This window comes from Lactuca serriola, chromosome 9 (genome assembly GCF_051521515.1).
Source record: "Lactuca serriola cultivar US96UC23 chromosome 9, Lser_US96UC23_V15, whole genome shotgun sequence".
Classification (NCBI taxonomy): domain Eukaryota; kingdom Viridiplantae; phylum Streptophyta; class Magnoliopsida; order Asterales; family Asteraceae; genus Lactuca; species Lactuca serriola.
In genome coordinates, this window is record NC_136416.1 from 60,810,841 (window position 1) to 60,882,929 (window position 72,089).

General features: G+C 36.5%; 2 protein-coding genes, 2 long non-coding RNA genes and 1 other non-coding gene across 6 annotated transcripts; all 5 read right to left on the minus strand.

The window, feature by feature from the left end:
• Positions 1-9,246: 9,246 nt before the first annotated feature.
• LOC145077301 (small nucleolar RNA R71) lies at positions 9,247-9,353 on the minus strand. The gene has a single exon (XR_013693082.1). It is a non-coding gene; the product is annotated as a small nucleolar RNA R71 (small nucleolar RNA).
• Positions 9,354-18,916: 9,563 nt separating this feature from the next.
• LOC145074108 (uncharacterized) lies at positions 18,917-20,833 on the minus strand. 2 transcript variants are annotated; one of them, XR_013691706.1, is made up of 7 exons: positions 20,703-20,833; positions 20,475-20,573; positions 20,331-20,381; positions 20,193-20,246; positions 19,586-20,020; positions 19,268-19,334; positions 18,917-19,173 (listed from the first exon to the last, which is right to left on the minus strand). It is a non-coding gene; the product is annotated as an uncharacterized LOC145074108 (long non-coding RNA). The 2 variants fall into 2 exon arrangements; XR_013691705.1 differs by having other exon boundaries at positions 18,918-19,173; positions 20,706-20,833.
• A 1,159-nt stretch (positions 20,834-21,992) lies between these two features.
• On the minus strand, positions 21,993-24,531 carry LOC145077159 (putative serine/threonine-protein kinase PBL11). Its single transcript, XM_079022931.1, has 4 exons — positions 23,557-24,531; positions 23,138-23,281; positions 22,724-22,842; positions 21,993-22,591 (listed from the first exon to the last, which is right to left on the minus strand). The coding sequence occupies exons 1-4, from the start codon at positions 24,487-24,489 to the stop codon at positions 22,174-22,176; spliced, it is 1,614 nt and encodes a 537-aa protein (XP_078879057.1). The 5' UTR covers positions 24,490-24,531; the 3' UTR covers positions 21,993-22,173.
• Positions 24,532-30,520: 5,989 nt separating this feature from the next.
• LOC145074186 (uncharacterized) lies at positions 30,521-34,376 on the minus strand. Its single transcript, XR_013691736.1, has 11 exons — positions 34,020-34,376; positions 33,733-33,908; positions 32,761-33,531; positions 32,538-32,671; positions 32,225-32,451; positions 31,934-32,070; positions 31,525-31,816; positions 31,300-31,366; positions 31,096-31,223; positions 30,940-31,004; positions 30,521-30,853 (listed from the first exon to the last, which is right to left on the minus strand). It is a non-coding gene; the product is annotated as an uncharacterized LOC145074186 (long non-coding RNA).
• Positions 34,377-40,393: 6,017 nt separating this feature from the next.
• On the minus strand, positions 40,394-41,192 carry LOC145075740 (serine/threonine-protein kinase RIPK-like). Its single transcript, XM_079021870.1, has 3 exons — positions 40,779-41,192; positions 40,487-40,643; positions 40,394-40,428 (listed from the first exon to the last, which is right to left on the minus strand). The coding sequence occupies exons 1-3, from the start codon at positions 41,190-41,192 to the stop codon at positions 40,394-40,396; spliced, it is 606 nt and encodes a 201-aa protein (XP_078877996.1).
• Between the last annotated feature and the right edge of the window lie 30,897 nt (positions 41,193-72,089).

The following is a 72,089-nucleotide window of genomic DNA, read 5'->3' on the forward strand; positions in this document are numbered from 1 at the left end:
TGAGACTGTGTCAGAGGTCACTGCCAAATCCCATAATAGGGCTTTGTTGATACCGTTGTATGCAGCAGATGAGTAATATAAGATGTTATCGTCTCACCAATCACTCGTGATAAAATCCATGAAGTGATCCAAGTGAGCATGGGTTTAATTCAATGCTCAAATCATATTCATAAGCACTCATGAACGTTGCAGCAAACATTTGCTTATGTCTAATACACTTTAGACAATCCACACACCAATTCACGACAGTCTTCTTTCGTACCTACTTCCAACACACGAATGACTGTGGCCCGTTCGAATAATTTGACTGTTCTGAACCAATTAAATTATTCAGGAAGTCAAAACATGCAAAGTGAAACACAAGAATAATACTAATCCCATATGGCCTCAAACCTTTGAGTATAAATAAAACACCTTTTATTTATCACCATATCGATTCCTCATTATTTGTTGTTTCGGGTAATCAACTTCTTACTCGAATTATAAGTTTATAACTATACTTGTCCCATGCTCTTAGCATGCACACAATATTTACCTATGGTCCTTACTTTGTGAAATAGGTCAAATGAACACATTTCCAATCACACTCATTTCACAACTCCTAATCCTTTTCACAAGTGAAAGAATATCAAATTCTTGCCACTTATAGAATATGCTAGATTCTAACAATTTATGCAATGATCCTTTCGTAACGTCATAGCACAAAAGTCACAATGACTATTACCAATGAAATTACAAAGTCCTCTATTTGAGATTGTTACAATACAATTCCATAGACGTGATGTCTCTCACTCAAAGTACATTCCTTTGAACATCCTTTTGCATAAAATTTTCTAATCTAGATATAGATTCTCAATATCCAACTCCTAATATGGAACCATTTCCATATTTTCCATATGACAACTCATTCTTAATAGAACCTTTTCTATTCATAATAATGTCAATATGGTCCATCCAATACTATACTTCCAACTACTCATAAGCGACCAATCCTCAGAGAGCTTTGGATCGTCCTTTGATAGTTGTTTAATTATCTTAGTCAAAATCAATTCTTGTCCTTTTTCCCTCTAAATGCGCTAGACATTTGGAAAATTTTAGAATGGTCAAATATTATAGCACTTGCAATCGATCCTTTACCCGAAGCGTATAAGACACGATGCATAATGTCTTACATAAAGATCTGATACTTTATCAATCTTCTACCATAATATTTTATGTGTCACATTCTCACAATTTGATTTATGAAGAGGGATGCCATAATCATAATCAAAATTTGAGAACGCACTAGGTATCCTTGACTAAATTTATTAGCATTCCACAACCTAAGCCTTTAGATTTGAAATGAAGCATAATATTCTCTCCCTTAATTATAGCAAAACAACTTTTCAACCCTTGCGCTTTGCAAAGTATAACTCTTGTTTTCTATAATTAATATTGCTAACTTACAATACTTTCCATAATAATCATACAAGCACAACATTTATGCTCCCACTATCATGATGATTATTATCATATAAGCATAACATTTATGCTCCCACTAGCTTTGACATGATAATCCTTTATCTAAGCTTCTTAAACTTATACACCTTTGCCTTTAGATAGCTCATATGTGTGTCTAAACAATTCAAATTAATTGCCAAATCTCATAATTCGAATCATGGAAACGGATACCATAACCATAATCGAATTCGAGAATGCAATTTTCACAATCACTGTCTTCTTAAAATCTCTCTTAGTGAAAGCATTTCCACACAGTCATTTTCATGAAGGAGGGAATCTTATGACACTTAGATTTAAATGGTGTATGTGTTCCTATCCATGCGAATTTGTCAAAACCAATGTTTGCAACAAATCCAAACTAATATGGACCGAACCTTCTCAATCTTGATTTCTTGCCTTATGGTAATACGGCTGCCCACCATGTCTTCCAAGTAATTAAGCAGCTCATCCTTTCTTATCAATGTACTTTTCATTGATCAAAGTGTCTGCCTTTTATGTGTTCAAATGAGAACTCATAGAACTCACATGCATAATTAACTCAATTGGAATGGCACAGAAACAAAATAGTGTCAACATGATAGGTTGTAAACCTCAACTTGTGTGCTAGTGATGATCGATAAGGTTTATTTTGATTTGTTCTTGAAACGTTTCAAGACCATTAAGACTCCCACTGACTCCTTGACATATAAGATTCTCTTGTCAATAAACATTTGTTGACAAATATTCAAGATTTAGTGTAGTTTTTATCAAAACACTTCATAAATTGGTCCTAGTTGGTCTTTGTCTTATCCAAGACATCACAACTTTCCACATTTGATGAATGTTATAAACCTTCTTAATACTTGTCACTCAATGTCACAATCTTAACTCTAAGACTTGTTTTGGAACGAAGTATGATTGACTTCTTGATTTAACCATTTCTTCAATTCTTGATTCCTCTTCTCAGACATACAATTGTACTAACACTCACTTAGAGGATCAATTAAGAAATGGTTCTTAATCATTAAGACCTATCATAAAACATAATAAAAGGTATTCTCCCTTCTTCTTAGAATAGAGATACTTTTATCTTTCTGCCTACTTGATTCTTCTTATTCATTCTGCTATTGATTTAAACTCTTTCAAATCAACTCGGAATTACACTTAATCTTATAAGTATAATCATATTCACTAAACCTTTAGTAAATCATGACGAATATCTTTGTCATTCTTGTGGTGGACTTGATCAACACACAACCTTGTGTACTTGATCTCCTAGTCCTTCACTTGACACTTTGTCAACGAATTAGTCTAATTTCCAAATATGAAACTTCTCATTCATCATGCAATACTTGTTATATGATTCCAAGTTTCTATCCAATTGAAACTTGGGCGATGAGAAACTTTCCCTATTTGGTAAATTCTTGACCTTTCCACAAATAACATAATTAAGAATCAAATCCATTAGAAACTTACAAACATCAATTTTTCATACACGCCATTGCAAGGATAAATAAATAATATAAAATCAGAATTTATTTTATTGCGGAAAAGTTTGTCCTTACAATGCAATTCAATTGAAAAACTATGTTAATACATATTTCTTAGCAATCTTATTTTAACTCCAAGTAGTAGCACAAGATTCTAATCTTCAAGTAATGCGATCGAAATCCATTTCTTCACGATTAGATTCTGCTCACTTCTTTCCTTAAGCTTCCTCTCTTTTCTTCGATCCTATAAGACATCAAAATGTAATCTTATCACATCATGTATTAAGAATCTAGAATAGGAACTTAAAAGAGTTAGTTAATGGATTTTACCTAAAGCAGAGCCATACGTTTTGACTCTCCCATCTATTAGATCTCTTTAGGTAAATATGGCAGCTTCGTCTCCAATGCCCCTTCTCTTGGCAATAAAAGCAAATTGACTCCTTTGGAACAACACACGGAACTACTTCTGACTTTGCTTTTCTCTTATGATCAAACTTTTCGATCATGGCATGCCTTTCGTTGCCATTGCCTATATCCATGGAGGTCTGGAAGGCAGATTCACCAATCAACTTTGCTTTTCCATTGCGCCAAACCATTGCTGATTCAGCAGCAATAAGTGTATAGGTGAGATCTATGAGGGTCACGTCGGGGTTCATCATATAGTACTCTCTTACGAACTCACTATACGATTTAAGAAGTGACTGAAGAACCCAGTCAATAGCCAACTCCTCACAGACAATGGATCCCAACATTCTTAACCTATCAATGTGTGACTTCATCTCTAGGACGTGTGCACACACCGTCTTTCCTTTTTCATGCTTACTTGCCAAAAGGGCTTGAGTGAGCTTGAACTTTTCAAGTCTTCGATCTTGTGGGTTATGGAGAACAACGGGAGGAGGAGGAGGAAGTGAAGCATGATCTCTTGTTCCTCGATCGAATCGTGGAATATCATCTTCATGTGAAAAGCTTGTTCCACGAGATTTGGGAAGACCATAGTTGTCATACTTTGACATCTACAAAACGGGAGAAAAATTAAATTCAAGTTAGTTGATTGATTGAGTCCTTAATAAATCACCCAAATGAGATATTAAGGCTAGGACCCAACACAATACTCTACAACCTAGAAAAAGGATGTTGTAATCTAGTTGCAGAATATTTGAAGGTAAGTGAATGATGATTCACTAATTTCCACCATGAAAAACGAAAAAGAAATTTACGTTTTAAATCTATTGAAAATTCCTAGATCTTTTGAGATTCATTGAACCTTTCAATGGCATGTTTAAATCTCGATATGCCCCTCTAGTTTGTGATTGGGATACCGAGGATCACAAAGCGGGTGTGAATAACCATGCAAACTTACATGGTGCCCCCACATGTTACAGTCACCTATTCGATGTGCCGGTTAACCACACACGCTCCACCAAACTATGACAAACATTGAGTCACCCTTTGCTACCTTTGCTTAGAACCATTTAGTGAGCCGGTTAACCACACACGCTCCACTAACGTCTTCGCAAGGGCACAAAGTGTAATTTCATGGAATTGCATCAATTCACTTTTGCCTAAAGTAACTAAGATTGGGAATTTTATGAAAGCATTTAGTTACTTTTGTACTTCGTTATACTTATAATGGAAGGTTTATGTCCTATCCTACCCGTTCGGCTAACGACCCTCCACTAGTCAAGAGTGCGGTGGGTAAGAGTGGATACCCATTCAATTGCCTTTTTATAGGCAATTTCCTTAAACACCCCTTATAGACCAGCTTCGTGAATGAGGCCTACTAACGGTAAGACTTGACACTTTACTCATACATATATAATATTAGACTTTTAATGATATATATAGTATAAGGTGTATTTTACACTTTTAAAATACTAGGTGGTCAAATTTAATAATTATACTTTTAATTCAATTAAATTGTAAACCAAAACTTTATGGATTTATTAAATCTCTTTTAATTATACACTTTAATTAATTAATAAAACCATAAGGGTATGATTTGAACTTTTTCAAAACAATACTAGGGTTTTAGAATTTAACATTTCTAAATTAAACTTTTAATCAACTTTTAAATTTCAAAACTTGAGGGAAAGTTTTGAAACATTTCAAAACATTAGGGTTTAGAATTTAAATATTTCAACATCAAACCTTTTAATCAAAAATTTAAATTCCAAGACTTGAGGGCAAGTTTGAAACTTTTCAAAACACAAAGGATCAAATAGCAAATAGTTTAAATTAAACAATTAATTTAATGATTATCTAAATTTGACCTAAAATCAATTTCTTGCAAGATAAGTTACCTAATTAATACAAATAATCAAACTTTAATCATATAAGGAAGTTATTATCTAATCAATTGGTAATTACCTTTTGTTTAATCAAGGATATACTAAAAAATATGTTTAAAATCGGATTTTAATGACCCAAAACAGTTAAGGCAAGTATCTATGAGTAAAACAGCAAGAAATCCCGAAACTGCCTCCTTCTGACGCTCGAACTCGCCAAGTTCCTCTATGGACTCGCCGAGTTGGAGCTACTCGCCGATTCCACATTGGAACTCACCGAGTTCATCAGACAGGGGACCAAAAAATCGATTTTTTTTTAATCTTGAACAAATAACCAAGGCATCAATACAATAGAAACCAATCTAGGCTCTGATACCACTGATGGGTTTTAACCGTAAGAACGTCCTATGTGCTCATGCAAATCCTAATGCTTGGATCTAGGTTTCTCTATTGTACATACAATTCATCCAAGACTTTAAACCCTAGTTCTAGCATACAATTGATCATATTAACATGTGAAAGGGTTTTTAGATCTTACCTTGATTGTTATGTAGTAATAACAATCTCAAATCCTCCTTGTAATGACTTTAGAAAGCTTAGAGTCACAAATGTCACTCCTCTAATGGTTTACAAACACCAAGAGAAAGAGGATGAAGAATAAGGAGAGGGGAGGCTGCCCAAAACCTGTGGAAACCCTAATCAATTAGTTCACCACGTTTTTGGGTCTCAAGGGTTCTTTAAATAGTGAGGCTATCTAGGACGATTTCTAATGGGTTTCCCCATAGAATTCGTCCACCCCTCTAATATGGAGTCCATTAGCTCAATATTCACCTATCACACAATTGACAGTTCTAGTCCTTTAAGTTCAATTAATGTCTTTTAGCCACAAACTTAATTCTTATTAATTCTTGACTAATATTAATTAAACAATATGATTTCTCATTTAATATATTATTCTCATAATATGTTAATAAATCATAATTAATCATCTCTCTCCATAATTCATCCTATCAAGTTGCTTTGGTGAAGGCAACCCAAAAGGACCATGCACCATCGGGTCAAGTACATACCAAAATAGTTATGGACTTAGACACTAATCCAACAGAATTACCCTTTATTTACATTTTTTAGAAATTCATATAATTTATGAGTTTTGGCAGTTAATACTTAGCCCTATGAATGTGCTAAGACTATGGGTTATATATATATATATATATATATATATATATATATATATATATATATATATATATATATATATATATATATATACACTTTTTAATATGGTATTGGGTCCTTTGTACCCTAAGTTAACTAGTTTTATACCCGTCCGGTGGAAGGCTGACCGGTGTAATAAAAAACGTTTATTTTACTTTGTTCTATAGCATCATTATGTAAATTGTTATCCTGCATTGTACAATGACAAATCTACCATGATTTTATTCTTATTACCACATTGCACTTTCAAGTGCGGTCAGTTAGAACCAAGAATATAATGGTAAGAGTTTAGTAGATACGGATATTGGAATGCTAATGTCAATTCATTAAACTCTGATAGAATTCATTGCATTGTTTATTCTTGAGTTTAATACATTTCAAAACCTTATTATGCCATTTTGATGCTCCTTGCAAGTTGATATTATAATATTATAGCTGATATGTGCATAATTAGTCATATATTTTGTGTTAAATCTTAATACTTTTTGGGTATTTTATTGAAAATTATGAACAAAAGGTACTTAAATATGTTTAAACTATATTTGTAGCCTAAAAGATGAGCTCGGAAGCAAAAGGAAGCAGAAAAAGCAATGGGAAGCTCGGGAATTGAAGAAAGAAGAAAGAAAGAAAAAAACCCTGAAGAACTCGGCGAGTTGGGTGCCTACTCGCCAAGTAGGTTCGAAGAATCACAAACAAATAAGATTCCTTATCGCATACCGATTTTAAGTGGGGGACTCACTGAGTCGGCCTATGGATTCGACGAGTAGCCCCTATTTTCAGAAACTATATAAAGGGGTTTAATTCACGAATTTGGGACTTCTCTCTTGAACCCTTGAAGGTTAATTTGCGATTCAAGTTATTGCTGGAGCTCTGGAACTTGAAGATCAAGTATAAGCATTTGATTTTGGGGAGATCAAAGAAATTCAAGTGTACTCTTTACTTAATCGTTTGTTTAAACTATGTTTGCATCAATTGATTTCGTTTTTGAGTTGTTTTTTGCTTTAATTACGAGCTAAAAACTTATAACTTCTGTTTAGGATAGATGACTTTATGAATATGGTTTGATTTTATGATTGGATTAATTTAATTTGGTAATTTTGTTTTCTTAAGCTTGTTAAAGAACCTTATGTGTTAATTACAACTATTTTTTGTTAATTAACCAGCATATTAAGTTGCATGAACATCTCTTAATTGCTAATCTCATATGATTGGTGTGAAAACATTGTTATATGCCTAGGAATAGCGAACGTGAAACTAGGATTAACTACAAAATAGGTAAATTAATGTGTAAGCTTGTGTGACGAACCATCAATAAGAGGTTAATTGAATTAGCAATTTGATTAGCTACTAAAAGTCTTACTTCACCCGAATCAATAAACTAGGAAATCTATTAGTTTAATCAACTGGCCACTGTTTAAATTAATCTGTTTTCTAAGGACTAGTAAAAGCGAACATGAACCTAATCACAATTAATCGGTAGCCAATGCCAACTAATCCATTGCACTTGTCATAAAATCAACCATAGGAATAAAAGATTCAAAACCTAAACAGAAGTCTTTTCCAATATTGAATTTAGTTGATTTTTATATGCTTAGCTGTCAGTTGCTTAGCTGACTATTAGTTAAGTATTTAAGTTTCTAGTCTTGAAAAACTAGAGAAAACCCTTTCTTTTATTGCATTTTTTAGATAATATTAGTAATTAGCTTAATTGACGTTCCCTGTGTTCGATACCCTGCTTGCTAAACTATACCACCAATCGACCGGTACACTGCCTTTTGTGTGTCTAATTTATATTAAAAAGTGATTAAAACTAGTGCATTCAAAACACATCTAGTTTTTGGCGCCATTGCTGGGGAACGGTTCTAAAAATTAATTTTAATTACTACTGTTATCGATCCTTTGTGTAAGTTTTTCTTGCACAAAGTTACTACTTTAGGAAAAGTTTTAATTAGATTTAAGTTTTAGTTTCTTTTCTTTTAGAAATTTCATTTTAAATTTTTTCTGTTTTACCCTTGAACTCGGTGAGTCCATTGCCACCGGCTCGACGAGGCCAAGGAAATTTTCCAATTCTGTTTTTCAATTTGTTTTTTTCTTTTTACGCGTGCTTTTATGTCTCTTGCAGATTGTTTATGACCCGTGGATCAAATTCATCCTTTATTCTACCACTTGAAAACCCGGAATCATCGTTTCGCAAGAACAAGGACAAGACCGAAGAAGATACTCTGAAGCAATCGCCTTTTAAGAATCTTAGATCGGTTTTTGGCAAGAAGAAGGGAAAGAAAGTGGGGGAATCCAGCAACACGAAATAGGACACCGAGTACGAGACCGAGAAGGAGGAAAGTGTTACCGATTTTGAAGAGAGTGATCACGAAGAAGAACCCGACAACATCATGGTCGACATTGTCGACCTCTCGATGGAGGCATACAAAAAGAGGATTTGAGACGACACCGGTCTGGGACTTGTGCAACCCGCCATTCCCACCACTGCCACATTTGAACTTAAAGGGCACATCCTTACTGCATTGAAAGAGATTCCTTTCACTTGAAAGGATTATGAAGATGCATACAAGCATCTTGATGAAGTTAACGACATCACCGACTACTTCAACATTCCAAATGTACCTAGAGAGACGGTGTTATTGAGGATGCTCCCTATTACTTTTAAAGGGGATGCACAGGATTGGCTAAAAGCACTACCACCGGGAGAGATTACTACATGGGCTAAGATGCGTGAGGAGTTTCTCGAACAATTTTGCCCACCATCTAAAATTGCTAAACTGAAGAAGGCCATTGCCAATTTGAAGCAATAAGCGGGAGAGTTTTTATTCGAAGGATGGGAGCGCTACAAAGGTCTACTAAGGAATTGCCCACAAAATGACCTCAATGTGCAACAAGAAGTGTCAACCTTCTATGATGGAGTAAATGTCACCACTAGACAACTACTTGACTCTTAAGGCCCATTAACGAAGAAAAATTCGGCTAAAGTTAAAAGACTCATTGAAGAATTCTCTAAGCACTCTAGAGAATATCATAATCTAAGACATGACTCGACTCGAGAGGTGGTGAACTCTTTGAATGATGGCATGGTAGCTGTGATGGCCAAATTGGAGAGTATGGAGCAAAGGATGACTAAGATGGACCAATCCACCCATGCCAGTGGGGTGTGAAAATTATAGCGGGCCTCACCTTATAAAGGATTGCGATCTTGACGAGAATGGGAACCGGAAAGCGCAAATATGTTACTCGAGTGGTGATAAATACGATGAAGATTGGCGAAAACCAAAGAAAGAATGGCTACCTTACGATGAGTACAAAAAGGCTAAGGAGGAGAATTATAAAATGAAGACAAGAGGTTTCTTCCAAAAAGAGGAACCAGTGCAAGACAAGAAGCTAGACTTTGAAGATATACTCACAAGACTTGTAGTTGCGTCCGAAAAACGACACAATGAAACCGACGCTGCAATGAGAGAGCAAAAACTCATGATGACAGAGCAACAATCTTTGATGAGAAATCAGCAAGCTTCCATCCTCAACACTGAAAAACAGCTAGGCCGACTTGCACTACAAATAAATGAGAGACAACCGGGTGCGCTTCCTAATAATACTGAAAACAATTCGAAGGCCGCACATATAAACATTGTAACAACTAGGAGCGGGAAGATTATTACTCCTCTACCCCCTATTCATAAGGAAGATCCGAAAATGGTGCAAGAGGAAGAGTCTGAAAACCAAAAATCGCAGAAACCCGATGCGACTCGCCGAGTCGAAGACATAATCTCGACGAGTCCCCCACCTGAACAGAATAATAACCCTCCTATTAAACCATGTCAGCCTCCATTGCCGTTTCCAGGACAAGCTAAACAAGATAAGAATGATATTGATTATCCAAATTTTCTGGAACACATCAAAGCCCTTCAAATCAATATCCCTTCATTGAGGCGGTTGCACAAATGCCTAAGTATGCCAAGTTCTTAAAGGAGCTTCTTACAAATAGAAAGAAGATGGAATAGGTGCAGAAGGTGGTTCTAAATGAAAATTGTCCAGCCGCCATGTTGAACAAATTACCTAAGAAGAAAGGTGACCCGGGTAGTTTGACCTTGCCTTGCCAATTTGGGAATTTGCCAGCTATCCATGCATTAGCTGATTCGGGGGTAAGTGTTAACCTCATGCCATGCTCATTCTTCAAGAAATTAGACCTTCTGGAACCAATGGCAATTCACTTTGCTAATAAAATGGTAACCTTTCCGAGGGGGATATGTGAGGACCTATTAGTAAAAGTTGACAAATTCGTGTTTCCTACAGATTTCATAGTGCTAGACATGGAGGCGGACTCTCAAGTCCCGATTATACTTGGAAGACCCTTCCTTAACACCGCAAGTGCTATAGTAGATATGAGAGATTCAAAACCTACCCTTCGGGTGGGGGAAGAATCAGTTACATTTGGAATAGATCAAGCCATGAAGCATGCAAGGTGTAGTGATGACACGATGTTATCTTTTTGATATGTTGGAGGAGTTAATGGAAGAGTGGAAGGAAGATAAACCAAGTAAGTCTACCATTACTATTGAATATGAATTTGATGCTGAAAGAGATCCGATGGAGATAGAAAGACTGCTTGAAAAAGCTGAATATAATGAATTGAACAGAAGTGTTGAAAGCCCGACTCGCCGAGTAGCATCCTCTGACTCGACGAGTGCGATTGAAAAAACACAACCAGACGTGAATTTTTCCCTGGACTCGACGAGTCCCCTCACGAGACTCGACGTGTTCAGCATGCAGAACACGAAATCATAGATGAAAATTCTACCTAATCATATGGATTATGCGTTTCTTGAAGAAGGTGAACAAAAACTTGTAACTATAGCTTCTAACCTTACCAAATCTGAAAAAGAAGAGTTAGTCTGAGTTCTAAAAAGGAGAAAGAATGCTATTGCATTGAACATTGCCGACATTAAAGGGATTAGCCCTTCTTATTGTTCCCACAAGATTAATCTAGAAGAAGGAGCAAACTCAGTAGTGCAAAATCAAGGGCGATTGAACCCGAACATGCAAGAAGTGGTAAAGAAGGAGGTGGTCAAGCTTTTAGATGCAGGGATCATATACTCTATTTCCGATAGTCCATGGGTTAGTCCCGTTCAAGTGGTACCTACTAAAGGAGGGATGACCGTTGTCACAAACGAGAAGAACAAGTTCATACCATCCCAAACGGTAACCGGTTGGTGAGTGTGCATCGATTATCGGAAGTTAAACGATCGATGCCTCTCGTAAAGACCATTTTCCCATTCCTTTTATCGATCAAATGCTTGAACGATTATCTAACCATAGTTACTATTGTTTCTTAGACGGATTCTTGGGTTATTTTCTAATTCCCATAGATCCAATGACCAAGAAAAGAATACTTTCACTTGCCCAAGTGGGACTTTTTCCTATCGTCGCATGCCTTCTGGGTTATGCAATGTGCCCGCGACCTTTCAAAGATGCATGACGGCAATATTCCATGACATGGTAGAGAGGTTTATGGAAGTATTTATAGATGACTTTTCTGTCTTTGGCTCCTCATTTCATGATTGTCTCACTAACCTTGACTTGATGCTTGATAGGTGTGAAAAGACCAATCTAGTCTTAAATTGGGAAAAATGTCACTTTATGGTTAAAGAGAGCATAGTCTTAGGTCATAAAGTATCCAAGGCGAGAATTGAGGTGGATCGGGAAAAAATTGATTCAATTGCTAAATTACCCCCACCAACTAATGTGAAGGGCATTAGGAGTTTTTTAGGACACATAGGTTTTTACCGCCGTTTCATAAAAGTTTTTTCAAAAGTTACTAAACCTCTAACTCTATTACTTTTAAAAGATGCACATTTTAATTATTCTAAAGAGTGTTTAACTGCATTTGAAGTTTTAAAAGAAAATTTAACTAATGTCCCAATCATTGTCACCTAGAATTGGAACCTGCCCTTTGAAATAATATGTGATGCGAGCGACTTTGCTTTAGGAGTCGTGCTTGGCCAAAGGGTTGATAAGCACTTTCGACCCATTTATTATGCCAGCAAGACATTAAATCCCGCCCAAGAAAATTGCACCATAACCGAAAAGGAATTATTAGCTGTGGTGTATGCTTTTGACAAATTCTACCCTTATCTTATTTTATGTAAAACTACTGTTTTCATTAACCACTCTGCTACTAAGTACTTGTTTGCCAAGCAGGATGCAAAGCCAAGATTGATCCGATGGGTACTCTTACGTCAAGGATTTGACATCGAGATCAAGGATGAAAAGGGAATGGAGAATGTAGTTGCTGACCATCTTTCTAGGTTAGAAATCCAGAAAGGGAAGAGATAGATAATATGGGCAATGAAGATAGCTTCCCAGAAGAATACTTGATGTTGGTTGTGGATGAAGAACCTTGGTATGCAGACATTGCAAATTACATGGCTGGCGACTACCTTCGAAAAGGCCTTACTCATCAACAAAAGAAGAAGCTCTTATCAGAAATTAAATATTATTTCTGGGATGAGCCATATCTTTTAGGAGCTGTGCAGATGGGATCATCAGAAGATCCGTGTTTGGCAAGGAAAGTCGGGACATCTTAGAGCATTGTCACAATAGACCTGCAGGAGGACATCATGGGGTGCAATACATTGCTAAAAAAGTATTTGATGCGGGGTTCTATTGGCCTACCATCTTTAGAGATGCTGCTACCTACATAAGGGAATGTGATGCTTGCCAAAGAACATGTAATTTATCGGCAAGGAATGAAATGCCCCAAATGAATATTCAAGTTTGTGAAATATTTGATGTGTGGGATGTAGATTTCATGGGACCATTTCCTTCATCTAAAGGCAACAAATACATACTAGTGGCGGTGGATTATGTGTCAAAGTGGGCAGAAGCGCAAGCATTACCAACCAATGATGCAAGGGTACGCCATAGATTTTCAACACCTTACCATCCACAATCAAATGGGAAAATCGAAATTATGAATAGGGCACTTAAACAAATATTGGAGAAATCGGTGGGGAATAATAGAAAAGATTGGGTGGACAAATTGGATGATGCACTTTAGGCATTTAGGACCACATTCAAGACACCCATTGGAACCACACCCTATAGGCTAGTATATGGTAAAAATTGTCATTTACCCGTGGAACTTGAACACAAAGCTTATTGGGCTTTGAAGACATGTAATTTTGAGCCAAATGAGTTGCGTACAAATCGAATTTTGCAAATGAATGCGTTGGAAGAATTGAGGAATGAGTCTTATACTAACTGATTAATTTATAAGGACAAGACCAAAAGATGGCATGATACAAGGTTGAGGGGTAATAAGGACTTTGAGGAAGGGCAAAAAGTTCTATTGTACAATTCATGACTAAAGCTCTTTCCGGGAAAATTATGCACTCGTTGGACCGGGCCTTTTACAATAAAAACATGTCAATCCTTATGGAGTAATTGAGCTATGGGGCAAAGATGGGTCGAGCTTTAAGGTTAATGGGCATCGGGTGAAGAGATATGAAGAAGGAATGCCAAGGGACGAAAGACTTGAGGAAAGACTAAATTTGGAGGAAGCCGTTGAAACGCAGAGTGGGAAGGAGTCCAGCTAACGACTCCTAAAAAAGAAGCGTGTTTGGGAGGCAACCCGATATCTAGAGTTTTCTTTCTTTTTATTTTTGTTTTACTTAATTTAATTTTATTTTGATATGTTCGGTTAATGATAATTTTTATTTTTGTTTGTTGTGATTGTTTTATTTTGAACTTATGGTAGCTAGGATTATGTAGGATGTTTTTGTTTTCTATCACTTGTGTTTTCTTTGATCTTTTCATTTTGAGGCTTAGGATTGCATGTGAGGGTATAGAGTCAAGGCTACCCAAGTAAGAATTCGAGTCTAGGCAAGAGAGAAAACAAAGTTTTGAGTCAATTTATGAGTATCATTGATAGAAGAGTTATAAAGTATTTATTTACTGAAGAAAATGAGGGAAAGTATTAGTTTATATTACCCCCATACATCAGAAATGCACCTGAGCAGAATACATTTTTTTTTTCACACAGTGATCAACTCGCCAAGTGCACCTTATGGACTCGACGAGTCCATGTGAAATTTCGCGACTTTTCTGCCAGTCATGCTACAAATCGGCTAGTCAACATATCTACTCAACGAGTCACTCATTAATTCTATTTTGAAGTTCACAATTTGACCACATTTGATACGGGCATTGGTTCTCTTTCTTTGGAGATCATTTTCCCAGCATTTCCAAGAGTTTTTCCCTTATAATTGGAGCTGTACCACACGAGATTCTAACACTCAAGACATGGATGAGTTGTTCCTATGTCTAAAGTCAATTGAAGATGGAGCTTAAAGACGAAATATCAACTTCGCATTACTATCCCAGGGGAGTTTGTTCCAATTCTCTCTTTATTTTATTGTTCTTTATCATGCATAATGTAATGGGGGCATTGCATAAATTAAGTGTGGGGTAGAGGGTTGGTTACATTAGTTGAAATTTTAGTCAAAGTTCTGAAATCTTGAAAATATTAGTTAATTTTGATATTTTTGCATTAAAAATTGCTAGGGCTAAATGAGAAATTTTGGTAAATCAATTAGGATTCCATGCTAGTATTATGTTTGATGATTTTATGGAGACCCAAATGTTTAGTTGAGCCTATATACGTTCTATTGCATTTGTGGCCCCCTTTATTCTAGTGAAATCATGGGACAAAAACACAACCTCGCTTAGTTTGAGGATCGCGATATGTTTAGCATCGTGTACTTGAAATGTATCCAGGAAAACTTAAGTAGTCATTGCACATATAGACTAATGCCTTTAACCAATAAAGGTTGAAGTTGAGCGACCCTACTTAAGCATGTAGGTATTGAGTGAAAAAAAAAGTGAGATACATGTTAAAAGAAAGAGAGAGAGAGAGAGAGAGAGAGAGAGAGAGAGAGAATTACAAGAAAAGTTGTAAGAATTTTGGAGCAGTCAATGTGAAGATCAAAAGATTAAAGTTCTGGAGAAATTCAAAAGTTGAAGATACCAAAAATTACAACAAAGTGGTGAATTCAAAGAAATCAAAGATAAATTATCAAAGAAATGAAGAATTCCAGTAGCTCCATAGTGGTATCAAAAAGTTGTGATTTTCTAGATTATGGATGCTTGGGCTGCTTGACCAGAAATACCTTGAGGTTAAGAAAGTTTTCTGGGGATGGATTCGAAGGGATGCATAAAATGAGCATTGTTCAAAAAAAGTGGGAGAGTGTTTATGAGGATTGTAAGTATTTAGAATTGAGGGGGTCCTTAGGAAAAAAATTTAGACACAAATGCATGCGTTGCGGTCTTGGCATAATGGTTGGGTTCGATTTGGATTGTCTTATGTGGTACTAGTATGTTAAAATTCAGTTTTGCTTGGGGGCAAGCAAAAGTTAAGTGTGGAATATTTTGATATGTGCATAATTAGTCATATATTTTTTGTTAAATCTTAATACTTTTTGGCTATTTTATTGCAAATTATGAACAAAAGGTACTTAAATATGTTTAAAATGTATTTGTAGCCAAAAAGATGAGCTCGGAAGAAAAAGGAAGAAGAAAAAGCGATAGGAAGCTCTAGAATTGAAGAAACAAGAAAGAAAGAAAGAAAGAAAAAACCTTAAAGAACTCAGCGAGTTGGGTGCCTACTCGCCGAGTAGGTTCAAAGAATCACAAACAAATAAGATTCCTTATCGCATATGGACTTTAAGTGGGGGACTCGCCGAGTCGGCCTATGGACTCGATGAGTAGCCCCTGTTTTCAGAAACTATATAAAGGGCTTTAATTCATGAATTTGGGACTTCTCTCTGGAACCCTTGAAGGTTAATTTGCGATTCAAGTTGCTGCTGGAGCTCTGGAACTCAAAGATCAAGTCTAAGCATTCGATTTTGGGGAGATCGAAGCAATTCAAGTGTACTATTTACTTAATCTTTTGTTTAAACTATGTTTGCATCAATTGATTTCGTTTTTGAGTTGTTTTCTACTTTAATTATGAGCTAAAAACTTATAACTTCTGTTTAGCATAGATGACTTTATGAATATGGTTTGATTTTATGATTGTATTAATTTAATTTGGTAATTTGTTTTGTTAAGCTTGTTAAAGAACCTTATGTGTTAATTACAACTATTTTATGTTAATTAACCAACATATTAAGTTGCATGAAAATCTCTTAATTGCTAATCTCATATGATTGGTGTGAAAACATTGTTATATGCCTAGGAATAGCGAACGTGAAACTAGGATTAACTAGAAAATAGGTAAATTAATGTGTAAGCTTGTGTGACGAACCATCAATAAGAGGTTAATTGAATTAGCAATTTGATTAGCTACTACAAGTCTTACTTCACCCGAATCAATAAACTAGGAAATTTGTTAGTTTAATCAACTGGCCACTGTTTAAATTAATCTGTTTTCTAAGGATTAGTAAAAGCGAACATGAACCTAATCACACTAATCGGTAGCCAATGCCAACTAATCCATTGCACTTGTCATAAAATCAACCATAGGAATAAATGATTCAAAACCTAAATAGAAGCCTTTTCCATTATTGAATTTAGTTGATTTTTGTATGCTTAGCTGTCAGTTGCTTAGTTGAGTATTATTTAAGTATTTAAGTTTCTAGTCTTGAAAAACTAGAGAAAACCCTTTCTTTTATTGCTTGTTTTTAGATAATATTAGTAATTAGCTTAATTGTCGTTCCTTATGTTCTATATCCTACTTGCTAAACTATACCACCAATCGACAGGTACATTGCCTTTTGTTTGTCTAATTTATATTAAAAATTAGGATTAAAACTAGTGCATTCAACACACATCAATAGCCATTAAAAATCACTATGCATTCCATCTCATTCAACTACTGCATTAAACTACATATTGTGGATGCTTTTATTGCTTCAATACGTAGCATCTTTCAAACTACAATGCTCTAATTAAAAATAATTTTAAAGTACAACGTCATTATAAGAAAAAAATGAAAAAACAATGTTATAATAAAAATAAAATTAAAAAACACATTTCTATTTCTTATATTCAACTTTGTTACCATGCATTGTACAATGACAACTCTACCCAAATCCGACAAGTTGTTAATATGAGTGTAAACATAACCGAATCGAATAACCAAAATCCAATTAAACATAACCTTGTTTGGTTGATTATGTACCTACGTTTATTTTAGAGGGAAAATAATACTAAATAACAACATTTGTTTTTTTGAAAATAATAATAATAATATTCGTATTTTGAAAAATATTGTTTATGACTTAAGTCTTATGACATTCAAATAATTACATTTGGTTAACTTTATTTTGTAATCTTGGTGATGTCATGTCTTTGGGAAAATTTTAAAATAAGTTGTCAACTCAATATGCCAAAAGTTGAGATACAAAAGCATTGCGATTTAAGTTTATTTGATAATTAAAAACTTAAAAACATTTAAAGGTTATGTGAATGTAGTGTATTTGAGTAATTTATTAGCTTAGTGGAACTAAAGTAGTACAATATAAAAACTAAAGTTATAAATTATTGGACTTTATTAACTTACTGATAATAAACATTATCTTCACCTAAAACTATAAAACTCATACATTAACCGAACATCTCCATCGCCTTAAAAATTAAAGAAGAATTTGATATCAAATATACACAAAACCATGTCTAACTTCAAGATATCCACAACCGCATCACTAATTAACCTTAAATGAATTCCCCCCATTGAAAGTGAACAAACTTCTCTTTCATCCATGCAACAATATCACTAGGAATATACATCAGCATATAGATTTCTCCCAAGTCCATTGTTGCATTAATTATTCTAGAATTCGGTTCCTAGGTGTTCATCTATCTCTAAACATCAAATAAGAAGCAGGTGATCCTTGAACAAAAGGTAGTTAATAATCTAGAAATCAAACTTACTGAAAATATTTAGACAACTCCATAATTTCATACCTTCTCTTGAATGCGATGAAGCTTCAAGCATCTGTACAAAGTCAAGCAAGATGTAGGTTGCATTTACCAAACCAAATGTAGGAAAAAAATTTCTTCGAATCTGAACTTAGTATACGACCTCTGTTTTTTACCACTAACCAGTGTACATTTAGCCATTTGTGTTTCAAGAACTACATTGAAAACTAAAAATCATGCATACAGAAACTTATAATCAAGAAATATGAAAATTATTACTTTCTTCTTTTGTTTTAGAGCATAGTTAGCAAAACCATTATGTATGTTTATATAAAAAAACATATTGCAATCATGCTTTATACAACCAAAAGTCTATCCTTCTAATTTTTGTTATAAAGTAACATTGAAGCTACAAAAATTATGTCAGTTTATCCATTTTTTATAACTACCTGGAATATGTTAGCTAAAATGCATAAAGACTACTCTTAAAAAATTATAATACATGAATCTTGTAAATGAAATTAACAAATTCTTCAAATAAACAATAATACAAATGAATAACATAATATACACAAAAAAGATACATTTGTAAAGTTCTTTCCCTTCAGTATTTAGATTGTCCTCTTAAATTTTCAAAAAAAATATTCCCTTAACCAAATCACTAGAAATAGCTAATAGGTTCCGTATCCAAGCTACTTCTGCAGCCAAGCTGATTTCTCAACCAAGGTGTCAGGTTCATCTTCATGCTGCTATGGATGTGGTGTTGAATAATACTAAAAAAAGAGTAATAAAACGAAAAAGTAAACAACAGTATATACTAAAAAGCCTAATAAAACTGCAATATAGGATTATTAATGTAATGTGTACCTTAAGCATTCATTGACCTCGATTAGAGCACAATATGAAGGAAAATCAACCATAATCATCCCTCATACTAAACAAAAAAATTAGGAAACAATTAAGTTATATACAATGGTTTACTTGCCACATGCAACGAAAATTGCTCAGCCAATATAATGAGTCTGGAAACAACGAAAACAACATCTATGGAAGTAAACACAACCATGCAAATTCAAATGCAGATTAAAATTCAACAATTAAACGAAGAAACAATTGGCATAATCAGATCAACTTCTTATTAAAGGTCTATGAAAATTAAAAACGGAAACATAATGTTTTACTTACCCAAAGAAATAGCTTCCCAAATATGTTTGATTACTTTTTCGATTTCCAATTTCACCCCTTTGATTGCCCCTAGATGGTGTCAAGTAGAATCAAAGCAACCCACCTATTTTCCATCACTAACCATCCAACTTAGCTTTTTGTTGGAAAATTTAAGTTCATTCTTGCAAAAAGATCAAAAAGAGTCATTGTAGTTTGCAATAGTGATAAAGTTTGGGCAAACTATGAGTATATAAATGCAAAACAACTATTATCTTGGCACATTTTGCCCAAAATTCCCTCTCTCACCATGAGTATTGTTTTGTTGTTTTACCGGAATGTGATTTATTAACATTATAATTGGCATTGAATGGTGGTAGCTTTAACGTCATTTCTCCATTTCAAGAGCTAGTACTTGACTGAATTGACATCTAACATTATCTTCCACCTCAACAAACCCTGAATTCAAAATACAATTTAACCAACTAATAACAACTAAATCTAAAATTATAGTAAAACAAAATCAAACTCAAGCACACAAGGTCATGGTGATTTCCAAATCAAAAACCCAGATTTCTGGGGAATCTAGTGGAATCGATGAGAGAGAGAGAGAGAGAGAGATTAAAATAACCTGCAATTAAGAATGCTCTCTGTTGTGGTTGTATGTCTGCGATTATGTAGTGAACTATGGAAAGGAAAAGAGAAACATGCCATTACAATCGCATATATACAAAATTAAATCCAAACCTAACATATCACAAACAAATACCTCTATGGTCGTCCAAGAGTGAAGATGAATTATTCTTCATACAAAATCAACCTGAAATCCGAAAACATCAAAGAGGGGAGACTTTTACAAGGAGATATGATTATGGGTTGTTTGTGGATAGAGATAGGGGAAGAGAAATTGTACCTGGATTCTAGGTCGCAGAAGGGAGAATCGATTAAAATTAGTGGGAGACTTTTTCTTATATACCTTCCAGCACCATCAATCTGCATATCTTCTTCTTCTCTGCAAAAAATCAAAAAGAAAAGAGTCAATAATCGGAGAGGAAAAGTATGTACAAAATAACTGACATTTATTTTGGGAGAGTTCAATGTTATATATAGCAATAACAGAGGTCGAAGAGAAATGAGAAACCGCCAGGAACCGCTGCTACGGTTGAAGAACAATTAATTGACAGGGGTGCAGGAGGTTGTAGTTGATCGTGGTAGAAGGGAGTGGGGAAGTTGAAGCGGAATCGGTTGAATGCGGAGGAAACAATTGTGCAGTTCGTGGGGAGAAGAGGGAACTACCGCGAAACGCTAAATACCGAGTTATTGCGGTCAAGATTGCATCTGAGGATGATCGGAGGGTTGAAATTGAGAGAGCGGTTATTCATGACCTGAGCTTAGAAATAATAATCATTTATGACGTTTTCATTGATTTTTTGGGGTTTGATTTGAGTAAGTTAGATTGCTATCTTCTTACTCTAAATGAATCAACTCCGGATGAATCAATTCCGGGTATTCTCACTAGGAAATTTCATTGCCTAACTTTTTTGATGTATGTTCTGATTGAAGATTTAAGACTTGAGTTAGAGACTAACATTGATATTAAGAAGATCATGGAATGTAAAGTAACTTGAACTATATTTTGATATCTTAACTGTTACATCATCAATATTTGTACCCTAGCGAGGGGGTATTTCACCCCTCCATGTCGGTTGGAATATTTAGCCACCTACCAAAACATGATTGTTAGAAAAAAGTCTTGCATGTTGGTTTGTAGCTTGACAAGAATAATTGCACCAAGCTTAGGTTGCATGTCATGGTCAAAGAAACATCATACACACCGTCACACTGCAATTAAATTCACCCAAATCATTTTGATTAAAAAACAGTAATTTGTGACACCATCAAGGTGTGACATTCTTGATGGTGCATTGTGTTCCAGATTGCTTGTTGTATTTTGGATTTGAAAAACTCATTACAAAAATCTCGAAAGTTCACTTAAATACATGGGAATGGGATAAGAACACCCTAATATACTAGTTCTCAAAGTTATCCAATGGTAAAAAAAAACATTTTATGGTTTATGATTTGAAAAATCAAATGCATTCTAGACTGCCCATGTTTTTTAGCTTCTAACACCGTAAAAATGAAAGAAACAATTGACGGTAGCAGGAGCACGCCCGTAAAATCTGAATATCTTTAGAATCAACCACATTTTTTTTGCTAGTCCAGCGACTCCGAAATGCTATTTTGGGATGATAATGGGTGTCGAATTCCATAATTCTTTAAAATATGGAGAACACTGTTTAAGTAACCTTTCCAAATAGGTTGGTAATAAGTCATCCTGACCCGTTTGAGAATTGTTGGTGATTTGCCGATTAACAAAATTGGGTTATTTTCATTGAATTTGATTTAAAACGTAGTTAGTTTTATCGGTATCCCTTGACTTAATATTATAAATTAGAAGTGATTAGCGTACATATTATCAATTATAAGTGGAGATTGAATTATATTACATCGATGAAGAAAGATGATTGCAAAGTTGACATAACACAAATTAAAAACAAATTAAAAGGGTTTTTGCATTACATTAATGAACATGGCCATATTGTTGCGAGTTATTTAGGCCGAAGCTCAATTCCCTCCACGATAAGACCTTTCTTATAGCTTTTGTGCTCATCAAAGGTCATCTCAACCTCCCCATCATCTCCTTCAATGCACTTAAATTCTCCCAACTCAATCTCCATCCACCCATCATTTCTCCTGCGAGGAAACACATTTTTCTCTTGCTGATCAGGCACGTGTTGTGTTCCACCAGGTGCCTCTGGTCTTTGAAGATACACATTTTCAGTGACCATTTTTGTACCACAGAATGTTACTTTTGCTTCTGCTGGCACATCAAGTCCCTTTGACTCCCCAGTAGTTCGAAAGACAAGATACGCAACATATGTACAATTTCTTGACAACATCCCAACTGATATTGTGCCATGAATCGCAAGCCAAGTTACTTCTATAACTGTGCACACCTCCGCGAACCTACACAAATGGCCAAGTATGTAATTGCCAAATGCACTATATAACATATTATCTTATGTCCTGAGGACATAACATATTTTCCTGTTCAGGTTAACATACAAGGTGGCCCTAAATAGAGAAAGAGAGAGAGACCTTGATTCAGGTATATGCTCCCATTTCCAGTATCGTTTATCATCTTGCCATTCAATGGATAGACCTTTTGCCCCCAACATATAACACTTTTTTCCACTGATCTTGTCTATTTGGAAACTCTGTTTATGGAATAATTATGAGGCCAAGTTTTAGCTAAACTTGTTTAACAATTATTTCGAAAAGCTATACTTTCCTGATCTGGCAGTGATAAAATACCCAATGGTATATAAAATACATAGTTCTACGACTACCCTTCATATAACTCTCTCTCCTAACTTCAACAATTGTACAACTGTTCATGAATTGAATTGCGGGAAAGAATTTCATACAATTGGGCACAAAGATCGAAGAGGATATGTTGACGTATTTAACAAGGAAAAAGGAAATAATGTGTCATAAGGATAATGGATTTACCAGATACCCACCATCGAGGAGGATATGTGAGTTGGATAAGGAGAGGTAGAGTTGCTTTTTAGAGACAAATACCAGCTGAGAAACCGCCCTCGCAATGACTTCACGATAACCTGGTGGCAGAAGCGACTCCCAAACCGAATCTGCCTATAAACATGTATGTGTATGTTACTAATGGCGGATGAAGCACCTGAATTTACCTCGAAAGCTATTGGTATAATAATGTGTTTATGGAGAAAAGAGAGATATTTTGGTTTCGAGACATGTACAATACAAAAGCAAATCGGTTTTGTTATAGAAAAAACTAGAAGCACATATAAGAATATCGAATAATTTATTATATATTAAATGGTACATGCATGATAGTTTTCATTCTGTCTATGAAAATATATTTGCTTGAAAATATCCAATGAAAGACTTACTTGAATATTCAGTGCTTCCTCGATCGTTGTGATAAGCTTATCTATCCTAGGGCGTTTGCTTATGTCCAAGCTAATGCACTCATGTGCAATTTTATTAAATTTATCAAAAGAACTCATATCAATCTGAACTTTGATAGCCGGATCTATTAACTTGTCAACAAATTTATGGTCGTCATAGTAGCTTCGGACGATGTCAATAAGATATCGTCCCTTAGAATCTTCAATGCGACTTGGAATATAAGCCATCATCCCACTAGACATTTCAAACATTACCACTCCAAATGAATATATGTCGGACTCTTTAGTGAGCCTACTTCTTTCGTTGTAAACAGGATCCATGTAAAACCTTGTACCAGCAACCTTTGTAAGGACACCATTATCTGACTGATTTGTTGAATCTAATCTTGACAAACCAAAATCACATATTTTGGCGTCCATATTATCATCTAACAAAATATTCGCACTCTTCATATCTCTATGAATTACTTCGCTGCACACCCTACCCGAGTGAAGGTACTCTATTCCTCTTGCTGCCCCTAAGCATATCTTCAGGCGTTGTTCCCATGTTAGGCGCCGCCTCATATTTGGGTTTTGGAGGTGATAATCAAGGCTTCCGTTAGTTGCATACGCACAAACTATAATTTTCTCATTCTCATCATCACAGTAGCCAACGAATCGGATGATGTTTGAATGGTCAAAACTTGCAACCAAATTGAGTTCATTAAGGAACTCCTTATTTCCTTGATAACCGTTACGATCAAGGCGTTTAACGGCTACTAGGCGGTGTCTCCAGTCTTTAGAGAGTTGTCCTCTGTAGACCATACCAAATCCACCATCTCCGACCAGAGTTTCTGAATTGAAGTTTTCTGTGGCCCGGTTGATCTCCGTCAGTGGAATTCGATATTCTTCAAGGTTAAACCCTGACGAAGACATTGTTTTTTATATTGGTGGTTGTGTATGGTTATGGTAGTAGCAGCTTTTCTGTGAATATATATAGAACCAGCTTCACTTAGAAGCGCGTTATAACCGTGGACTAGCATCAAGTACCAGGTTTATCTTACCAAGACATGTAAATTATAATAAATGGAAGAGTGGGAATAAAATTAATTATGAAATCTCGAAGTCTACCATAATAAAATAAGACTTTTGAATTTCACCAACCCACCACCAATATGGACTTGGTAATACTGTCCTTTTTGTGATTATTTAATTATTAGTTAAAAACCTTGTTTATTTGCATTCACAACGATGCGGTACATGTGATACATGTCATACATGTCGTACCAATCTTTAAAAAATCGGTTTGAACCGGCTAGTCGAACCGGTTGGACCAGGAATCTAGAAAGGGAGCGGTTCAACTATCATCGGTTTTATATCTATTTCTGAACTGGATTGAACCGGTCGGTTTTTACAAATATCCGGTTAAACCGGTTCAATTAAAACGGTTGAACCGGTTAAATTAAATAAAAACACATGTAATTGAAACCTTTTGCATAATAAACTTTGATAGCTTTTTCACATTTATTAAAAAATTTCTGAATAAAAGCACATGACAGGTTATAAAGTTTTTTAATGTGTTTATATTCATCTAGGAATTTATTTTCTTTTTAATGCATGTTGATTGATATAAAACTGATGGTTATAAGTTATTTTAATGTATTTATATTGAGCTACAACTTGTTTTCATGTATATTTTGTTGTTTGAACTTGTGGACATCAAGTTCTTGATTTGTGTATGTATGTATGTGTAGAAAAATACGAAAAAAGATGAAAATTATAGAAACCGGTTTGCTCAGCAGTCGAACCGGTTAAACCGGTTGAACATGAAACCGATCACCATACCAATTCAGCTAAAAAACCGATTTTTAAACCATTGTGTCATACTCTCGGTTGTAATTTTTAAAAGAATAACACAACCTGTGGATATGAAAGAGTCATATGAACAACTATTATGGCAGAATTTTTCTCATTGTGTGTTTAGGTAGAAAGCTAGCTTTTAGCTTATAAACTATTTCATAAGTTAGGGTGAGCTATTTTTATAGTCTTTTCAGTCGTTTAATTACGAGAAGCTATCTTATTTATATCTTATTTATGCCAACCCTTTGGAATCCAAGGGAATTCGGATTCAAGATTTTTTTTTGTGGAAACAACACTATTATAGAAGATAAGGACAACAGAGGTGAAAATCAATTTTGCCAAATGTCATGTTTATATTGAATTTGACACATGTCATTTTTTAATAGTTTTTGTATTAAGTTTTTTCTACTTGTCATTTTCTTGTATTTTTTATTTTCTTAAATTCAAAATCCACATTCTGGTAAGATTTATATATGTAAGATAGATTATTTTATTAAATTTCCTAATAAATGTTCTACAACCTTTCAAATCTTCTATATTATATATTAAATTAATTACTTTATTTATTATATCATTTGTATTTATTTAAAACTATTACTTTAAAGAATATATAATACTTAGACAAAATTTCACAATTGGTCCCTATGGTTTACAGAATATCGCACTTTGAGGACTTCCTAGCAAAAAGTCATGCGACAGGTCCCTGTGGTTTGTAAAATTACATGAAAGGTCCTCCTGCCGTTAAATCTAACTTTTCTGCCGTTAGATTTTTAGGAAAAAGACTATTTTGCCCTTGTACCAATATTGCAATACACTACAAACCTCAAGGACCATTCGTGTAATTTTCTAATATATATATATATATATATATATATATATATATATATATATATATATATATATATATATATATATATATATATATATATAATTTCAAACAAATTGATAACTTTTTTTTTTATCTCTTTGACATTTTGTTTTCTATTTTTATTTTATAGTTTTAGTAATTTATGGCTTTTGTTATATTTTTATTTATTTTCAATCAAGTAAATAAACTTGAATTCGATAAACCATGTTAAAATTATTTTTTTAAAGATTTTTCTTATTTGTGAGTTGAGGCGTTAATATTTTTTTATTTTACTTTATTTTATTTTTTTATCTCTTTGACATTTTGTTTTCTATTTTTATTTTATAGTTTTAGTAATTTATGGTTTTTGTATATTTTTATTTATTTTCAATCTAGTAAATAAACTTGAATTCGATAAACCATGTTAAAATTATTTTTTTAAAGATTTTTCTTATTTGTGAGTTGAAGCGCTAATATTTTTTTTATTTTACTTTATTTTATTTTAATTTTATGCCATTACTGTTAATGTTTTTTACTGCTCAATAGTTAATATCGTTAGCAACTTTATGTTTGCATTTATCATTATCATTATTTGACCTTTTATTTTATATTTTTGTTATAATTTTAATTATTTATTATTCTTCTATTGTTTTTATTTATTTTGATTCAAGTAATGAAAAATAGAAACATAAAAATAAAAAACCCAAAATTTGCACCAAATTCTAATATACTCTAATATATTAATATATTTTATATTTTCATCTTTTTTTGGTTTTTTCGTATTTTTTTTAAAAAAATTTGTATTATTTTTAAAAAAAATTTCATATTATTTTTTAATTATTTCTTTTTTTTGTTGTTTCGTTTTATTTTTCATCAACTTGATAACTTTTTTTTACCTTTTCCAAAAAGTGTAAAATGTATTAATATAGTAGAGTGTATTATAATTTTGTTGTTTGAGTTTTTTTTGGTTTTTTTATTTATTTTTTATTTTGGATATTTATGGGTTTTGTAATTTTTTTTATTTTCATCGCATAAATAAAATAGTTATATTTACTAATATAAATAAAGAAAATAAACATAACTTTTTTATTTACACAAATCAAAATAAAAAAAAAATTACAAGAACTATAAATAACAAAAATTAATAAGAAAAATGCGACAAAAAAACAAAAAATATGAAATGTGTAAAATATATCAATATATTAGAATATTTTACAACTTTGGTGTTTGAGCTTTTGTTTTTTTTCTTCTATTTTTCATTACTTGAATCAAAATAAATAAAAACAATAGAAGAATAATGAATAACTAAATATATATATATATATATATATATATATATATATATATATATATATATATCAAAAAAGACAACAAAAAGCGAAATAATGATAATAATAAATGCAAACATAAAGTTGCTAACGATATTAACTATCGAACATCAAAGTAAAAAAAATAAACCGTAACAACATAAAAAAAAAAATTTTAAAAAAAAAGCCCTTAGCGTTTCATTTCATAATTTAAAAAAAAAAAAGTTTTGATATGGTTTATCGAATTTAAGTTTATAATTTTAGTTATATGTTTTCTTTTAATGTTTTTATTTATTTTGATTCAAGTAAATAAACAAAATGTCAAAGAGATAAAAAAAAATTATCAAATTGTTGAAATTATATATATATATATATATATATATATATATATAATTTATATTTATAATTTATATATATACAAAATTGCGAAATTTATAATATATATATATATATATATATATATATATATATATATATATATATACATACATATATATATATATATAATTTCATATTTAGAAAATTACACGAATGGTCCTTGAGGTTTGTAGTGTATTGCAATATTAGTACAAGGGCAAAATAGTCTTTTCCCTAAAAATATATAATGGCATAAAAGTTAGATTTAACAGCAGGAGGACCTTTCATGTAATTTTACAAACCACAAGGACCAGTCGCGTGACTTTTTGCTAGGAAGCCCTCAAAGTGCGATATTTTGTAAACCATAGGGACAAAAGTCGCAGCTAAAGCCTAGAATTGTCGTTGGTAAAACTAATACAGCGCCAGTAAAAAGTCGTCGCTATTGCTTAAAATGTTGCCTATAAAAATATATGTCACCACTAATGTTATTGTCGCCGCTAATGCTATTGTGTCGGTAATAACATTTTTTATTTTTTAATTTTTTTTAATCAACAATTTTTGGTGCAAAAAACCGATACATAAAGATATTAAATGCAGAAAAAAAAATACATAATAACATCCAATGAGATACCAAATATTGTTATAACTGATTTCATAACGAAATAAACAACCAAAGTGTTACAATTCTAACAAGTAGCAAAGTGTCATGACAAGTGTAACATACAAAACACAAATTAATTATCCGGTGAACCATCATCTCCGTTCTCATCGTTTCCTTATTGATCTTTCTCCAATTGAAAAAATACATAAAGCTTCTCCCTACATGTTGGGCCGTTGAGCATTGTTCGGAGATTTTCCAACTATATAATAAATAACAACATATATAAAATTATAAGTTAAATTATAAAACATAAACAAAAACTATCAAAGTACATTGTTATTTCTTGCACTTAAATACAAGATATACCAAAAGTACATTGCTATATATTTCTTGTACTTGGGACAAAAATACAATTACCAAATCAACATGCATTTATCGATGTCAAAGTACATTGCTATTTTTAAACTAAGACAAAAAAACAAAAGTACATTGCTATTTCTTGCACTTGGGACAAAAACCCAATTACCAAAGCTTTTAGCAAATAATCACCACAAACCAAAATTACCAAATCAACATGCATTTTATGATACCAAAATACATTGCTATTTTTAAACTAAAGACAAAAAACCAAAGTACATTTCTATTTGTTGCACTTAAAACATAAAAACAACTATAAACATGATTACCAAATCAACATGGATTTATTGATTATTATATAGATACATGAAACTTTGAAATAAACAATTTACTCTATTTGTGCTAAAGAACTGTAATACAAGAAATACCAAAGTATATTGCTATTTCTTGCACTTAAAATACAAGAAATGCAAAAAATCCAATGTTATATCTTACAATTGGGACAAAAGCATAATTACTAAATCAACATACATTTATCGATGCCAAAGTAAATCGATATTTTTAAAGTAAAACAAAAAACCAAAGTACATTGCTATTTGTTTCACTTGGGACAAAAAACCAATTACCAAAGCTTTTAGAAATTAATCATCACAAACAAAAATTACCAAATCAACATGCATTTATTGAAATTAAATAATCTTGTTTTATTTGTGATGGTTGCGATGGTTGTAAACGTGGTTGTGATGGCTGTGAAATCGTCAGGATAACAGAAGGTTTCCGGCCGATGCCTCTGAGATGGCCACGTTCTTCTCCTAATACTTTCTCGAAAGTAGCTCTTTGTTGAGTGGGTGTTAACTCTCTTTCACCTTCTAGCCCTTGCGTTTGTTCTTAGAGCTCTTTTACTAACCGATTTTATTTTCCAAAAGTGATTAATAATTAAGTATAAATAAACACTTAATTATATGATAAAATTATAATTAACTACTTACGTATTGTTTCTCCGCCTCGACACTAACAAATACACCATTCCTATCGGTATGATCCTCGCGAAACGTTTCCACTCTCTTAAGGTTCTGTTTAACACTAAAAATTATATTATGTTTTAAATAAATAATTACATGTATCATATGTTACCTTCTTATAGCAAGTATTTCTATATGAGATCGACCCCCCACGATTCACGGTCATCTACATTTCACGAACTGTTTTTTTTTCCTTTCTGAAGCAACTTTGTTTTCGTCCGTTTGGAAATACTCAACTACTTTCCTCCAATCACTACTAGAAAACAGTCTTTTACGACACTCAATGTGTGTCGTAAAACGCTCAGACGACGCGCAAATGCGTGTCAAGGAAGGCCATGTAATAACGAGAGACGACACGCTTTTGCGCATCGTCTATAGATGACGCACGTTTACGACACGTATTTACGACGCTCATTGTGTATCATTAAAGCCCCTGTCAAGAAAGGTCATGTCATAAATGAAGATGACACACATTTTTGCGTATCGTAATTTTAAATGTTTTAAAAAAATATTATTTATATATTTACTAATTTTCAAATTAAATTTGTATTTAATGTCGCACAATAGAAAATAAAATATCCTATACAAAAAATACAATTCACTGCATAAAGTTTAATGTCATACAAATAATTGTTCCATAGAAAGATAAAACATATCAATAGAAGTTGTAACATTAATTTACAAACTAATTAGATACAAAAAATATGAAAAACTTGAAATCCCTGAGATTAATAGTTCTAACAAAAGCTTCACGTGATATACATACAGTTGGACCAGTAAGCAAGGATGTTCCCGAATCGACAACTATAGTTGCAGCCTTGCTCCTTCTTCTTCTTCTGAACTCATCTCTTGCTACCATTGCTCTAAGCCTAATACAACATCTCCTTGTAAATGCTTGTATGATGTTCTTACTGCACCTCCTTAAATACTTTTAAATGCTTGTAAATCACTGTTTAGAGAATAGATGTAAAGAATTTCTAGACTTTAGCTCATTTCAGAATTTAAGTATTTAAGCATTTAAGTAAGTAACCACACCTAGTATTTACTTGCATCAAGATCTGATGATAAAACTTGCTTTGTCAACTCTTCCAAGAAACGACCTATAAATATAATCATTTAAACAAAAATATGTTTAAAAAACTGAGTATAAAGAAATTACATTAATTTTTTTATAACCTTGAATCAAATTACCTTGCTTTAAAAAGATTTCTCCAAGTCTACTCTATCCACAAGGATTGTACTTGAGGTTAAATTTGTGAAAACAACGAAGTATACTTTTATCCGCATGGACATCCAATAAGTCAACATTAAGGTCATACCTGAAAATCAAATTCTAGTAATTCAACAAAAAAAAAAATATAAAGTAGTAATAAATTAATAAACTTTTTTACCAACCCTGTTAAATCCGAACTCTCAAAAACTTCTTTCAGTGTCAATATTTTCCATCACGAAATATAACAACCTACAAAACATTATCCATTATCCATTATAAATAATAAAATATACTTATTTAAACTCAAATTGATAACAATTCGCTAATAAATGGATAAGGTCAAAATCGTAATTTCACACAAATCAAATCAAATAGATGAAGTTTTAAATAATATAAGAAAACTTTACCTCTTCAAGAAATCTTAATCGATGATAGCATGCAGAACGAACATTTCCATGGTCGCCATGCCATGGTCGCCATTCCAAAGGCAGATGAAAAAGTATATCAAAACAACATAAATCTATGGGGCAGGTGTCAATGCCATGGTCGTCGTTCCAAATAAGGTGAAGGCGATGTAACTCGTTAACAAATAGTAGTAGAACCATAAGAACTTGGAAAAAGTCCATCTAAGTCCCATCAGTGGGTACAAAATGAAGACATAAATACTAGTTTGAATTGCAATGTAGACTCTATTATCACCTACACAATTCCAACATTAATTCAAGTTATTATTTCTCATTTGTAACGTAAAGTACTTCATATTTTCTTATTTACTCATTACCTGGGCAAGTGCATAAGGTAAGTATGAATACATACCTGCAGCCTTTTCCCGATAGAAAACTGTTCTCTCGATAGCAACAACCGGTTGCACAACATTTTGGTTGATTGCTCCAAGGAAGAGAACAACAACACATAATGCTCCTAAGAAATCTAGCAGTTCTTGTATTTTTTGTCTGTACACAAACTCATAGTTAAGTTGCTATTTAATGCCATATATTAGGTTAGAAGAAGAAAAAGGAAATGAATTAGTAATATTGTATTTTCTATTGGGAAGAAAGTATACGGGAGCCAAAATTTTAAGATTAATAAGTAACTTGAGGGCCATACATCTTGTCACCCTTTTTGAAGAAAATTTCACCAAATAGGCCAGCAATCACAATTATGGTGATGAACCGAATTAGATTATACTGTAGGTTCCTCTAGTAAGACCAATGTTGTTTCCACAAACAAGCTTTACACTGTATGATAAACGGTTGCATGTACTTGGTTTGGAAAAAGAGATCTCGTAAGCCACTTGGGGGCGTACTAAGCTCCCTTATTAGTTCTTTTTGTGTCTGAAAACATCACATAACATCCATTAAAACATATTAGAAATACACAAGGAAAACAATCATATGAGAAATAAAGATTTAGAACTTACTGATAACAGGTGGAGTTGGCATAAATCTGAGCATAATCAAGATTATGTTGATTTTCAACTAAAGAAGAAGTCACCTCCAAAACCCATGTAACATGATTATAACCATTCCTGATCCTTGGAACTCCTGGAATAGCCTACAAGAAGTGACTTTTAGGAAAACTTTAACTTCAAATCTAAAACTATGGCTAATATTGCTTAATATGAATTGATATAACAAACTAACTTGAAAATATTCCACAAGCTTGTGAGATTGGTGGCCTAAAGGTTCTGCATATATAATTTGTCCTCCAATCTTCATCAAAAGTCCTCCCAATGTCAATTGTGTTTCTTACAGTACGCCTAACAATGGCTGCAGCTCTAGCATCAAGACCAGATGTTGGTTCATCTATGAAGATGATGGATGGGCTTGCCACTAACTCCACAACTATTGTCAACCACTTTTGTTGTTCTATTGTAAGACCATCTAGTCCAGGAAGGCCAACTAGAGCATCTTTTAAGGGTTTAAGCTCAACTAGTTCCATCAATTCATCAACGAATATCTATAGTACTATCATCAAATTAAGTTGAACAAAATCATACAAGATTCTGTTTTAAGATCAATGTTTGTACTTAATGACATTTAGATGACAGAAAAGACAGTAGGTAATAAATAAATACCTTTTGTGTTCTTGTATTAACATCTGAAGAGAGACGTAGCCACGCAGAGTATAAAAGAGATTCATAAACAGTGACATTTGGTGAATGAATATCATTTTGTTCACAATAACCACTAACTCGAGAAAATGTTGATTAGTTCTTTAGGTATCCTGAACAGAATCATAGACACCTGATTTGGATGCAAAACCATAGTGTTAAAAGATTCAATAGCTTCAAAACTAGTAGGATTCAGCCAAACCTCTTCACCATCGAAGGCCAAAGCAACAACATGAGCCCTCATTATACTTTTTTTCTTGACTGAATAGCACTCAAGGACAACTATGTATGTGTATCCATACTGCTAGTTGAAGCAAATGAAGAAATACATCGAAATCAGTAAATCCAAACTATACAATTAAAATAAACGAATGTGCTAGTAAGAAAATTATACGAGAAAGAGAGAGAGAGAGAGAGAGAGAGAGAGAGAGAGGGAAAGAGAGAGAGAGAGAGAGAGAGAGAGAGAGAGAGAAAGAAAGAGAGAGAGAGAGAGAGAGAGCACCTCGATCTAAGGGAAGAGTCTATGGTAGCCACGATATTTGAGAAAACTGTATGCGACATCCTTAGAACCATGAGTATCGGGAACAAAAGAAGTGCCTCCAATGTAAAATTGGCTATGGCCACCGACGAAGGAGGAATTACCCATGGAGCATAACTTCGACGATTGTGTGCAGGTTACTGTGTGCGACATATCAAAATGGGATCAAGAAGCAGAAAAGTTGGGGAAAAGGATGTCATACATCACCAATCAAAGAAGAAGAAGAATAAGGTAGAAGGAACAAAGCGTACCTGAGATGTTTAGAGAGTAGAAGTAAGGATTGAGGAAGGAGGAGGAAATCATGATTGAAATTTGTATGGTTTTTCTGGTTAAGGTTTTACAGAGGAAAAGAGAAGAGGATTCAAAATCGAAATTAGAGGCATGAATAAAGGATAAATAAGAACCTGGATCTTGTCTTCGACATTATCGATGATGTCGACGTTGCTTTCGACCTAGAGGGGATCCTTTTTGTGGTTAGGGTTTTATCACAGGAACTTGAAGCATGAGCACCTATAACCATATGGATTAGAGTTTACGGTGAGAAAAGAGGGACGGAATGCAGGTCGTGGTGGGTGGAGATCTAGAGGATAAATTGCAGAGGTAGAGGAAGGCGGGGTACTTGAAATTTTTGGGGGATTTGTTTTTCCCCCTTAGCTATATCAAAAAGGGGTATGCGCATATTAAAATTTTATAAAACAACATTTCTACACGACACCTGTAACGCCCCCGTTCTAAGAGTAATTATTGCTGGATCCCCGAGACCAAGAGTAAGAATGTTTCAGTCTTTTATGAGCAATGGGTTTTATTCGAGAAGGTTTCGGGTCGGGGTATGTTGCTAGAAGCATAGGGCTTCTCGCCACCTTTTCGTGGATATAAGGTCCGTTGGAAACGGACTTAGAATAAAGGAGTTATGACACTTTGAGGATAGTGTCAATAATGGTCCCTAAAGGAAATATTTGGCAAAGGGGTCCTAGGCATGCATGGAGCGCATGTGTGTAATTGGTTGGGTACGCCCAGCGTAAGCTAGGTTACGCCCAGCGTAGAGTGGTTAAATGAATGCAGGTGTTGGGGGCATACACCCAGTGTCCAGAAACCCTAATTTAGGGCCAACCACTATATAAGGAACATTATGGTTCCAACCCTAGCCTCCATATCTGCCCTCTTACCCTCAGAAACCCTAAGTAGCCGTTCTTCTTCCATTGTTGGGGATATTTGACCTTGGGGAGCTTGGTTTGGCAAAGGAGAGCCTTGAAGGAGAAAAAAGAAGTTGTCATGGAAGGAGTTTGGTGGCTGGAGCTCGTAGATCTGGGAAGGCATCATCTTCTGGAGCCCTTTTGAGGTATAAAGTCTCTTGCTTGGCATTTATTTTGTGTAGATCTAGGTGTTATGAAGTTTTGACACCATTTCTTGTCCCAAAAATCCCAAAGTGATGCATGATGCAAGTTTGTTGAGATTAGCTGTCCTTTCAGACCTTAGGAGAGGTCTTGAGTGAGAAAAATGAAGTCCCAAAGGCTTTGATTGTCTCATGTGTGATGTAGGTGGGTCTTAATGGATTAAGACCTTGAGTTAAGAGCTTTATGGACTTCCAAAAGGATAAAGTTTGAGACTTTATGAATCCTAGGCTTGTTTGGTCGATGGATCTGAAGTTTGGGGTTAAGAGCTTAAGCCATTAAGAACTTAAGAGGAGTTTTAGATCAGCGCGGGTACGCCCCGCGTAAGCTGATGTACGCCCAGCGTAGTGGGTCAGTGTCCTGTTTCCAGTCCGCAAGAATCGAAGTACGCCCAACATACCAAGAGGGGTACGTCCAGCGTAATCCCTCTGATGGGTTTTCAATCTTGGGCCTTAAGTGATTGGGTTGTTTTTGGGCTTGGGCCGTGACTGAATATTATGGATGGAGTATTTTGGACCCAATAATTATTATGGACCTTGGATCTAGGCCCATTTGGTGAGGTGGGCCCAATTTAGTAAATTGGCCCAATATTGGGCTTTGCATGAGGATTTGGTTTTGGGTCTTGGCCCAATAAGAGGATGATGGACTTAATGAGTGTTGTGGGCCCTTGGCCTAGAAAGTCATGATGGTTTCTAATGTGATGGTCTTCATATGATAGTTGAGATTTCCGGCGAGTCAGCAGTCATAGATTTGCAGGATTCCGGCAGTTGCAAGGTGAGTTTTCCTCACTGTACTCAAGGGTCTAAGGCACCAAGGCCAGCCCTTTAAATTGTTGTTATAGCCTGTTTTGTTATGTGATGATATGCTTGCTAGTATCCGGGTAGATGAGATAGTGATATGAGAATATGCCTTGTTAGCTTAGTATCCTAGAGAAATGGATAGTTGTTTGATGGTTAGTTCTGTTGGATCAGCGCCCTGGTAGTTGGGTAGTGATTATTTATAGATCGGTAGTTGGTATTGCACTATGTACGCTGGTAGGAGGTTACCTGTGGGTTATGTATGTTGAGCAGTAGCAGGTGGTATTCCATCCCGGTAGGATGATAGGGCCCTAGTGTGTTGGTTCTGTAGAGTGTTTTGTGGTTGCCTATTATGTGTGCATGTCTGCTAGTGTAGACTGGCATTCCAACCTGATGGTTTTGGGCCAGGAGTATTCCATCCAGATAGGATGATTAGACTCATAGTAGTTTGGCATTCCAACCCGATGGTTGAGGGGCCTGGGGTATTCCATCTCGAGGGATGATTGGACCCATAGTAGTAGTAGTAGTAGTAGTTACTATATGTATAGGAAGTGGGGCATTCCAACCCGATGGTTGTGGGCCAGGAGTATTCCATCCCGGTAGGATGATTGGACTCATAGTATGTTGGCATTCCAACACGATGGTTGAGGGGCCTGGGGTATTCCATCCTAAGGGATGATTGGACCCATAGTAGCTATTGTTGTATGTGTAGATGTTTGGGCATTCCAACCCGATGGTTGTGGGCCGAGAGTATTTCATCCCGGCGGGATGATTGGATTCGTGTTATGTAGGCATTCCAGCCCGATGGTTGAGGGCCGGGGGTATATCAACCGGAAGGTTGATTGGACCCGAAGTATGTTGTTCTTTGATGTATGTATATGTTTATGTGCGTATGGGTACTTTGGGGGAACTCACTAAGCTTTCGGGCTTACAGTTGTGGTTTATTGTTTCAGGTGCTTCAGGAGATCGTGGCAAGGCAAAGGTGTGATCGTACCGCTTCTCATGTTTTATGCTTTATGTGATATGGTTATGGGGAAATACTCTGATGTTTAAAATATTTTGAAAACAAGATGTATGAAAGTAATGGTTTTTAAATGAAATAAAATGTTTTAAATTGGTTGAAATTTTTGGATGTTACAACACCCGCCTTATTTAAGTGCCCTCCGTTTTTGTATTTTTTTGTTGGACATTTAATTTAAGGGCACGCAAAAATACGTGTCCTCTGTCCTTTAAATTTTGGAAAGATGACATTATTTTTAGGACACACAAAAAATGCGTATCGTTAATCTGTGCGTGTCATTGATTGCGCGTCATTAAATGTCTGTTTACTAGTAGTGAATTATCGACATCCATATCATGTGGGGTTTGGCTAATGCTCTCGGGATATCCTCATACCCTCCAACTTGCAAAAAATATTCTTTTGCATCAACTTTACGCTTTCGACAATCTTTTAACAAGGTTGTTTCAAAACTCTCTAACAACATAGTAGCGTCTGGACGAGGACATCTGATCCAAATCAAACTTTATCTACAAAAAAAAGTTAACCAAGTAAAAAGCATTCATAATTAGCCATATAAAATATTTTTATATAAATATACCCATAAATGTTGTTTTACTCTATCCTTTATCGTAGGGGAAACTTTTTTCCAAGTCCATTTATCAAAAGGGACCACCCGCCACATTATTTTCCCAACTTCTTGTGCAAACATGCCTTTCGGCTCTCCTACGGGATCATATGTCATATCCCTATCATATTCCATATAAATTGATTTTCCCTTATTCTATAAGAGCGCTCTTTCAAGCTTAATATTTTTGGATTTTCCACGAACTCTCCTATGTTGCTCAATTAATAATATAATAAAAAATTATTAGAAATGATATTTCACTTGTAATAACTGAATAAAAATAGTAAATAATAATTCATAATAAGACTTATCGTCCTGCACATGATGACCAGCACCTCTACCACCTAGGAAAGGTGGGTCCTCAGCTCCATCACCCCCATGTCCACAGCCCATAACAGCAGCCATGGTGTATAAAAACAAAAGCCATATCGACACCATTTCCTGAAAAATTGTAAGATATATATATATATATATATATATATATATATATATATATATATATATATATATATATATATATATATATATATATATATAATTTCTATTACAAATACACATTACATAAGAACTATTCTAATCAGAATCTTCCTCATGTCATTTAGTGTCTTCTTCGGTATCATAATCGGTATCGGTATCATCATAATATATAATTTCTATTACAAATACACACTTCATAAGAACTATTCTAATCAGAATCTTCCTCATGTCATTTAGTGTCTTCTTCGGTATCATAATCGGTATCGGTATCATCATAATTAGTCTCGCAATTCGAAACATCATTGACTATAACAGTTGGCGGAGGAACTTCAGTTACACTTTGTACATCAATAACGACTCTAGGAATGTTTTGAAAGTACATGTTGAAATCGATAAAAAGTGGAGTATCGGATGAAGATATATTTTGAACTATGTCGATATTGTCAACATTTTCGTGTGAGCCATTATCAACATTTTGGAACAGAGTCACTGTAAACAAGTTAGACACGATCATCGTTCGATGGTAGATCCCAAATACTTCGATGATTTACATGCTCGACAACACACCAATGGTTATTGTTTTAGTTTGTTCAAGAAGGCTCTCTGATATAGAATACTTGTTTCTGTGAAGCATATATGAGTTGATCATATTTGTATGATTCACGTCGTGTGTCGATACTTGTGAAATTATCACCAAAAATAAAGAAAAAAGGTTAAATTTAACAATTTTTTATAAAACATGCGGCAAAAGTCTGAATGTTAAAAATTTGTGAGCACTTTTCGGAAAATGTAAAAATATGGGAGAAAAGTCACAAATGAAGAAGGTTATTGTTCAAACTTGTAAATTGTCAAAGTTTAGTGGCCTTAGTGTAAAGAATCATCAAACTTTAGTGTCAAGAGTGTAAAGAAATAAAATTGGAAGTTTTGTGGCAAAAGTGTAAAGAAATAAAAATAAAGTGACAAAAGTATGGATTCAAAAAGTTTCATGTTAAGACAAAAGTATAAAGAAATAGAAGTGGCAAAAGTATGAACTGAAACCTATTAAGACTATCCATGTGCTTTAATATACTAGCCGTTTACCCGCGCCAAGCTTTGAGTGCGAATATTTTATTCATAAAATTAGTTTGTACATACGGTTATTTCTTTTACAAAAATAATTTACTACACCAAATAAATAGTTTGTGTTAAAAGCTCAATTAATTAAATGTCTTTTTAAAACTGACATGTTCAACAATATATATTTAGTATTCACTAACAATAATTAAATATACGAGTCATCAATTCAATTCAATTCATACCAGAGAATACTAAAATGCTTTTGTTTATTGTTATAATTGAGAAATTGTTACGGAAATACACTAGAAAATATATCATTAAAATGCTCTCGTTTATATTTATATCAATGAAAGTACAACGTGATAATGAAATTTGTTGTATCAAATATTTAAACTCAAAAAAGCCTTAAAAATGGATGAATGTGGGTTAGAAAGGTTATTGGACAAAAACCACATAACAAACATAAGTTACCTGAGCAATAGCAAGATTAACAGTAATAATCCAAAATATATTTATATGGATTTACATGTATATATTGATGAAGATACAATAATTAAAGATAAGAAAAAAAAAAGGTAAGCTACATTGTATATGCATGTTATTAGAAATAGAAAAATAAACTCATATATCAAAACAACCTATCGCCAGATGATTTTAATAATATCAATTCTGACGATTTTAGAAATAGAAAAATAAATTAATATACCAACACTAAATATATCAACAATCGATGGCCTTCAAACAAAAAACATTAAACAAAGATCAAAATTATTTTAATAATAATGAAAACAAAGCTCGCATTTTTTCATTGCATATTCATATTTTAATTTCTTTTTTTGTAGATAGATTTTTTAATATAGAAGTCTTGCAATCTAGATGACTTATACAATACAACCACAAAATGACATCTTGAATTTGGTCTTACTAGCTTTGTTTACTTGTACAACATATACAGGTATACGGATTTAGGGTGTGTTCGGCAAAACTAGCTGGTAGCGGGTAGCTTGTAGCGTTTTGTTAAACGCTACATGAAGTAGCATTTGGATTTGGAGCGTTTTGATTAAACTAAACGCTGGAAGCTTGTAATGCCAAACGATACTTTTTGTTTTAAATTGAGCGTTTTGTCAAACGCTAGAAGCTAAAAGCTCTCAAACGCTCCATGTCGAACACGCCCTTAGAGGGCTTTTCATGACGTGTTATTGCTACCACAACACCTTTCCTTGATAGCATCAATTGCGTTCTGCATTAGATATTTTCATGGTTAAAGAATGCAATGTGGCTAGAAATGTTTGTCACGGCTAAATCTTACACCACCTGCACCAATGTTTACATGGTCATAATCACTGGTGAGAATAAATAACCAATAAAATACCTCCTTGTGATCTTTGAGAAGCAATCAAAGTTTGGCATTGACCAGGAAAAGGCTTCATCATCCACCACACCACCTTCAATATCCAGAAAATGGAAGCTTCATTGACCAACTGAATTTCAAGATCTCTGATTTTAACGAACATTATCCACATCTGTAACTACAACTTAAAGTTAAATAAGAAATTAATATTAGTCTGTGCACATCAAGCATATTAAACAAAGTATGCAATCCGTTCAATGTAGATGATCACTAAAAATGTCATTGCATATATGTTGCCTTACTCATGCGATACCGAAATGTCCAAGCTAATGCACTCATGTGCAATTTTATTAAATTTATCAAAAGAACTCATATCAATCTGCCCTTTGATAGCTGAATCTATTAACTTGTCAACAAATTTATGGTCGTCATAGTAGCTTCGAACGATGTCAATCAGATATTGTTCCTTAGAATCTTCAATGCGACTTGGAATATAAGCCATCATCCCACTAGACATTTCAAACATTACCACTCCAAATGAATATATGTCGGACTCTTTAATGAGCCTACTTTTTTTGTTGCAAACAGGATCCATGTAAAACCTTGTACCAGCAACCTTTGTAACGACACCAGTATCTGACTGATTTGTTGAATCTAATCTTGACAAACCAAAATCACATATTTTGGTGTCCATATTATCATCTAACAAAATATTTGCACTCTTCATATCTCTATGAATTACTTCGCTGCACACCCTACCCGAGTTAAGGTACTTTATTCCTCTTGCTGCCCCCAAGCATATCTTCAGGCGTTGTTTCGATGTTAGGCGCCACCTCATATTTAGGTTTTGGAGGTGATAATCAAGGCTTCCGTTTCTTGCATACGTACAAACTATAATTTTCTCATTCTCATCATCACAGTAGCCAATGAATCGAATGATGTTTGAATGGTCAAAACTTGCAACCAAATTGAGTTCATTAAGGAACTCCTTATTTCCTTGATAATCGTTACGATCAAGGCGTTTAACGGCTACTAGGGGTGTCTCTATTCTTTAGAGAGTTGTCCTTTGTAGACCATACCAAATCCACCATCTCCAACCAGAGTTTCTGAACTGAAGTTTTATGTGGCCTGGTTGATCTCCGTCAGTGGAATTCGATATTCTTCAAGGTTAAACCCTGAAGAAGTCATTGTTTTTTATATTGGTGGTTGTGTATGGTTATGGTAGTAGCAGCTTTTCTTTGAATATATATATATATATATATATATATATATATATATATATATATATATATATATATAGAGAGAGAGAGAGAGAGAGAGAGAGAGAGAGAGTTAGGTTCAAATGTTTTCACTATCTATTGTGCATGTATGATTGATTCTGTACCAATCATTTTAGTTATTTTAAGAAAGTAATTAATGGATATTAAATTTTGAAGATGTAATTAATATCCATTATATCTTCAACATGTAATATGCATTAATTATTTACTTAAAATAACTATAATGATTGGTCCAGAATCAATCATACATGCACACAATACATAGTGAAAACAAAATAACTTAACCCTATATATATATATATATATATATATATATATATATATATATATATATATATATATATATATATGTATGTATGTATGTATGTATGTATGTGTGTGTATAGAACCAAGTTCACTTAGAAGCGCGTTATAACCGTCGACTCACATCAAGTACCGGGTTTATCTTAATTAGCAAGACATGTAAATTATAATACTTCCTTCGTCCTAAAATTATAGTCCATCTTTTCTTTTTGGTTTGTCCCAAAATAATAGTCCACTTCTAAAAATAAATAACATTTTTACCAAAATACCTCATTATTATTAGTTAACTAACTAAGCATTTAATGAAACATTAAATGCAAAGTAAGGGTAAAACTGTTATTTTATTGTATAAAGTTAGTGGTAACTAATGTTTTCTTAATCTATGTGTTTTTTGTCTGTGGACAATAATTTTGGGACGGAAAGAATAGGTGTAAGATCCAGTGGGAATAAAAATAAATAAACTACTACGTGGTGGAATGATCTCCTTCAATGGAATTATATATTTTCTAGGTGTACCCCTGAACAAGTCATTGTTTTTTAATATTTTTTAGTGGAATTCAGTATTTTTATAGGTTTAGCGCTCAACAAGACATTGTTTTTTATATTTTTCTAGGTTTACCCCTCAACAAGACATTGTTTTTTATAGTTGTATAGGTTTATCCTTGAAAAATAAAACTAAAATAAACTAAAACTAAATCAACCACCTGGTGGCTTATCGGGTAGAACGAGGTGCTCAAGTCCTACGTGTTTCGATTAGAAGTTGTCTAAAAGAGGATATGTGACGTACTTCGGTGTTTGAGCATATCGTCTAAAGGGCGAGCCCTCTCCTCTTATCCTCGCAAAATAGGGAGCTGCAGTGGACAATTAGGAACCCATTTTTTAAGGGGAATAAAACTAATAGTGAGATCTCAACGTCAAGAATTTGAAATTTCACCAATCAAACATCACTTGGTAATGTTGTCCTTTTTGTGATTATTTATTAGTTATAAACCTTGTTTATTTGCATTCACAACGATGTGATACCAACCAAACATCAATCTCACTTGGTAATGTTGTCTTTTTGTGATTATTTATTAGTTATAAACATTGTTTATTTATTAGTTATAAACCTTGTTTATTTGCATTCACAACGATGTGATACATGTCATACTCTCGGTTGTAATTTTTAAACAGAATAAAAAAGCATGTGGATCAACTATGAAATAGTCAAATGAAACTACGAACATCTATTATATTAATGGGTGTGGGCAACTAGTTAAAGGATATCATCACACCTAAAAGTTGCTATCTCACACGTCATGTCAATATGGTGTTATAACACAAATAGAGAAAATGAGTAACTAGTTATAACACCCCATGTCATCATTTCTTTTTTCATTTTTTCCAATTTAATTTTTATTTTTTAAACAAAATTAATTAAAACATGTAATTTAATAACATTTAAAATCATTACGAAAACATAACATTTAAAAAAATTACATTTTGCCCCAAATTTATTCATTTTCATTGTCATCGTACATAAAATCAGTCAAATCTTCTCGAAGTTTTTTGTGCTTTCATGCGTCTTGAATATCCATGACCATATGTAAATATTCCGTTGTCTCGCTTTGAAATTACATGTGTCTGGGCTCCAAAATTGAATACCCCGCAATGTTTCATCTTTTATCTTCAACCATTATGTTATGCATTATGATACATGCATACATAATATCTTGTAGAACGGCTAACTGATATGGTCGTGCCGAAAGTTCAACTATGTGTCATTTCGACTTCAGAACTCCAAAAGCACGTTCTACAACCTTACGTGCTCCTTCTTGTTTTCTCTTGAAAAAATAGTATCTTTGTTACTGGGTGTCGAAACGCCTTCACAAATGTCAAATATGTTGGATATATTTCATCCGTAAGGTAATAATCATACTTATATTCATTTTCATTCACTGTGAAAGGAGCATCTGGTGCCTTTCCTAACAAAATATCGTCGTATATTGGTGACGGGTCAAGAACGTTCGCGTCGTTATTCGAACCCACAACCCTGAAAAAAGCATGTCAAATCAATAAATCTTGAGATGCAACAACCTCTAATACCACTGAAGGTGTTCTATGCTGACCACTTGTGTACTGACCTTTCCACGCCACGGGACAATTTCTCCAGTTCCAGTGTATGCAATCAATGCTTCCTAGCATACCCGGAAAACCATGTCTTTCTTCATGCGCCGCATATAGTTGTTGTATATCATTCAACGAAGGTTTGCGCAAATAAACGTCACCGAAGGCGACTCTCCCATTGCCATAAGCTTAATTGCGGCAACACATCTCTACAACCCTGTGAATCCTCGCTTACCTCTAGCATCATATCTCATTTGGAAAAATCCATACATAAACGTATATTTAATATGTAAAAGTTATATTTGAAAGAAGCAATGTATTTAAATAATGTAAAAGTTATATTTGAAAGAAACAATGCCTGTTTTCCAACGCGTTAGCTATCCGAACAAAAGCATTTTTCCACAAACGAAACCTTCTTTTGAATTCGCATGGCTGGTAGACAGAATCATCCGCAAAATAATCGTGAACTAAATGTATGTGCCTTTCTTCACGATCTCTTTTTAACGTTGCACGCCTGTTTAATAGAGGAGCTAGATTTGGTTGTAGTAGCACGTTCGTATAATACTCGTACATCATAGAGACAAACATATCATCGCCATCACTATCATCGGACAAATTCATTTTTTTTGGAATGTATTGAAAGTATATGAAATAGATAGAAAAGTAGTGATTAAATTTATATGAAATAGAGAGAAAAGTGATGATTTTATAGGTAAAGATTTTTTTTTGTTAAGAGTGATACCATTTTCCAACGGTAAAATGAGAAAATTTAAAAAATTAGACGTGTTATCGTTCGTTACAGTGACAACGGAGGACCACATAATGGGCAGGGGCGGTATTCCGCCCGTGGTAACATCGTGGAGGCAGTGTTACGTAGGCAATAACGCCCCTCCATGGGCCCGTACCGAGCAGTCTTATGGCTGACTTTTTCTCATTGTGTGTTTAGTTAGTTAATTCAGAGTTTCAGAGTCGAATGGAATTTGGATTTAATTCTTTTTTTATACAACACTATTATAGAAAATTAGGACAACTGAGAAGTGCTACATAAGAGCTAGATAAGTAGACATTCCAATCCAGACAAACACCTTTACAACGGCTAGAGATCCATCTATAAGATTGTACAACAGTAATCCCTACTCTAAATTTAGCTCTCTCCTAGGCTTGTTGTCTTTAAACAACATCTTGTTACATAAAGATGTACCAAAGGACCCAAAAAAATGGAAAGAACAAATGCATCAAAACTCTTTTCTTGGGAACATATAAATAATTCAACTCAAGGGAGCATTTAACATTCATAAAATTCATGAAAAATTTAATCTTTTAAAACAACCCATAAATCATCATTGTCTAGAAATAGTTTACAAAACAGGTTCAATATCATAGTATTCCCAAAATCATAAAAACAAAACTTGAGGAGGTGTATGATCACGCCATCGTCTTCCCGAGATCCTTTGAGGTACCTAAAACATAATCCAAAACTATAAGCCCAAAGCTTAGTGAGTTCTCCCAAAATACCAATACACAACAAATAGTACATATAATAACAGCATGCAATGGGTCCACGGCTAAAAGACTGGATTACCCCTAAGCACACAGCATAAGTCTGGTTTGCCCCTGGGGCCCACAACTTATGTATGGCTTGTTCCCCGACCTGATCAATCCTCGGACTGAATATTACTAAGCCTTCAGTACGAGTCTGGCATGCCCTTCCCAGCCCTCAGCTCGTATCTGGAATGCTCATGAGCCCTCAGTATGAGTCTAGCATGCCCTCATGGTCCTCAGCTCATATCTGGCTTGCTCCAAGGTTTGTTGGCTACCGCACGGAGCAGTACAACCTTAACCCAACCCACACAATATGTCGACATATAACCCATAATATCATATACAGATAAACAAAATGTATCACAGGTAGTCCTACAGATCTACCAGACTAGCAAATCAAATCTAGCATGCACATCTATTCCATACTCAACCTATCAACAAATATCAGGTTATCAACCAATGGGTCAACATTGGTGCCTTTGAACCAAAAGTACAGTGAGAAAAACTCACCTCGCAAACTGTGAAGAACAAATGAGGCCCGATTCCGAATCTCAGCTCTATACACGATACCTAATTCCATGAAATGGCCAATTTCCATCAGAATTCCAAAATACACAAAATACCCTCAAGGTCAAACTTGGTCAAAGTCAAAGTCAAAGGTCAAGGTCAACAGTCCATGTTGCCCAACACGACGTGTTTACTAGCATACACGTCATGTTTCATTAGCATTCAGACGGTCGGGAAACCCCCAACTAACATGTCGTGTTGGCTTGCAAACACGTCGTGTTTGCCCGAGTTCTAGCAGGTTAATACATTCAGCTGTATTCTCTGATTCCAGGGACTCCATTGAAACTACTCCAGGGGTCCAAAAACACAACCACAAGGCTTGAAGATTCAAGGGCTTAACCAATAAGCACTAAATCCTTAAGGTTTGAAACCCAACCTTTCCAGAAGAGATTCTAGCACCAAAACCTTCCCAAAGGTCGGTGTTTTATAGACATGCCTGCCCAATGCATGTCTTGAACCCAAAATAGGTCAAAATGGGGATTTATGACCTACTCTCCATGCATGGCATCAAAACTCGACTATAGGCCAGATCCAAGACTTCACAAGGTCACATAAACCTACAGATTCATAAATTTGCTAACTTTATGGGATCCAACCAATCCCTTACTCAAGAACAACAAGTAAAAGGGATAAAACTCAAGATCTAGCAACACAGAGGAATAAAAATCGAATATTGAACACTTACAAAGGTCCAGAAGAGTGCCAAACTGAAATATGAGGGCTTGTTTTTTGGATCCTTACTTCCTTCTTCCAACATCTTTCTTCTTTGGCTCCAAAAACACCACGCTAGCTCACAAATGAGAGGGAAAGATGATTAGGGTTCTTAAGGGTCAATATGGAGAATTGGAGGATGATAAAAGAACAGCCCTTGGGACTAAAGGAGATTATATAGGGTGAAAAACCCTAAAATTTAGGTTTTTCTCAACCAGCCGCCAACACATTGTGTTTGTCCATTAACATGCCATGTTGGTCCATAAAAACATGCAGCCCATAAGTTCCTCAACACGCCATGGTGAGGCTTCACCACGCCGTGTTCTAAAAGGAAAAACATGCATAAATTGAATAAATCTCATACCTGGAAATCGGGATTTACTATTCCCCTAATTGAACTAGACTTCGCCCTCGAAGTCTCCTATGGTGAAGAAATCCGGATAATGCACCCGCATCTTAACCTGCGGCTCCCAGGTTCACTCTGAGTCCCTCCGGTGCTACCATTGTACCTTTACCAAATGTACTTCCTTGCTACGCAAAACCTTTACCTTCCTTACCAGAATAGCTACCAACCTCTCAACATAATTCAGGCGCTCATCAACCTAAATATCATCCAATGAAACCATCGCTTCCTCATCCAACATGCACTTTCACAGCTACGAAACATGGAAAGTGCTATGAATATGACTGAGCTCCTCAGGAAGATCCAATCTATAAGCAACCTTGCCGACTCTAGAAATAAGCCAGAATGGTCCAATATATCAGGGATCCAATTTCCCCCTCTTCCTGAAGCGAATCACACCTTTCAAAGGTGAGACTTTCAGTAGCACCATGTCGCCGACCAGAAATTCAAACTCGGGCTGGCACCGGTCAGCATAGCTCTTTTGCCGACTTTGAGCAGTCTGTAAACTCTGCCTGATTTGCTGAATCATCTCCATCATCTGAAGGACCACCTCGATGCGCCCCATAAACCTGTGACCAACCTCTCCCCAGCAAACCGAGGTATGACATCTCCGCCTATACAAGAGCTCAAAAGGCGGAGAACCAATGTTGTAGTGAAAACTGTTGTTGTAGGAGAACTCCGCAAAAGGTACGTAAAAGTCCAAGCTCCCACCAAAACCAATGACACAGGCTCAGAACATATCCTCAAGGTTATGTATCATCTTCTCACTCTGGTCATCGATATGTGGATGATAAGTTGTCTTGAAGTACAACCTTATGCCCAGTTCCTCATGGAACTTCTGCAAAAAATTAACGGGAGGTGAACCGAACATCACGGTCTGAAACAATGGAGATCGGAACCCCATGGCGAGCAACGATCTCGCAAATATACACATCAACCAACTTCTCGGCCGAAGAACTCTCCCGAATCGCCAGGAAGTGTGCACTGTTGGTCAATCGATCCACGATGACCCAATAAATTGTGTCAGTAATCGACCACTACCATGTATGTCTGATCTTGTATTAACGGATAGGGTGAGTCTAGGGGTAAAATACCTAACGGTGTCAGACCACTACTAGGCAATTTTTAATGTTGTATTGTCGGATAGGGTGAGTCTGGGGGTAAAATACCTCACGGTGTTAGACCACTGCTAGGCATAGTTATCTAGATAACCATCCCTGACTTAAATGTCATGTTGTTTTTACGAACGGAACTTCATGGTGAAGTTTGTTCCATTCCCCTCATTTGATGTATTTATTGATCCTTGTTTGCTACTAGGGAATTTTTGAAACAACATCATCGGTTTGTTATTCATAATGATCCTTTAGGCTAGATCTTGTAAGATCGTTATATAGGATCTGTACGTGGGAATTGATAGGATGGGATAAAAATTTTTAAAGATATGATATGTTTGTATTAATGATAATATTTGGATTTGCAGGTTTGAGATATACATTATTATCACATTGTGGGATTGAAATCCCTATGTACTTACCAGGTTTCCCAACCTGACTCACTCGGTTTATTATTTCACAAGTGGTTATATGAAAGATACATAATGTTTAGATATTCAAGGAGTATTAGGACACTAATTTAATTATTGTAAGGCTTGTAGTATTTCGTTATACTTATGTTTTTTATTGACGATGACATGCCAATGTTTTAATATAAATAAATATACATTTCTTCGGAAATGATTTCATAACATCATTATTATGTTTACTGGGAACAAATTCCGCAATATTATTCTTCAAAAAGGATACTCTAATTTTTAAATAAGCATAAACAAATTGGTCTTTTCTGGCTGTGAAAAATGGGGATGTCACAGATTCAGTTAAATTTCCTTTAAACAATATTCATTACAATTTATGAGCATTTAAATTGGTCACAACATGTTGGAGTTGTTTTTGCTAACATAATTATCATATATAGTGATATCCCCAAATTTACGGTCATTTTCAAAATTCTAATTATGCTTATTTAAAAATCAAAGTATCTATTTTGAAGAATAATATTGCGGAATTTGTTCCTAAAAAACATGATAAAGATATTATCAAAGCATTTCCAAAGAAATGTATTCTGTTTATATTTAAACATTAGGATGTTATCGTTAATACAAAAACATAAATATAAACATAAACAGTCCTTACATTCATTTACACTAATGGTTTACATCTCCATTAATCTCTTTGTGTAATGTAGCTTCGTATCAACACCTAAGATACAAATAAACTGATTGGGTCAGATTGGGAAACCTGGTGAGTACTTACGGTTTTCAACCCACAATAATATAATTATTTTGTTTAATCATCACACAATTAACCCAACTTCCCATCCCCATTATCTTCTTTATTCTTAAGGATCTACCCTAAGAATCATCTATCCTTCATTCATTCCTAAGTATTGTCCTATGGAATAGTCATGAAGTCCATTGCTACCAGGTTTTATCTAACATGCATTAAGTTCATAGCTGTCGATGTTATCTATTAGACACTAAATTCATAGCTGTCAATGTTCATTTATAAGGCATTAAGTCCATAGCTGCCAGGTTTTTTAGAGTACATCTGGTGAACACGTCGTTCACGAACACCTACAGGTTACGAGCTTGCTAACGTTCCACTGGACTGTCTAAAATAGTTCGTGGTCGTCATCTATACTCTACTAGATGACTAGATCATTGTTAAGGTCAAGGATTCTCATCATCTTTCACCTTTCATCATCTATATCGTCTTTCATCTCATATTTCATCTACCCATCTTTATCCGATATATTTATAGGTATAAAATACATATATAGTTTAAATCGAATAAAAAATGTATATTTAGTTCATCCAGCACAGATATCAAGAACATATATATAATATACACACATAACACGTAATTTATATTAACTACTTCGTATCTATGTGTAAGATGAAAGTAACTATGTACTCACTTGTTAAAGTGATGACTCGAAATTCGGGCAGCGCTTTGCTTCTAACAATTCTCTTTTCCTTCGACGAAACTTAGTATCATTATTACTAGATTTTAGTCTAATATTTATTGCGACTAATTATTAGTTTAGATTTATCATTAACTCAAGGCCTACGAGCAATATTGTTTTTATTGAACTATAAAAGTGTTAAACAATACTTTTCAACTACTATGTAAAGATAGGGGCCAGACATGAAACACTGGAAGGCAGTACCATTTTGGCATTAAAGTCGTTCTGAAATCAAACAACCCTATGCGGCCCTTCAAACCAGCTTCCCATATCGTGAGCAGTTAAAAGGTATTATAATAGCACTTTGTATAATTTTTAATACCTAGCACATATATTGTTTATAGGTTCATGATAATGATAATGAACTTAAACATAAGATGTACTTAAAGTAGGGTAAGCATGACTCACTTACAAGGGAGTTTAGTGAGGAACCGGGCTCTGAGCGGGTAGAACTTCTGAGCCGAAAGCTCTTCTTCTTGGAGCCTTCTGGCGCTCTGGGGCTCGCCTATAACACTTAGGAAGTGCTAGGGAAAGAGGAAGAGGGTTTGGTGTGTTTGAGTGAGAAGATTTGGAAAAGGTGTGAAGAAAAATGAAGAAAAATGCCTCTATTTATTGGCTGGAGCCTGGGCGTATGCGGGGTGTAATAACCCTGTACGTTGGGCGTATTATATGTTTCATGGGGCGTACGTGGCCACTTGTCAGCATTCAGTGGCAAGGCGTGGGGAGGAAGCAACGGTCCAGATCTTGCCACGTGTCAGCTTCGGAGGTTCACCCAAAAATTAATTATCTTGTAAATTATGTAGCTTTCTCATACGAGCTTTATTTTTGATGTTCTTTACATCCACGCGTAGGTAGCGACGTGATCTACAACTTTTGTTTAGACTCCGTCGGCTAATTTTGATTTTTTTTAAGTTATATTTTAACAGGTTTAGACAGTTAACGTCTGTTTCAAATTCATAACTTTGTCATCCGACGTACGTTTTCAACTGTCTTTATATCGTTGAGATCCTATTAATGAGATCTTTGATTCTCGTTTAGATTGTGTCGGTTAACAATCGATCGATCTAATTCGATTTTCGGACTGCATATTGTTATGCCAAATCTTAGAAAAATCATAACTTCCACATATGAAGTCAGATTTGGACGTTCTCTATATGCATGGTTTCGGTTTAATGTATACTACGACTTTTGTTTAGATCACTAAGGCTAAAAAGTTGTTTATCAAAAATTCACTTTTTACGATATGCGGTGTCGTGTCGGTTTTGTCGCAAAACTTCGACAGGTTATAACTTCTTCATTATAAGTCAGATTTCAGCATTCTTTATATGCACGGAATCCTTGTGACATATACTATAACTTGTTTAAGATTATTTACTCAAAATAATATTTTATCAAAAAGTCAACTTTAACGTTTATTGTCTCTAAATTGACTAGCCCGAATCTGCGGGCGTTACAATTATCTCCCCTTAGGATGATTACGTCCCATAATCATCAACGAAACAGGACTTGTATAATAACTCCATGAGTTATCTCTTCATCCTAAGTTATAACCATAACTCTTATGTTCCTTCAAATGAGTATCTAACTCTTGGACTTCTTGACTACATGCGGTGCTCGATCTTGCACCCGTTCTTCGTACTATGTTGGACTTTCAGTCGTAACCTTCGAGTACAAACTCAATCCTTATTGGAGACTCCTACTCCTTCTTAAATAGAATTAAATTAAGATAAGTTCTTTACTTCGATTACCATAACAGACCGATGGGTCATGTTCTAATGATCTCTCATTGTATGATGCAATGTTTAGGCTCGGGTCTTTTAGAGTCAAATTCCAGAATGAAAGACACCTTCCTTCATGTTCTAATGTGATATAATCACATTCTAGCATGTCGAACTTCTAGTTACAAGCTTCTTACTTTAACAAAGATCGCAATACTTCTATTGATTGCTTCGATTATCTTTAACTTTAATCTTTTGGCTTAAGTCGGATGTTATATCGAACTTGGTTCTTTGAACCATGTAACATACTTATCTTAGTCGGAATTGATACGATATGACCACTAGGGTTAGAATATCAATCATCTTCTTAGTCATTACGGAAACGATGGTAACGACAGACATGAACAAAACAAAACCATTTACTAGCTCCTTGGTAACCTTATGACTTTCCCCAATCCAAGTGTGAGTCTTGTGCTTTCGGTAGTATGGGCCTCTACTACCTTTCACACCTACTCATACTCGTCCCAAGTATTGTCTCGGAATTCTCCAAGTCACCATACTAGAAAAATCATATATCAACTTAACACATTAGATAACATAACCAAGGTTTATATTATTTCTTGAAAAGATTACATAAATACTCATAATCTGTTTTATGAATTATTAAATTAAAAATGAAATTTTTGTTCTTGACTTTTGGAATGTTACAAGTTGGTATCAGAGTGTTGGTTTGAGGGATTTAGACACACCTTCGGGAGTGTCTGGACTCAAATCGAGATTTTGAAAAAATTTTACAAGAAAATAACTTTTTCTAAAATTTAAAATAAAGAGTTTTTGAGAAAGAACAAGGTGTCTGATGCGTGCAATCGGCCGAGCTCAAGTAAGTTTTCTCCAAGATACCCATACATGTTTGTTATGATATATGATATGATCATTAGAAATGCATGCTAGATTATGGCTGAGGATCTAGGAAGGATGCCTTATATGCCTATTATATGTGGATGAGAACTGCATGCTAGATTAGGCCTAAGGATATGCTTGGTTTCGTTACTTAATGCCCAAATGCTACTTGCTTTTTGATTTTAGGAGTTCTAGTTATCTTTAACTAATTAGTAAACGAATACATTAAGTTACATATTGCGAGGACTAAATAATTTCAGAAACTTAGGTCTAGCCCTATTTTGCATCTCTTGTTTGAGTCCGACTGTTGTAGGGTAGGACCTCTCATTCGAAGAATTATCTGGTCTTAGTGATATGTAATGGTATTCGCGAGCTAGTTAGGTAAAGGTAGCAGGGATTTCTTATGCAATTGATGGCGGAGAGTAGGTCGGAGAGTTACCCCAGGGTAAGCCTAGGATGAGATTAGTGCAACGAGCAATAGTAGTGAAAGGGACTTGGTGAAGTCAAGGAAATCCTTGAGGAAAGTACGGATAGATGTGGAAGGTAGTATGGGCCCGTACTACTGAAAGCAGAGGATCCGTACTCGAGTCAAGAAGGGCTGAGATAGAACCAAGGAACTTGTAGAGTGTGAGAGACCTCTCGAGGTTATGTATGACCATGATGATTATGTGTTTTGTTTCAGAATGGTGGTGACACGTCACGGAGCAGGAGATTCAGGGTCTGAGTCAGGATCAGGTTCGGGTTCGAGTGCAGGTTCCGAGCCAGTTGATGATGGATTACGTGACTTCATCGCATCTGAGATTACGAGAGGCATCCTTGAGGCGACCCCGATGATTTTCGGGTCGGTCAATGAAGGGATCATCGAGCTGATAGAGGAGCGTCGCAGGTCATTTAAGAGTGACATGACATCTGGCCAGACAGGGACACACACACACCCTCCTTCAAGGATTTCAGGGGATGTGGTGTTTTAGACTTTCACGGGGTAAAAGAACCCACTGTGGCCAGGAGGTGGATTGCATACATGGAGTCTACTCAGTTGACGAGCCTCTACCCTGAGGGGTCGAAGGTCCGGTATGCTGCAAGATGTTTGAGGGATAGAGCTAGAGACTGGTGGGAGGCGGTTAGTGATTCATTAGGAGCCCCAACCATTGTGGCTATGACTTGGTCGGACTTTGTGACCAGGTCTAGGGCTGAGTTTGCGCCAGTTGTGGAGCTTCAATAGTTGGCCAGAGAGTTTCTGGATATGAGGCAGACGACTGGGTCAGTGGCAGAGGTTACCGCCAAGTTCAGGGAGAGGGCCTTACTGGTGCCCGGGTATGCAGGGGATGAGGAGATAAGGAAGACTCGGTACCATGACATGTTGAGGGATGAAATCCGCAAACATGTCAGCTACTCGGCATGCCTGACCTTGGATGATATGATAGCTAGGGCAAGGGAGAGGGAGAGGGAGATCGACATAGAGCACCTCCGGAAGAGGAATGTGGAGGTTGGGCATGTTATTAGGGTTTCGGGGAAGAAGCCCACGGGATCTGACTCTAGGTCGAAGGGCCAGCATGCCGGGGTCGCTATGGGAAATGCAGCAGGCCACATGAGGGAGTTTGCAGAGCTGGGGGCTCGGGCTGCTACAAGTGCGGCAAGACTGGGCACTTTAGCAAGGCTTGTACAGCCCTTACCCCTACCATTCAGACGTTAGAGCTGATTTTCTTTCATTGCAATAAAAAGGCCAACTGCCCTCGACTGACATCAAGAGCACCAGTGGTGGCGCTAGCCCCTGCGACCCTGCGGATCACGGATGGCCGACAGGGCAAGACAGAGGCTCCAATTGTGAGGAGCCGAGCCTTCCAGCTGACCGCCGAGGAGGCACGTTCTGCACCGAATGTGGTGACGGATATGTTTTATTTTCCCTAACTCTTAATACATCTTAGTTATGATATTTATGTGCTATGTTTATGTGTTTTGTTTAGGATCATTCCATGTGAACAGAATTCCAGTACAGGTGTAATTTTACTCAGAGGCTACTCGATCATTTGTCTTTCTTGCACTTAGAAAGAGGTTTTCTGAGTCTTCAGGCATGTTAGATTGTCCTTTATAGGTTGAGATTGCTGACGACCGATCTGTCAGGGCATCAGAGGTTTTCAGTGATTGCATGTTGAGGTTGTATGACGAGCGTTACCTCATGGATTTAGTTCATATTCCATTGTGTGGGAACAAGGTTATCATCGACATGGATTGGATGAGCCCTAACCGAGCGGTGATCGACTGTGCACAACAGTTGGTAGGTGTCAGGACCCCAAGTGAGGGAGAGCTGGTGATTCAGGGCGAGAGGCCGCAGCGTGGACCAGCTATTTGTTCGGCAGCGAGGGCTAGGCGTTACCTTCAACAAGGTTGCGCAGGGTATGTCGCCTACGTTATGGATACCCAGGAGGCGGGTAAGGCAAGGATCGACCTACTTCCTAGTGCGACTCTGATAGCTGTGACATCCCCAATTTCACGGCCAGAAAAGACCGATTTCATTTATGCTTTTTAAAATAAAATCAGAGTAATCATTTCATTAAAAGTGTTGCGGAATTTGTTCCCAAAACCAAACATGATAAAAATTTATCAAAACCTTTCTTTAAGAAATATATATTTTTATTTCATAACAAAACCTCGGGATGTCATGTTCCGATACAGATCAAAAGCATAAACAAGACATTATAAGCCTTACAACAGTTATTTATAACTAATGGCCTATAATCCAAAATCACTCATCATCATCATCCGACTATGCTCGGGGTCCACTACCTGTAATCATAGAAAGCTGAGTGGGTCAGGCTTGGAAGCATGGTGAGCATATAGGGTTTTCAACCCACAATACATAAATTTATTAGGTTTAAACATCAATCAGTCAACCAAATTACCCCAATTACCCATTCCCGTTATCCTCACCTTACATCCCTAAAACAGCTATCACAAGGGACCCAACCTAAGGATTTTCATTAGGGGTGACAACATTGCTTCGGGGGTTCCTTAGCAATTTATGTCGAATAAGACAACCAACGGGGTGACAACATTGCTTTCCTCAGCAATTTATGTCCAACCAGACATCCTAACATAAAACAACCAATAAGGTGACAACATTGCTTTCCTCAACAATTTATGTCAAAGGGTGACAAATTCACATCGTCGCCAAGATTTATCTAATAGGCACGACGTCACATCGTCACCAAGATTTATCTAATAGGCACTACGTCTCATAGTCGCCAAGTTTTACCTAATAGGCACGAAGTCACATCATCACCAAGGTTTACTCAACAGGAACTAACAACATCGATCCCCACATACTGACCTTATACAGTGATCTTACTAGATCTAGCCTAAAGGATCGATATGAACAACTAACTAACGAAACTGCTTCAAAAATCCTCTAGCAGCAAACAAGGATCGATAAAGATATTGAATGAATGGAATAAGTTTAACCACGAACCTTTGTTCGTAAAAGAAAGAACCACAAGACAATTAAGTCAGGGGTAGTTATCAATGCCTAGGTTGTGGTCTGAATATCGTGAGGTATATAACCCCCAGACGCACCCTATCCAGCATCGAACTTTTCCTAGGCTGTGGTCTGAATATCGTGAGGTATATAACCCCCAGACGCACCCTATCCGGCAATGGAAACGCTGACTAATGCCTAGGATGTGGTCTGAATATCGTGAGGTATATAACCCCCAGACTCACCCCTATCCGGCATCGGAAAGGAAAACACTGACTAATGCCTAGTCTATGGTCTGAACCCCCAGACTCACCCCTATCCGGCATCGGAAAAGAAAACACTGACTCATGAAGCTCGTCCGATCACTTCACAAAAGAAACGAAGACTCCAAATCTCTTCAAAATAAAAGCATAGGGAAAATACTAATAAAGTACTCCCGTACGCTCCCGTACCCCGACACGTAATACTGTCAAACGGATGAACACATAGTTCAAAAACACCTAAGGAACATATAGTTCAAGAACACTTTATGAACATATAGTTCAAACATACGTACCGATTACGAGTCTACTAACGTTCCACTGGACTATCTAAAATAGTCTGTGGCCGTTGTTTATACTCTGTTAGATGACTAGATCATCTTAAACATCGATACCTCTCATCACTTTATTTTATCACACACCAACTATCTACCCATGTTCTACCCAACATATTTGTAGATAAAAATATATATACAGTTTAAAACTTGTATAGAATATCAACACAACAGTCACCTCAAATAAACAATTAATATATTTACACATAACACGTATTTTAAGGTAAATACTTCATATCTATGTGTAAATTGAAAGTGACTATACACTCACCTGATTTAATGAAAATCGGGCAACAATTCGTTTCCTAAAATGATCGTTTCTAATAAAACCGGGAGTTTTATTGAGAAACCGGGCTCTGCGAAAGGTCGGGCTTCAAAACCGAAAAAATAAACTTTTTCGGGCCTTTGGGCACTCCGGGACGTGTTCCGGGCGTTGGAAATTATCTCGGGGCAGCGGGGGAAGCGAAAATGGCTAAAATATTGAAAAAGGGGTGAAAAATGCCCATTTTCCAAAAGTAGCCGGCAGATCTCGCAAGCCCTCTATTTATAGGGTGAGATCCAAAGTCGGATTAGAAGAGGAGTCATCAGGCGAGACACGCAGCAACAGGAGCTTCGGACACGTATGCGAGGGTTCAGACATGCGAAGGGCACGCGGCGCCTTCGGATTGGACCAGCGAGGCTCGGATGATGAGTCAGAAGCGAGGCGTCAGAAGATCATTGGACCGCACCCTCGGTCAAATCAGCAAGCAACACGCGTGTTGCGCATGGGCTATGCATGCGAGGATCACGTGGCCAGCACCATTCCTTGCGAATTTTCTCAAAAATTGTGCCCATTCTTGTAAAATCCATAACTTTCTCATACGGGCTCCGATTTTGACGTTCTTTATATGCACGCGTAGGTAAAATTACGCTCTACAACTTTTGTTTAGACTTTGTCGCCTAATTTTGACTTTAATTTTTAAATTATTATTTTTAACAGACCGGGACAGGAAATCCGTTAAAAATTCATAACTTCTTCATCCGACGTCCGTTTTCGTCAAACTTTTTACTGTTGTGCTATAAATGACGAGACCTTCGATTCTCGTTTAGGTCGTGTCGGCTAAAAATCACTCGATCTAAAATTTGAGTTTTTAGTTGTCTACTACTAAGCTGAAACTTCGAAAAATCGTAACTTCCTCATACGAAGTCAGATTTGGGCGTTCTTTTTATCGAACTTCTCGGTTTAACGAATACTATGAGTTTTGTTTAGATCACTAAGGCTAAAAAGTAGTTTATCAAAAACTCACTTTTTATGACATTCGGCCCCGTGCCGGTTTGTCGCGAAACTTTGACAGGTCATAACTTCTTCGTTATAACTCGGATTTCAGCATTCTTTATATATCTGTAATCCGTGTCACGGCCACTACAAGTTTCTCAATAGATATTGGCTTTATCTAATATTTAATTTTGACGCTCATTTTTATTCTTAATTATTTAAAACCTAATAATTAAGCATAAAACACATAATTCACATAGAATTTACATAATTCCCTTTTATTTCTTCAAAATGAGTTACAAAGGTTAACCTAGACCATTATGTCAACTTCAAAATGAGTTACAAAGGTTAACCTAGACCATTATGTCAATATTAATGCCTAGCCTAGAAACACGGGTGTTACAATAGCCAAGGCACCATATCGGTTGGCTCCTCCTGAGATGCAGGATTTGTCCACACAGTTGCAGGAGCTGTTAGACAAGGGATTCATTAGGCCGAGCAGTTCGCCTTGGGGAGCCCCGGTCCTGTTTTTGAAGAAGAAGGACGGTTCGCACCGGATGTGTATAGACTACCGGGAGCTGAACAAGGTAAAGGCGAAGAACCGTTACCCACTCCTGATGATAGATGATCTCTTTGACCATCTACAGGGGGCATCTTGGTTTTCCAAGATAGATTTGTGTTCAGGTTACCACCAGATGCGAGTAAGAGATGAGGATATATATATAGAAAACTGTTTTCCGGACTTGCTATGGCCACTACGATTTCGTGGTGATGCCCTTTGGCCTCGCCAACGCCCCTGTCGTATTCATGGACCTCATGAACCGCGTATGCAGATCGATGTTGGATCAGTCTATGATAGTCTTTATTGATGACCTTTTGGTTTACTTCAAGACTCAGGAACAACACGAGGAGCACTTGCGAGACGAGTTAGATACGCTGAGGAGGGAGAGCTTGTATGCGAAGTTCTCCAAGTGTGAGTTCTAGTTGCGCGACGTGCAGTTTCTGGGGCACTTTGTCAATCAGAACCATATTTTGGTCGACCCGGCCAAAGTGGAGGCCGTAATGAGATGGGAGGTTCCGAAGTCTCCATCTAAGATTTGGAGTTTCCTCAGGTTGGCACGTTATTACCAAATATTCATACAGGACTTCTCCAAGATAGCAATACCCTTGACCCGACTGATGAAGAAGGTCGTCATATTTCACTGGGGGCTGAGCAGCAGGCAATGTTCGAGACGTTGAGAAAGAGGTTGTGCGAGGTGCCGATCTTAGCCCAGCTAGAGGGCGTGGAGAATTTTGTAGTGTATTGTGATGCGTCCATATCGAGTTTGGGCGCAGTATGGATGCAGAGGGAGCACGTCATTGTCTACGCCTTGAGGCAGCTAAAACCTCACGAGGCGAACTACTCGACGCACGATCTAGAGTTGGGGGCGGTTGTTTTCTCCCTCAAGATTTGGCGACACTACCTCTATGGGGTCCATTGTATCATTTACACGGACCACAAGAGCTTGAGGTACCTCATGGATTAGCCAAATCTAAACATGAGGCAGCGTCGGTGCCTAGATGTGGTGAAGGATTACGACTGTGAGATCCTCTACCACCCAAGGAAGTCCAATGTGGTGGCCGATGCACTAAGCCGCAAGGCATTCGTAGCCCCGATCAGAGATATTTGTCTGAGGATGAAAGCAATGACTCCGCTTTCGGAGAAGATTTGGGAGGCCCAGCAGGAGGCTATGAAAGAGGAACATCGGGAGAGTGAGCGCATTGTCGGCCAGATTTCCTCCTTCGACTATGATAGTCGCGGGCTGTTGACACTGCACCGCCTAGTGTGGGTTTCGTACGCAGGAGGTGTACGCCAGATCCTGATGGAGAAGGCACACAAGTCTAGATTTTCCATCCATCTCGGGGCGACGAAGATGTATAGAGATCTCAGTCTAGATTATTGGTGGCCCTGCATGAAGCGAGATGTAGCCTGGTACGTCAAGAGATACCTGGCCTGCGGGAAGGTCAAGGAAGAGCACTATAGACATCACAGAAAGACACAACCGTTGGATATCCCTGTGTGGAAGTGGGAGGATATTAATATGGATTTCATCACGAAACTTCCCAGGACCGCACGGGGAATGGATTCGATTTGGGTCATCGTAGATTGGTTGACCAAGAGTTCTCATTTCATTCCGATATAGGAGATCATTTAGACTAAGAAGTTGTCCAACATCTACATTAGGGAAGTAGTAGCTCGACATGGAGTGCCAGTCTCCGTGATTTCTGACTAAGATGTATAGTTCACTTCCAGATTCTGGAAGAAGTTTGACGACGAGTTGGGTACTCGTCTGCACTTTAGCATGGCTTTTCACCCACAGACGGATGGTCAAAGTAAGCGGACCATCCAGACTGTGGAGGATATGTTGTGGGCATGCGTCCTAGACTTCGGTGGTAGTTGGGATACCTACCTTCACATGGCAGAGTTTTCCTATAATAATAGCTACCACGCGAGTATCAACCGTCCTTCCTTCGAGATATTATATGGGAGGAAGTGCAAAACCCTGATATGTTGGGGTGAGGTGGGGCATAGGGTCATGGGGAGTACTGAGGTGGTACTCAAGATGACGGAGAGGATCCATCAGGTCTGGAGCAGGCTTCAGACTGCTCAGAGTCGGCAGAAGAGCTACGCCGACAGACGCCTATCGCACCTGGAGTTCCATGTCAGGGATATGGTTCTCCTGAAGGTGTCACCTTGGAAAGGTGTCATCCGGTTCAAGAAGCGAGGCAAGTTGGGCCCCAGGTACATGTTGGAATAGTGTCTAAGGCTGTAACTATATTAGGCAAGTATTTGATTCGGTTGTGCATGGTCCTTTTGGGTTGCCTTCACCATAGCAACTTGATAGGATGATTTAATAAGAGAGAGTAAATATTATTAATATATTATGGGAATAATATAATGAATAATATATTTGTTATTTGATTAATATAAGTCATAGAATTAATTAGAATTAATTTGGTGACTTAAAGAGATTAATTAAATAAAGGGGTATAAACTGTCAATTGTTTGATAGTTAAGCTTTAGACTGTAAATCCATTAGGATATGCTTTGGACGAATTCTAAGAGTGTTAGGATAGCCAAAATCGTCCAAAGGCTTATCAATGGAATGGATTTGGATAGCCTTAAGAGAAGATTATCCAATTAGGGTTTAGGTTGTAACCCTTAAGGAGTCTACAAGTATAAATAGACCCCATGGCATAGGGAATTTGACATCTGACCTAAAGCAAGGAACCTCTGGTCGAATTCCTCCCCTCTCCTCTCTCCTAAATCATTCTTCTTGCTATTGGTGTTTGTAAGCCATTAGAGGAGTGACATTTGTGACTCTAGAAGCTCCAAGACCTCAAGATCAACAAAGGAATTCAAAGGTATGATTCTAGATCTGTTTCAATGTTGTTATTTAACCTAATTAGTCATTAGAAGACTTGGATTCAAAGCATGTTTATTAGAAAGCCTAGATCCAAGCATTAGGGTTTTGCATGCGCACATAGGAAAGTTCTTATGGCTAAAACCCATCAGTGGTATCAGAGCCTAGCTTGGTTTTCTTTAAATTGTTGCTTGATTAACTGAAACAAACCTGCAAAATTCGATTTTTAGGTTTCTGAGTCACAGACTCGACGAGTCCCAAGGTGGACTCGGCGAGTAGACCTGACTCGGCGAGTCCCCTTGTGCACTCGGCGAGTCCAGGCGTCAGGAATAGCCAGATTCGAGATTTCTTTGTAATTATCTTATCTAAACTTTCCATAAACTAATTAGATCAATGTTAATTCGTTTTTCTGATAAATATAACTGCAATCTTGATCTAATCAAAGATATTTATCATATAATAAAATATTTAATTTCCTTATATGATAATTAATTAATTATTTTGATTATTTTGGTAATTATCTTAAAAGAAATCTTGAATAAAATCAAATATAGATAATTAGGATATTAATTGTTAATTGGAATTATTTGTTATTTGATCCTCCATGTTTTAAATGTTTAAAACTTGTCCTCAAGTTTTGAAATTTATATTTGTGATTAAAAGTTTTAATTTAGACAACTTAAATTTCAAACCCTAGATTTTAAAAGTTTAAAATACAACCCTATACTAATATGATATTACTAGAATAATATATATATGTATAACTAAATGCTAGTCTTACCGTTAGTAGGCCTCATTCACGAAACCGATCTATAAGGTGGGTATAAGGTTGCGGCCTATAAAATGGCGCTTAATAGGTGTACACTCACACCCACCGCTTGCTTGATTGGTGGAGGGTCGTTAGCCGAACGGGTAGGATAGGGCAACCTCATCCTCTCATTAAAAGTATAATAAGAAATATAAAGTAACTACACATATGTTAAATTTCCCAATCTTAGTTACTTTAGGAAAAGTGAATTGATGCAATCCCATGAAATTACACTTTGCACCTTGCTAAGATGTTAGTGGAGTGTGTGTGGTTTACCGGCACACTAATTGGTTCTAAGCGAAGGTGGCAAAGGGTGATTCATTGTTTATCATAGTTCGATGGAGCGTGTGTGGTTTACCGGCACATCGAATAGGTGATCGTTACAATGAAGGCACCATGTGAATTTGCATGGTTATTCACACCCGCTTTGTGATCCTCGGTATCCCAGTCACAAACAAGAGGGGCATATCGAGATTTAAACATGTCATTGAATAGTTTCAATGAATCTCATCCGAACCTAGGAATTCTCAAAAACACTTAGGTCTAATAGTTTAGGTTTTGTGATGGAGAATTAGTGAATCGTCATTCACTTACCTTCAATTTATTTGCATGTTAGATTACGGCATCCCTTTTCTAATATGTAAATGTTATTGTTGGATCCTAGCCCTAATTTTTCTTATTGGGTGATAATTAGGGATTCTTATTCTAATCTATCTTTGTCCTTTTCTAATTATAGATGTCGAACGCAAACAACGCTGCTGCTAGTTCTTTCACGTTGATGAGCCTTTGCCAAAAGGTCACCTTCGATGGAACGAACTTTAGCGAATGGATAAGATACATTCGCACCATTGCTCGCTATGAGGACAAGGAGTATGTCCTTGATGAGAAGCTCGAGAAAATCAACACCGAAATCGCTACTCCAGCCGAAATCACCGCCTTTGAAACTCATGAGTGAGATGCAACGAAGGTACATTGCATCATGATTGCTACCATGAACTCCGAATTCCAAAAGTCCTACGAGGACATGTACCCGTACGAGATGCACCAAGACTTATTGGAGAGGTACCACCAAAACGCGAGACAAGAGCGGTATGAGATTTTCACTAACATGATTTCCGCGAAGATGGGTCATGGAGAATCTCTTACCGTGCACTTGAAAAAGATCCAAAGGTATGTCGACCGCCTTCGCAAGTTAAATGTTGACTTCGGGGAAAACTTGGCGATCGACATGGTGCTTCACTCTTTGCCTCCGATGTACAACCAATTTAGGATGACCTACCACATGAACAAAGAAGAGGTCACCCTAAGCAAACTCCAAGGTCTCTTGAGAGTCGCTGAGAGCAATTTCAAGGACAAGTCTGTTGCACCTACTCCCAATCCGTCCGCTGCTCCTGTCTTGGCTATTGGTCAAGGAAAGGGAAAGAAGAGGAAAGCTTCATCGAAAAACTATCGCAAGGAGAAAGCCCGAGATGGTGCCTCTTTTAGTGGGACCAAAGTTGATCCCGCTAAGCCCTGCTCTAACCCGAAGGAGGCAGAGTGCCACCACTGCCACAAGATAGGACATTGGAAGAGAAGCTGCCCAGATTACCTGCAAGCAATCAAAGAGGGAAAGATCAAGCCATCTTTCGCAGGTATATACACAATCAAATCTAACGATTCTAATCATGCTATTTCTTGGGTTCTTGATACCGGTTGTGGTTATCACATTTATTCTAATGTGCAGGGACTAAGAAGAAGTAGGGATGTGGAGCAAGGAAGGATCAATCTAATCATGGGGAACAGAAGATCGTCGCCTGTAACCAAGATTGGAGTGTATTCTTTAGTGCTTAGGAATAGTTTGGTTTTAGATTTGAACAATTGTTGCTATTCGCCAGAAATGGCAAGAAACATCATTTCATTTCATGGTTTATATAGACAAGGATTTAGATTTTCTTTTAATAATGAGAATGATTCTATTTTGGCTTATCTAAATGGTGTCTTTTACTTTGAAGCTATACCATGTAATGGAATATATGAAACTGTTATGATTGTTGATAACTTAGGAAATGATGTTTTGAATATTGATTCTTCCACTAGTATGGATAAAGCATCCTTGTGGCATTGTCGTCTTGGACATGTCAACAAGAAACGCATAGCCCAACTCCAAAAGGATGGAGTGTTGGAGTCATTCGACCTTAGGGAAGATGACACATGCGAGTCTTGTTTGCTTGGAAAGATGACTAAATCACCCTTCACGAGTACATGTGAAAGGGGCGAAGGTCTATTGGACCTAATACATACCGATGTATGTGGACCATTTAGATCAACCACGAAGGATGGGAACCGCTTCTATGTGACTTTTACCGATGACTATAGTAGATATGGGTATATCTACTTAATCAAGCAAAAGTTAGAAACCTTTGAAAAGTTCAAAGAGTTCAAGAATGAAGTGGAGAATCAATTGGGCAGGAAAATCAAGATGCTTCTTTCCGATCGAGGAGGAGAGTACCTAAGTCTTGAATTCCACGATTATCTAAAGGAGTGTGGAATAGTTTCACAATTGACGCCTCCTAGGACACCGCAGTTGAATGGTGTGGCAGAAAGGCGTAATCGAACCTTATTGGATATGGTTCGCTCTATGATGAGTCGTGCTTCACTACCTATCTCTTTTTGGGGGTATGCCTTAGAGACTGCCGCCCATATCCTTAACCGAGTCCCTACCAAGAAGGTTGCCAAAACACCTCACGAGATGTGGACAGGGAAAGCTCCCTCGTTGGCACATATCAAGGTTTGGGGTTGCGAGGCTTTCGTAAGACGAGATACTCACGACAAGCTTGAACCTCGAAGTGAACGATGTATTTTCATCAGCTACCCGCAGACATCCTTTGGATATCTCTTCTATATACCGAAGGACAATGTGGTCTTCGTTGCGAGGAGAGGAGTTTTCCGAGAGCGAGAACTCATAAGCCAAGGAGACAGTGGGAGGAAAATCGAGCTTGAAGATATTTAAGAGTCGATAGATGAAGGAACCTCTACCGCTGGCACTCAACCCGAGGAGGAAACTCCGGTTGAACCGATTGACGAATCCTTACCTCTTAGACGTTCCGATAGAGTTAGAGTTCTACCCCAGTTTTATGGTTTTCATATTACTACCGAAGGGGACACATATATTAGTGATGGTACACTAATAAATCTTGATGAACCTAATAGCTATAAGGAAGCCATGGCAGGCCCGGAGTCTGCGAAATGGAAAGAGGCAATGGATAGCGAGATCCAATCCATGTATGATAACCAAGTTTGGAATTTGGTTGATTATGTGCCCGGACGTAAGACCGTTGGGTGCAAATGGATCTTCAAAAAGAAGACCGGCGTGGATGGAAACGTGCACACATATAAAGCGCGATTGGTTGCGAAGGGCTTTACTCAAACTCCTGGAGTTGACTATGATGAGACCTTCTCACCAGTTGCAAATATTAAATCTATTAGAGTGATGCTAGCTATTGCCGCATTTCATGATTATGAGATTTGGCAAATGGATGTCAAGACCGCTTTCCTTAATGGGAAGTTGGCTGAGGATGTTTACATGGCTCAGCCTGAGGGGTTTGTGGATCCGAAGCATCCGAATAGAGTGTGTAAGTTTGAGAAGTCCATTTATGGACTTAAGCAAGCGTCTCGCAGATGGAATCTTTGCTTCGATGAGAAAGTCAAAGAGTTTGGATTTGTACGAAGCGAAGACGAATCTTGTGTATATGTCAAAGCCAGTGGGAGTATAGTAAGCTTCCTCGTTCTATATGTCGATGACATATTACTCATAGGAAACGACATCCCGACTCTGCAGGAGGTTAAGTCCTGGCTCGGGAAGTGCTTCGCTATGAAGGACCTCGGAGAGGCTTCTTACATTTCGGGAATAAGGATAGTAAGATAAAGAAGTAAGAGACTAATTGGACTTAGTCAGAATACTTACTTAGAGAAAGTACTAAAACGTTTTAGTATGGAAAACTCAAAGAAGGGAGAACTACCGATACAAAGTAATGCCAAATTGAGTAAGACTCAAAGTCCGAGTACCGAAGCTGAGATAGCAGAAATGAGCCGAGTACCATATGCTTCCGCAGTTGGCTCAATCATGTACGCTATGACTTGTACTCGCCCTGATGTAGCCTTCGCTTTGAGCATGGTTAGCAGATATCAAGGGAATCCTGGCAAAGCACATTGGATTGCGGTGAAGAATATCCTTAAGTACCTTCGGAGGACGAAGGAATGGTTCTTAGTCCTCGGAGGGAGTGATGACTTGAAGGTGCGAGGGTATAGTGACGCCAGCTTTCAAACCGACAGGGAAAACTATCGTTCGCAGTCGGGCTGGGTCTTTACCCTAAATGGAGGAGCGGTGACATGGAAGAGTTCCAAGCAAGAAACCGTAGTTGATTCAACGTGCGAATCAGAGTACATTGCAGCGAGCGAAGCGTCGAAGGAGGCAATATGGCTAAAGAACTTCATCGGTGATCTTGGAGTCGTACCTGCCATAAAGGAGCCAATGGAGATTTTCTGTGATAACGAAGGTGTGGTTGCCTTAACCAAGGAACCGAGGGATCATGGTAGATCAAGACATATCGACAGAAAATATCACTTCATTAGACATCGTGTAGAACAAGGACAACTCGTAGTGAAGAGGATATCATCAGAAGATAACCCAGCAGATCCGCTTACGAAGGGACTGAGTAGGGTTAAGCACTTACAGCATGCTAGGAGTATTGGGCTGAAGGATGATATTAGCATAGATTAGATAGTATTAGAAACATGTAATAGATAAATGTAATTAACATTTGATGATTAAATAAAGGAGTTTTATTTATGAGTAATGTTACTATCTTATGTTAATTGTTTAGCTATTGTTTCACTTTGCATGTTTTGACTTCCAGAATAATTGAAATTATTAGGAATAATAGAATTGTTCAAATTGTCCACAATCGTTCATATGTTGGAAGTAGATATGAATGAAGATTGTCATGAATTGGTGTGTAGATTGTCTAAATGGTGTTAGACATAGCAAAGGGTTGCTGCAACGTTCATGAGTGCTTATGAACTAGTTTTGAGCATTGGAACAAACCCGCGCTTGCTGGAATCACCTTATGGAATAAGATATAAAAGGGTGATCGCAAGACGATAATATCATATAGTCTTAAAACCTAGATATATGGTTTATTATTTGTTAATTGGTTGTACATTGATAATGCGAAAACGCATCAGTAACTCGGTGTTATAAAACGCATTGTTTTGTATAGTTGGTTAATGAATAAGTAAATGCATATAAGTCGAAGTTTATCTGTAACTTTTATCTAAGAAGGTAAAAGCGATATCTCGGCCGCTCGATGATTTGATTTGACTTATGTGCCGAGCTCGGTCAGAACTGAATTGATGTGTTCGATTAAGTTCTATGTCAAATAAATCAGAGATCGAGAAACCTAAATGCTTGACTAACCATTCCATAGGATTGTCAGCATGATATCTAACAGAGGACTGTACGTTCCCTTATCTAAAGGACAAGATTGATCAGATCAGAGTTGACAGCGTCTTTGAGAGCTATGATTGCAAACCGAATTGTACTTGTATAGTTACTAGATTTATCCAAGTGGGAGACTGTTGGAATAGTGTCTAAGTCTGTAACTATATTAGGCAAGTATTTGATCCGGTTGTGCATGGTCCTTTTGGGTTGCCTTCACCATAGCAACTTGATAGGATGATTTAATAAGAGAGAGTAAATATTATTAATATATTATGGGAATAATATAATGAATAATATATTTGTTATTTGATTAATATAAGTCATAGAATTAATTAGAATTAATTTGGTGACTTAAAGAGATTAATTAAATAAAGGGGTATAAACTGTCAATTGTTTGATAGTTAAGCTTTAGACTGTAAATCCATTAGGATATGCTTTGGACGAATTCTAAGAGTGTTAGGATAGCCAAAATCGTCCAAAGGCTTATCAATGGAATGGATTTGGATAGCCTTAAGAGAAGATTATCCAATTAGGGTTTAGGTTGTAACCCTTAAGGAGTCTACAAGTATAAATAGACCCCATGGCATAGGGAATTTGACATCTGACCTAAAGCAAGGAACCTCTGGTCGAATTCCTCCCCTCTCCTCTCTCCTAAATCATTCTTCTTGCTATTGGTGTTTGTAAGCCATTAGAGGAGCGACATTTGTGACTCTAGAAGCTCCAAGACCTCAAGATCAACAAAGGAATTCAAAGGTATGATTCTAGATCTGTTTCAATGTTGTTATTTAACCTAATTAGTCATTAGAAGACTTGGATTCAAAGCATGTTTATTAGAAAGCCTAGATCCAAGCATTAGGGTTTTGCATGCGCACATAGGAAAGTTCTTATGGCTAAAACCCATCAGTACATTGGTCCTTTCAGGGTTGTAGCCCGGGTGGGCAAGGTGGCGTATAGGCTGGATCTGCCAGCCGAGCTTAGTCCGATCCACAGTACCTTTCATGTCTCCCAGTTGCGGAAGTGTCTGGTAGATGACTATGTGGTGGTACCTCTAGAGGATATTCAGGTGTACGACAGCCTGAACTACATCGATCGACCGATAGTAATCCTAGACAGGAAGACGAAGGATATAAGAAATAAGAATATCGAGTTAGTGAAGGTGTAATAGCAGCACCGCAAGGGATCGAAATGGACTTGGGAGCCAGAGGACGATATAAGGTAGCACTACCCAGAGCTATTTCCAGATGCAGCAGACTTTGAGGACGAAGTCTAAAATAAGTGGGGGAGATTTATAACGCCTGGATCCTTGTATGTATTTTAAACCGAAGTATTCATTTTTGCAAAGGGACTCGACGAGTTAGAGGCCCCAAACTCGTCGAGTAGAAACGGATTTTTGGACGTAGGACTTAAAGTCTATTCAACAAGTTGAGAAGCCTCAACTCGACGAGTAGGGTTGCCAGAGTGAAACCCTATTTTTCAGGGTTTCCACCCTATTTAAGCACCTTAACCTCCAAAGGGTGGCCTCATTTGCAGCCTCCATCACCCCAAACCCTAGCTACGAAACCCTAATACGTTTTTGAGTGTTTTGAACCATTCTTGGTACTTTCTTGAGGTTTTGAAGAAGAGGAGGTTTGAGGAAAGAGCGGGGAAGTGAAGGAGAAGAGTAGATCCAGAAGTAAAGCTTCCTTTCGGGTTCACCTGAGGTATAAAGCTCTTACCTTGCTTATTGAGTGTTTAGATCTAGTTTTAGGGCTTTTTCTCCATGTTTTGGTTCAATAATGGTGGCCTTTGGGATTTGGATATCCTATGTGGAAAGAAACTTCAGATCTAGAGCGATTGAGGGACTCCATGGCATAAAGGTGCCAACTTTATAGCCATGGGAGTCCCGTGCAACTTGGAAACCACATTTTGGGTCCTTGTGAGCTAAATAACCCTTGCATGGACGTAAAGTTAGCAAATTTACATGGTAACTTGGTCCTAGGGGGCTAGATCTATGGTTTAGAAGCATTGAACCCAACTAGAAACGACTGAATGGGTTTAGACTATAGGGGAATCGATGAGTTGTTCATACAACTCGGCGAGTTGGGTCGGGGTCCCCCAACCTTTTCTGTTACTGGGCAAACTCGTCAAGTCTAGGAGATGACTCAACGAGTTGGACATGGTTTTTGGGTTTTGAAGATTGAAGAACTCGATGAGTTCAAGGAGGAACTTGGAGAGTTGTGAGTAAAATGTCTCGATTCTCTTACGAGGAAGAATTCGACGAGTTCATGAAAAAACTCGACGGGTAGGATCGAGAATTCAAGGTTTTATGGATCATGGAACTCAGCGGGTTCATGAAAGAACTTGACGAGTAGAATCGAGATTTCAGGGTGTTAAGGATCATGGAACTCGACGAGTTGATGGACCAACTCAGCGAGTTGAGTCCACCAGGAAGTTGACTTTGACCCAGATATTAAATTTGACCTTGACCATTGACCAGAGTTGACCCTTAGAGAGGTTATGAGTATAAAAAAGTAATTAAGGAGATTTTATGTGTAGGAGTTTAAGAGGAGTTGATCCAGGAGCTTAGGACAGTACAGCTACTACCCGACACTCGAGGTGAGTTACCTCCTAGTAGAAGTGGGTCGAAGGCACCAATATCGACCCACTAGTAATTGATTATAGTATAGATGATTGTCTTTGTGATAATTGTCTGGAATGCCACTATCTGTTATGCTATTTGTGCTAGTATACTATGATATTATGTGATAGTGGTAGGAAGTGGAGTAGTCCCCGGATCCGATTGAGATAAACCGGCAGGGTAGGTTGGCACCCAGATATGTATGACAATATGTTATGCTATATTATTATATGGTAGTGGTATGGGTGAAATAGTCCCCGTAGCCGGTTGAAATAAACTGGAGGGTAGGTCGGGCACCCAGATATGCATGGTAGGGTAGGTCGAGCACCAAAATATGCTTAACAAGGGGTAGGTCGGGCACCCCGGTGTGCCTGAAAATGGTAGGTTGAGCACCTACATATACTCAGCAAGGTAGTTCAGGCACCCATATATGTCTGACAGTATGTTTATTGTATGGTATGTGGTATGATGGGGGAACTCACTAAGCTTTGTGCTTACGGTTTTCAGTTTTTGTTTCATGTTCTTCTTCTTCGAAAGGAAAGGAGCCGGCACGGTAGCAGGGCATCACACACACGATTTTCCACATATGAGATTATTGGGATTTGTACCCTACCATTATTACTATCATATGACATGAATTTGAAACATGTGATCTATGGTTTTCATGAAATAAGATAACTTGATGTTGCTATCTATAAACTGTTTTACGAATCGTTAAATTAACAGGCTTAGACAGTTAAAGTCCATTAAAAATTCATAACTTTGTCATCCGACGTCCGTTTTCAACTGTCTTTATATCTTTGAGCTCCTATTAACGAGATCTTCGATTCTCGTTTATTGTGTCGGCTAACAATCGATGATCTAAAATTCAATTTCCGTGCTGCATACTATTGCACTAAATCTTAGAAAAATCATAACTTCCTCATATGAAGTCAGATTTGGATGTTCTCTATATGCATGATTTCGGTTTAAAGTCTACTACGAATTTTGTTTAGATAACTAAGGGTAAAAAGTTGGTTATCAAAAATTCACTTTTTACGATACGCGGCGTCGTGTCGGTTTTGTCGCAAAACTTTGACGGGTCATAACTTCTTTGCTATAATTCATATTTCATCATTCTTTATATGCACGGAATCCTTGTGACATATACTATAACTTGGTTAAGATTATTTACTCAAAAAATATTTTACCTAAAAGTCATTTATTAACGCTTATTGTCTCTAAATTGACTAGCCCGAATCTGTGGGCGTTACAATTATCTCCCCCATAGGATGATTATGTCCCGGAATCATCAACGAAACAAGGCTTGTATAATGACTCCATGTGTTATCTCTTCATCCTAAGTAATAATCGTAACTCTTATGTTCCTTCAAATGAGTATCTAACTCTTGGACTTGTTGACTACATGCGGTGCTCGATCTTGCACCCGCTCTTCGTACTATG

Coding starts and splice junctions, on each gene's coding strand:
- LOC145077159 (XM_079022931.1), bottom strand. CDS start 24,489: ATGTCTTCGTCAGGGTTTAACCTTGAAGAATATCGAATTCCACTGACG. Junction 23,282..23,556: donor AGGAAGCACTGAATATTCAA/GTAAGTCTTTCA, acceptor ACATGTTTATAG/GCAGATTCGGTTTGGGAGTC. Junction 22,843..23,137: donor TCCTCGATGGTGGGTATCTG/GTAAATCCATTA, acceptor TTCCATAAACAG/AGTTTCCAAATAGACAAGAT.
- LOC145075740 (XM_079021870.1), bottom strand. CDS start 41,192: ATGAAGAGTGCAAATATTTTGTTAGATGATAATATGGACACCAAAATA. Junction 40,644..40,778: donor GCATTAGCTTGGACATTTCG/GTATCGCATGAG, acceptor TTTAAGTTGTAG/TTACAGATGTGGATAATGTT. Junction 40,429..40,486: donor TTCTCAAAGATCACAAGGAG/GTATTTTATTGG, acceptor ACATTGGTGCAG/GTGGTGTAAGATTTAGCCGT.